The sequence below is a fragment of the Perca fluviatilis genome, chromosome 23, assembly GCF_010015445.1.
Source record: "Perca fluviatilis chromosome 23, GENO_Pfluv_1.0, whole genome shotgun sequence".
Lineage (NCBI taxonomy): Eukaryota > Metazoa > Chordata > Actinopteri > Perciformes > Percidae > Perca > Perca fluviatilis.
Window position 1 is genome coordinate 8,998,707 of NC_053134.1, and position 60,948 is coordinate 9,059,654.

The 60,948-nt window shown below is 38.0% G+C and overlaps 4 protein-coding genes across 4 annotated transcripts; 2 read left to right on the plus strand and 2 right to left on the minus strand.

Annotated features, from left to right (window-relative positions):
* The first annotated feature begins 7,851 nt into the window (after positions 1-7,851).
* LOC120553653 (fibroblast growth factor 6-like) lies at positions 7,852-11,481 on the plus strand. The gene is made up of 3 exons (XM_039792293.1): positions 7,852-8,834; positions 9,339-9,442; positions 11,201-11,481. Exons 1-3 carry the CDS (start codon positions 8,492-8,494, stop codon positions 11,375-11,377), a joined length of 624 nt encoding a protein of 207 aa, XP_039648227.1. The 5' UTR covers positions 7,852-8,491; the 3' UTR covers positions 11,378-11,481.
* Positions 11,482-18,379: 6,898 nt separating this feature from the next.
* On the plus strand, positions 18,380-21,423 carry fgf23 (fibroblast growth factor 23). Its single transcript, XM_039792055.1, has 3 exons — positions 18,380-18,938; positions 19,041-19,144; positions 19,628-21,423. Exons 1-3 carry the CDS (start codon positions 18,704-18,706, stop codon positions 20,072-20,074), a joined length of 786 nt encoding a protein of 261 aa, XP_039647989.1. The 5' UTR covers positions 18,380-18,703; the 3' UTR covers positions 20,075-21,423.
* Positions 21,424-33,528: 12,105 nt separating this feature from the next.
* On the minus strand, positions 33,529-38,003 carry tigarb (TP53 induced glycolysis regulatory phosphatase b). Its single transcript, XM_039792292.1, has 6 exons — positions 37,816-38,003; positions 37,461-37,498; positions 37,142-37,263; positions 35,448-35,525; positions 35,229-35,339; positions 33,529-34,462 (listed from the first exon to the last, which is right to left on the minus strand). Exons 1-6 carry the CDS (start codon positions 37,845-37,847, stop codon positions 34,067-34,069), a joined length of 777 nt encoding a protein of 258 aa, XP_039648226.1. The 5' UTR covers positions 37,848-38,003; the 3' UTR covers positions 33,529-34,066.
* Positions 38,004-41,331: 3,328 nt separating this feature from the next.
* LOC120553659 (G1/S-specific cyclin-D2-like) lies at positions 41,332-55,594 on the minus strand. Its single transcript, XM_039792302.1, has 5 exons — positions 55,174-55,594; positions 54,100-54,315; positions 48,006-48,165; positions 44,611-44,759; positions 41,332-42,411 (listed from the first exon to the last, which is right to left on the minus strand). The coding sequence occupies exons 1-5, from the start codon at positions 55,366-55,368 to the stop codon at positions 42,247-42,249; spliced, it is 885 nt and encodes a 294-aa protein (XP_039648236.1). The 5' UTR covers positions 55,369-55,594; the 3' UTR covers positions 41,332-42,246.
* Between the last annotated feature and the right edge of the window lie 5,354 nt (positions 55,595-60,948).

Sequence of the window (60,948 nt, forward strand, 5' to 3'; positions counted from 1 at the left end):
AATTTCCACATGTTACACACATGTCACGCCACTTATACAAAATCTAACTAAAGGTCTTATAAAGCTAACAACGGTGTCCGATTTCAAGTTAATGAATATTTGTGAAGACAAAGTGTTTCTTTAACTGCGACTGTCCCTTCAATCCTAGCTATGTGTAGCTACAAACCACGGATAGTTAGCTTCCTTTTCGCCTTAATTCGAGTATATTTACAGTTTGAATTTCGTCACGCCACTTACACAACATTTAACTAAATGTCTTATAAACCTAACAACGGTGTCCGATTTCAAGTTAATTAATATTTGTGAAGACTAGGTGTTTCGTTAGCTGTGACTGTCCCCTCAATCCTAGCTACACATCACGGATAGTTAGCTTCCTTTTTGCCTTAATTCGAGTATATTTACAGTTTGAATTTCGTCACGCCACTTACACAACATCTAACTATATGTCTTATAAACCTAACAACGGTGTCCGATTTCAAGTTAATATTTGTGAAGACTAGCTAGCTAGGTGTTTCGTTAGCTGTGACTGTCCCTTCAATCCTAGCTACAAATCACGGATAGTTAGCTTCCTTTTCGCCTTAATTTGAGTATATTTACAGTTTGAATTTCGTCACGCCACTTACACAACATCTAACTAAATGCCTTATAAACCTAACAACGGTGTCCGATTTCAAGTTAATTAATTTTTGTGAATTCCAGAGGAATTCTAAGAGGAGGCTAGCTAGCTCTCATTGATAGAGCTCCATCCAGCCGCAGGCTCTATCAATGAGACTCACGGACAAGCGGCGTTTATTTCCCCAATCGTTTGTTTAAATAACTCAACACATTATAATTACGCACATTAAAAGAGTAACTGGAACCTGTGGTAAGAGAATGCTGGCGTAACAAGCTCGCTGACCGCGCTTTCACTCACATACACCGGGCATTTAGCTAGCAGGAAGAGGGGAGTTGGAGGCCCTGGAGCTCTGTCAGGGCAGGGGCATTTGGTTGTCATTAGCCCAAGAGATGGTGACTTTGTGCGGGTATGGAGTGCTGTGGGTTGCCAGCCGTGACTGAGCTCCATCTACCTCACAGCAGGCCGGGGTCTGTGAAGGAAGGCAGGCCAGGCGGCGAGGCAGCTACACAGGCAGCACCAGCCTCTGAACTCCAACACACAGTCGGACAAAATTTGCAATTAGACATCAATTTTCGTAAAACGGCCCGTATTTGACCTCTACATAGTTGATTTCTCGCATAAAAAAGTCTCAGAAGTGAATTTAATGGTAAAATAGCATATGAACAATGTATACAATTTCTGAGATCTGCACGACCTAGATTCAGAAGACTAACTGATCTCAGGTCAGTTGTGTAGCCTATGCAAATGTTGGGGCGTGACAAAGAGAAAGACTAGAGCCAAATGAGGAGGAGCCGCAATAGTTGACGTCAACTATGGGGCTCGTTGAGATTCGCCCGTTTTCAGAGGCAGTTTCAAATAGTGAGATTTGCAGAGAAAAGAGGTGTCAATGGGATTTAGAGGTTCTATGTATGTCCTAGTTACCCACTAAACTGTCATTATTCAACTATGACAAGGTAAAATCAGTTTTGCATTCTTGCCACTCATTCTTCTGGATCATTCTTAAATATCATTTTGTATTAGTTGCTCTCCAGGACAGGCAAAACCCTTGATCAACTCCTTGTGGGTTTAGATTTCCTCGAGCAGAGGCCGTGACAAAAATAAATAATCCAATCTTTGTTGTGCTGGCCAAATGACAGCAGCTCTGTCCAGGATGACTCACTCGCTCAGCAGTGTGCCATTCCTGACGCTCTCCCCTACCCATCAGCCAAATTGCCTTGATCCTCCGCTCATTGCCGCCTCTCGCCCACCCTCACTGTGGAGCAAGGTGGTCGCATCCTCAGGACTGGCGGCACTCTTTACATCCCGTAGGGGTGAGAACGTGCAAAGCAGTGAGCAAATGTGTTGAGAGAATTCCTCACATTCTCCTGCTCGGTCCTGGAGGCCCGGCTTGGTGTTGGGTTCCTGGGAGAGAGGGAAGAGGAGCCAGGGGGAATCGGCTGCCGACTCAGCAGCTGACACCTCCTCTGATCTCTATCTCTTCCTACAGCCATAAACCAAACTGTCTCTTCAGCATGGTGGCCACGTAAACAGCTTTCCTCGTGGCCTTAAGTCTGCCAGACCTTGCCTCGGAGGAGCACTTGGTTATGGCGAAGATGTGACACTGACCAAACCTCAGCCTCAATGTTCCCATATTAAATATTTGGTTCAGTGGAGAGAAAAAAACAAGACATCAACCTAAGAAAATTACGTCAATGCTTTCAGGAAGATATCTCATTGATAAATATGGCTTCAGTTTTTGCTCTACTTGTCCACAGAAATGTATTTGATATAATGGGTTTGTTGGCAGGTGTTATTACACTAATGGTCTTCATGGAGCCTGAATCAAGGGCATCTGCAAAATCTGCACAGTAAAACGTACTCCGACATTTTTAGGACTAAGGCTTTTGTGAATCGATAACCCTGCTGAGCTCGCACACTTCAGGGCAGTGCAGCTCACCATGTAAGGCAAACAAAACTGTTTGGTCACATCTTTAAACAAACGTTTTCACATCTTTCAGCTCTCTTGGGATCCAACGTGATTACTTGGCTTAAATGGAGATCAATGGCCACGGTGTGAGGCATTTACCATTATTCAAAGTGCATGGCTATCTATGACTTTTACTCTTTCCCTGCTGCGAGTTCTAGCATTTCTTTCCATATCCATGGCATCTTCAAACATAGAAATAATTATTTTGTGATTTGAATTTTGAATGAAATTTACCATTACAGTCATATTATACACCGATGCTATCCTAAAACTATTTCATTAGACAATTGACAATATTTCTTTCCATCGCCAAAGAGAGACAAAATTATTTTAAAAAGATACAAAAAAAAGTCTGTAGTTTATAAAGTTTGGGTTTGCCACCATTACATTATTACATTACATTTAGCTGACGCTTTTTATCCAAAGTGACTTACAATTGCTATATACCGTATGTCAGAGGTCGCACGCCTCTGGAGCAACTAGGGGTTAAGTGTCTTGCTCAGGGACACATTGGTTGATGTACTGCAGTGGGAATTGAACCCAGGTCTCACACACCAAAGGCATGTGTCATATCCACTGCGCCAACACCACCACCTAACCAACCAATTTCCTACCAAAATAGATTACAGGAAAGAAATCCTTTTACTTTAAGCTTGTTGTTTGACCTCAGGTTTTTGTTCCTGGAAACTAGGGCTGCAAGCAACTAACAGCTATTTTCATTATCCATTCATTTTCAACATATTTTCTCAATTAACCAATCAATAGTTTGGTCTAGAAAATGGCGGAAAATGCCCACAGTGCAAAACGATTTTTTTAAACGACATTTTTGTTTGAAAAATTATGACAATAATTAGTTGCAGATTCATTTTTAGTCATTTGACTACTAATTTATGGCGTTTTTCCATCACATGGTACCTGCTCTACTCGCCTCGACTCTACTCGCCTTTTTTGGTTTTCCATTTCGAAAAAAAGTCCCTGATACCTGGTAACAGGTACTTTTTTTAGTACCACCTTCGTCGAGGTTCCAAGCGAGCTGAGGCGATACCAAAAGGTGACGTGTAAACCTCGTTTACCGATGTCTGTGTCGGCCGACCGATAATCGGGCTTTATATTAATTTACTAATTGTTGTTCCAAGTTCCAAGTCTTGGTGTTACATGGCTTTAGTGACCTAAATGTTACCATTGTTGACCAAGGTGGGGTCCAGCATGTGGTTGTGAGTTTTGTTTCTCTGGTTGCTGCTGCTCTACACATTTAGAAGTAGGTACTGCATTTCCTTACTCTAACTACCTTGGATGTTTTGCTGAATACCTTGCTGATAGTCATCCAAACAATCTGATGACAGATGGGGCTTTTTTGTTTTAGAATATACAGTTTATCTTACTGATATAATAATAAAAATGGCTGTGTCATTGGTTGGGATTTGTAAAAGTCACCTCTGCCTTGCTTCTTTTCCCCTTAGTCACTCTATGCTCAATTTAGCAGCAGAGACATCTTTCTCTGCAAGGTGCACAAGCTGTACCCTTGAAAAGATATTTTTACTGGCAACACTCCCTTCTGACAGGCTGGTCTTTGTCTCCTCTGTGCAGCTCAAACCTTGACACAATAATAATGAAAGAAGCAGGACAGATCTCTTAATATACTTCAGCTTCTGCATATGTTCTAGTAACAAGGCATGCCAGTTAGTATCAGGTTCCCAGTGGATTTGCTGCTTCTCTCCACTGTGTCACGAATTTACAAAGCAGCATAGAATAATAGGCAGTGCAGTTTTTGGCTGTTGAATTATACATTAGCTTGTTCAGCAAAAATCTGAACCCCTGAGCTCCTTTCGGGGTGGTACCGTTACTATTTTACAAGCTGCTGCTCCATTGGATCCAGTGAAATCCAATTGTTTACGATCGATCACGACTCCTCTATAAATGTAAAGTTTTCTTACTTGAGCAAAGAATCTCATACATTTTATTACAACTTTTAACTATTATGTGAAAGCCTGTGCCTTGGTTGTGTCGTCCGTTCAAACATAAACAGTTGGACTGAGTATTATTGCTCGTCTATGCCAGTGATTCTATGGTCATTCCAGGGAAATCCCCAGCTGTTGTTTCAATCTCGTCTTTTAAACCCCACGTTAATAAAACGGTAATTAAAAAAGCTTTGCATCCTCCTGTATCCAGTTACTTACACTTTGGTAATATGCACAAAAGCTGTTTGTATGGCTATTCCCTCTAGTCCATTTTCTGATTGATGTGTGTGTGTGCACTAAATAGATCCTATAATTGCAACAAAGACAGCTGACCAGACAATAGTAAACTGCCGACACTTTTCTCTTGCTTGAGTCTCTAGTTTCTAGTCTTCTACTTTTTCTCTAATAAATTCAGTAAGGTGGTGTCTATAGGCAAAATCAATTTGGTGTGTTATGTGGGCAAGTTTCCATCTGGCTCCTTTTGTCCTCCTGTTGCCCCACTATGACTCAGTTTTCAGGGTTGTTCAGTCTTCATAGTTGGACATAGTCTTACTCCAGTCTCAAGCTGAAATCATTAGTTGATCAATCAATTACTTGATCACCAGAACAAAACGGATCTGCAACTTTTTGGATAATTGCTTAGTAGTTTTAAAGGGTACTTGTATTGCTGTATATTATCTTCTGTGCGTGACCCATAAGAGACGTTTAAAATTAGGATATCTCGACCTCTACTGCTTCAATTTTCTTGTTTTGTGACCATTCCTGTTTAATCGGTCCATTGTGAGTTCCCCAACTTTATGGAAGTGCAGTGCTAAATCGCTGTACCCCTTTAAGCTATTTTTTGGGGAAAATACCATACATATGATAGTTTCAGCTTCTAATCTTCTGTGAGAATTTGCTTCTTTCTTTTATCTTTAATTATAGTAAATTGGATATCTTTGGGTTTTGGACTGCTGGTCGAACAAAACAAGACATAAAGAGCTTTCACTATTTTCTGACATTTTATAGGCCAAACAATTAATCAAGGAAATAAATGCCAAATGAATTGACCATGAAAATCATAGTTAGTTTTAGCCGTACTCTTCTTTGTGAAAAAAACAAGGGCTTTGTGATTTTCAGGTGGACAGTAGTTGATTGCTTCTTATCTCACCGTATCACAGCAGACATATCACATTGGTATACTTGATGTATGTAATATGTAAATTCATATTAAAGGATAAGTGGTGTCTTGTTGTGCATTTGCTTCAGATGTTTTAAAAGGTGTTATTACCAAAAAGCAGCCTCAGCCAGTATAACAGTATTAGCTGAATTAATCTCAAGAGCTCAGCACCGTCTCATTAACGGTGCCCACTCTCCATTGATTAAAGTTACACTCTGTCAATAACCAAGTAGTTTTGTCTATTCAGGCTGTTGGTTGCCTTGGATTGCATAGTCATGTGCTTACACAGCAAATCATTAATTTGCTGGTCCAGTGTGGCCCAGTCTATCTGCTCCGTTGGGACTAAAAGGTCCTGTTTTTCTCTTTTACTTCATACATATATTCTTCATATAACTATATAAATATACTTTTACATGCAGTAATGTTGACAACATACAGTGTACCTTTTAAGTATATCAGAACATGTACCTGTGACTTAAAGTGTAATTGAATGACTGTCAACACGCCTAAACGCATTTCTGTTGCAATCTACATATATCTCCACATTATATGAAATGTTTTATTTGTTTGTTGTTTTTCCATTATGGGTTGTCTTGCCATGGCTGTTTATCAGCAACAAGGCCTCCCTGGTTGCTAAGGTGGGCTTGAGGCTCCCTGGCAGCCGAGAGCACCTCGGGGCCCCAGAGCCTGGTGCTCTGTGACGCGTTGGGAGATCCCCCGAGCCTTCATCTCTTCCCAGCACCGTGCAGGATAGGATACAAACAGGGTTAAGGAGGGTGAACTGAGTGCACTAGACTTATTTTTATTTGTTCAATATTTCATTCACATTTTTGACAGAAATTATTGATTTTTCTTAAGTTAAATTTTTTTTTTTTTTTTTTTTTGCATTATTAAGATCATCAACTGCATGTATTTTTCCACATTTCCTTCACCACTTTATTTCTGGACCTGAACTCAAAACAGCGCCAGGCATTTAATCCACGGTTAGATTATTCTGTTAGTCACAGGGTATGTTACTGTAACAATAATAATGCGCAATCTGACCAGCCAAAATATCTGGTTGTGTAAACTTCCTGAACAAACAGCTAAGGAAGTGTCAGACAGGATTGCCATTTGCTCTCCTGTGACTGTTTTTACACCTTCTTTCTAAATAAGGCAGCAGGCTGCCAGGACATATGACCACCGTCCCGATTTGGGTTCTGGACACAGTATCCATCCGTCCATCCCATGATTGCTCAACGCCAATGAAAGACACACCCACCCACCCACCCACACACACACACACACACACACACACACACACACACACACACACACACACACACACACACACACACACACCCTCCCCTCCTGCAGGTCTCCCATGTGAGGAAGAGCTCTGTCAGGTCAGCCACAGTTAGCCACAGGAAGACTGAGAAAATAGGTTAGATTACCTTCAAAATAAAAGCACAGGATAGCATGATAGAATGTACATGTTCTTATTTATCTGTTATTTTTAATTGTATTATTTATTTATATATATTATATATATATATATATATATATAATTTTTGTTTTAACATGTTCAAAATAAACTTAACTAACAACTTAAAAAATAAACTTAAAACCTAAACTTAAAAAAATAATCACTTGCAACCCTGAAATCCTTTGAGATGAGATTTATAATCTATATTGTTCATACATTTTGTGATATGAAAATGACATTTAGGGTAAAATACTATAAATACTATACTTTCAAATTATATAAAACCGCAGACAATCTTCACATTTGAGAAGCACAAAACCTACAATTGTTTGTCATTTTTGCTTGATTAAATGACTTTAACAATTGATCAATTCAGAATATCTGGACCTATACTTTACTTTGGACCGCTGGTTGTACAAAACAAGTGATTGTAAGACTCCATCTTGGTCTCAATGTTTGTTTTTTGTTTTTTTACTATTTTCTGACCTGATTATATAAATTAATGGAAAAGTAAAAGTATTAAAGGAAAATAAATATATATAAGTTATCCACAGCCTTTGTGTTTTCATTTGCTGTTTTTCACCTCATTAGCTAAACTTTTTATTACATTATCCCGCTTGACTACGATCTTTGTATTTAGTATCTTTCTTGAACTTTGTTTTAATGCTTTTTTATGATATTGTTATTTTAGTTAATTGTATTTGTATTGCTCAATTTTTCTTTACTTAAATTTAACATGAAATTGTGGAGGAAGGAAGTTTTGTGAGACGAAATGATGCAGGGACCTACTGGAGTTGTGATGTGTGTAAGAGTTGTAACGCGGCCACACTGTTAAGGGCTTTATTTTAAAAAAGCACCACAGGAAACCCTTCTTCTTATTCTCTCTGGCTTGTTTGACGCTGATGTGAAGGTGCAGCACCCCCATCATTCTTATTAGAACTGCTGCTGCTGGGGTCCTGCAACGCTCTCCTCCTCCTCCCACCTCCTACTTTTGATGGGGGGTGCAGCGGTGTAGTCGTAGTGATGTCATTTTAAAATGTGAGAGTCGGAGCCAAGGTGAGCTGGTTTTGCGGTGAGTGGTGTCCCCTCCACGACCAGCGTTGCCTGTACAGAGGCGCGGAGCGGCGAAAGATGATCATCGCCACCGGCACCAATTCAAGCTCCGACGCGCTCTTTCCCTCTCCTGCTCAGATCTCGGGCTATGGGGCCCTGATCTGCCTTGATCCCATATTAAGCCTTCACCACCACCATGCCAAAGGACAAACAATCAGAAGAGTTGCATTTTTAGGGCAGGTAACTTTGACCACGTGCCCCAAAGGTAAACTGGATGGCCGTTGCGCAAAGGTGCCTCTACAGTATGTCCAGCGGGGCCAGGACGCACTGGACGCTGCCAGCAGTTCTTGTACTGTGGACTTCTCTCTGGGGGATCGTTTCATCTTATCCGATTCCGAGCAGGACTAATGCGACTTTATTGGAAAAGAAGTGGGAGACCCTCTTCTCCCGCTCCTATCTGGGTATAAATGGGGGGAAATCGGAGCTGAACTGGGAGAGTGACTATTTGCAGGGCATCAAAAGAGTGCGGCGACTGTACTGCAACGTGGGCATTGGGTTTCACCTGCAGGTGCTCCCGGATGGCAGGATAAGCGGTGCACACAATGAGAACCCATACAGTGAGTTGCATCCGGCAATCCACTGGACCCGAAAAAAAAGAGTGTACTGTAACCCTATGCACACGCTGTGTAAAAGTTAGAGCGGGTCACTTGTCTTGCATGATATTTAATAAGAGCTGTCGGCATAGTTGAAAGTTTCCGAATGCAAAAACAGTGTACTGAGCCCTACATCCGTGCACTGCGAAATATCCTCCCAAGCCAAAAACATGACATGAATGCTTGGACCCAGTTTAGAGGCTAACTTATTTTTACCCTGCGTCCCGCTGCAGCAGGACACGCACACAGAGCCCACTCAACACGCTGTAAACTACACTCATCATCATGTTTAAACAAAGCAAATAGGTGAAAACTCCAAAGGGCTAATTGAGCAGAGGAAGCATCATCCAGTCGCAGTGCACCTGCAAGGTTACACCCATCACTGCTGCATAGGCCAGTTACTCGACTTTGTCCCCAGCCGCAGTGTGCAAGAGTGTCTTTGCTTTCCTAACATTATGTTTCGTCTAGGTCTAATAGAGATCTCCACCGTGGACCGAGGAGTGATCAGCATGTTCGGGGTGAGGAGTGGGCTGTTTGTCGCAATGAACAGCAGGGGAAGGTTATACGGAACGGTACGTTTGTGCGCCACTCCACACACACATCCTGCTCAGTGTAAGATGAGTTCATGTAGCTTCTGCATCCGTGGGTTTATGAGCACTGTTGTGTTATTAATATGCTCTCATGATTGGGGGATCTGTGTCAGAATCTGGCAGTGGGGGAAGAAGTACTCAGATCCTTTACTGAAGTAAAAGCAGCAATTCCACAGTGTGAAAATACTCTGTTGCAAGTAAAAGTCCTGCATTCAACACTGTACTTATGTGAAAGTATTATCAACAAAATGTAATTTTAACTATCAAAAGTATACTGATTATGCATTGGAGTGGCCCCTGTGGGTGTATATTAATATGTATTATTGACATTAAATGTTGTTATGATGCGTTAACATGTAAGCAGCATTTTTATGCAAATCTACACACATTTGATTTTAATGCATCATATTCTCTCAACTCTTCATACATTTTTTTTTAATGTAAACTCTTAATCTGCAAAGTAACTCAGATAAAATGGAGATAATCAAGTAAAGTACCACAACATTGTGTTTAACTGCAATACTATATGTGAACATTTTATGGTTAAAACCAACAGAAGGTCAAACGTTTAACTTAGCCGAGGCCTGTCTTTATAAATATAGGCCAGTTAATGTCTTAGATTACAAAAAGACAGTGGTTTTTACGTGATATTTTACAGTACAGTATATGTATATTTAGGAGTCATCAACATGAAATTATGTAGTGGGTCTTTTGATACATGTTCAGAAATCACTGAAAGATTATACTGTAGACACCTTAATTAACCTATAAAACGTTATACTGCAAAAAACAAACAAAACAACCCAGTATTTTTTATTTACAGAAAATGATGTGTACGATTTGAACGTGTATTAGAAAATTAATAAAACATTTAGGAAATAACTCCAGAATTCTTTAAATCAACAGATTAATGTCAGTGTTAACTATCATGTTGATTTGTACAGTAAATGGCCCCTAGCATTAGTTTATCTAGCTTTATTAAAAGAGAACGATGTGCAGCTCTTACAGCGGAAAGTAAAGTGAATGATGGTATTCTTCTTCTCTGAAAGCTACAACAGCATTATGTAGGGCTGGCTATCAAACTTCAAACCTATTTTTGGTAGCGTTGATTATTAAAAGTACCAAAATCTACTTTTGGTACTGTCTCATCAAAGACAAAGTACCAAAAGTAGATTAAGTTTTAGTTTTTTTTTGTTTAGACCAAGTTTGTTGTATGGCCACTTGTGTTTAATCAACATTTAACATTTGAGAAGTTAACGTTACTATTTCAAAGGTCTCCGTTTCATTCTCTTTGGCGGCACCTATGGCGATAAGCAGTAACTGCAGGTGTGTTTTTGGCTCTCACTTCCCCGAGATCACTTGTGATTTTTCCCGGGAATGTCGCCACAGACACCATGTTAGTAATATTGCAAATGCAAGGGCTTTCATCAGTGGGCCATACAAAGTGACTACAATGTCTAAATTCTATTCTATAATGTGTCACTGTTTCCTGTACATATTGTTTAGCATTTGATCATTGCTTATTTAGTTGCATTTCTCCTTTTTAATGAGTTGGAATGTTTCAGATAGATGTGTTATAAGGGTAATAGCAGGAAGCTGGTGTCTTTTGCAACATGCCATCTCCTCCAGTTTCCTGCTTTCTAAGCAAGCTGTGAAACCATGCATACCGGTATGTTGTGACGTTCATTCTGTGTCTGCCATGAGATTTATTGACCGGCTCTCTCTTTTTGGCATTTATAGAAAGTCTTCGTGGATGAGTGCAAGTTCAAGGAGACTTTGCTGCCCAACAACTACAACGCCTATGAGTCTTTTGTTTACAAGGGCTTCTACATCGCCCTCAGCAAGCATGGCCGCGTTAAGAGAGGCAACAAGGCCACCCCCGCCATGACCGTCACACATTTCCTCCCGCGACTATGAGAGAAACTGGCAATAACTCAGTCATTTGCACATGTGGATGTTCTTCCAGGTAATATAGAAACGCATAGTCATGATATACTGTACACACCGATGGACTGCGAGAGGAAATACAAATATTTATTCTGTTTATATATATATATATATATATATATATATATATATATGTATAATATATAGTATATGTGTGTATATTTGGATAGCTATCTTTGTATATGCACTGTGCTGCTTATTGTTTTTATGGACGGGGAGAGTTGAAGCCTTTGCCTGTCTCACTTTACCTTGGTGCTTGCTGTACGTGTCACTTCCTTTTTTGAGATGGAGGATGAGCTGTATCCTGTGCTTTCAAAGAGTGAAATGAATACTTTTTATTACCTCAAAGAACCACTTTACTAGATTATGGGATGCATGGACGTCTGCTCAAATATCTGCTAAGTTTATGATTTCTTTCAAACCTTTTGAGCGCTTGATGTTCTCCCTGCCAGATTGTCAATGTCCGGCAGTGGGGGAAACTTAAATGCACTACCTTTGCTGCACGATTTAAAGGTGCCTTGGTGTTCCCACTTGTGGCCCCCTTAAACTTGCATGTAAGAGACACCCGCCGGAGTCAGAAATAGGGCTGACACGCCGGAGAGGGCCTCAGAGAGGGGGGGGTTGACTATCTCTGGTTTATTTTCTTTTCTGTAATTAGATCGATTAAGTCATATACAATCTGTGGTTGATACCAGAGAGCAGTCAGCCATAGAAAGTGGCACAAGGCCATGAGTTTGACTGTGTGGCATTGCCAGCTACTAAACAGGGTGAAATACATATCTATCCGAGCATGGAGGACATTTTTGTTTGGACCTGGCTTGCACAAGAATCGACTGACGAATAGATTGCGAGCGCATAGTACAAATGTACCTGCACATTGTCTTAGACAGAGCTCCTACAGTAAACTTGGTTACTGTTTTTGAATCGCAAATCTTTAGCTGCTGTTGAAAATGATGTCTACTGTCCATGAAACAAATGAAAAAAACGATGTAAATAGTTGCAAATGAAAAAGAAGAATTCAGGAGCTTTTGACGCTGCTTTGTCGCAGTTGCCTGAACGAGGCAAAAAGAATTCAGGTTGCACAGTTAGCCGTCAATGATGGTGCCTGAATGTTTTGGTTAGAATCGTTTCCACGTTTGTTTCTTTTAATGGATCTTTGTGTGTTTGGTGTGTGCGTGCCCTGGGCCATTTCCCCCGCTTGTCTGTGTGCTCTGCAGCAGCACTGCAGTGGCAGCGAGGTGTTGGGAGCTGGAAGCAGATTGTTTTAAATGAAATTATGGATGAACCAATCACGATTTCCCCCGAAGGACTAAAGGACAGTGCCGTTGGTGGACTGGATGCGCACTATAAGAACTGTCATAATTTCTGTTGATTTTTATCTTGATTTTATAAATTTGACGTGGAACACATGAGCATAGAAGCACACTTTTAATATATAATAGGGTATTCATATAAGTAATGGTATGCATTGTGGCAGTTTGGTACCAAGCAGAAGTTTGTACACTCATTGCTATCATGTGGATCAATATATATTTAATATATACTTGACTCAGTTTTGTAGAATCTTATAGTGTACTATCTACACGTGTGGTTTCTGCAGCTGTTAGCTTAAAAACCTGAATATTGCTGCCTCCATCCGTTCTTGTGTTTGGAGAGGAAGCAGGACTATTTAAATCCAGGAAAGACGTATGTGAGGGAGCCGGCTCGCTGTCTTTGTTGTTCGTCAAACCACTTGCAGGAATGTGGATCTGCCAGGATGACAGGCAGCCTCCCACATACCTGAGTGCCCCCCTGTGAGCACTATAACCCCTCGCCACCCATCTCTGCTCGTCCCTTACCCCCCGCACCCGCTGCAGGCAGGGACCTTGGGATTCCAGCTGTAACCCAGGAGCTTCCTCCTCTCCTTTCAGCCTTTTTTAGTTCAAGGTCAGAGCCACGGACCAGCCTTGGCCCCGACCCCGGTGGTCCGGGGTGGTCGGCTATATGGGTCCTACTGTTTCCATGAAATAGGAATTTGAAGTATCTTTTTCATGCAGGAAACATTATTTTATGCTTAAACAGAATATAATTTAGTGAACTGATGGCTCGAGAAGTGCTCTCCAACTGACCAGTACAGAACAATAGATAGCTCCTATAGTTCCTCATCTGCGTCACAGACTGCGATATTGTTTTTTTAAAAGCAATCCTACTTCTCTTTCTAAATTTATAGAGCCCCACCTCTTTAATATGCAGCTCCACAACATGCTGTCTCCCCTCCCCTTTTCCAGTACTTGTGTTGGGATATTTCTGGGGAGGGGACATCTGCAGAGTTAGTGCAGTGGGTGAGGAGCAGGCAGAGCAGAGTCACGCAAGGCCTCACCTCTCCTGCTGCAGGACGGCACCCCTGCCATCCTCAGGATGTGCCCTCTACTGCTGCTGCTGCTGCTGCGCACTTCTGCGCACTGCTGCGCACTGCCCCAACCCCAATCACCTCTCATCACCAGTATCACCTGCTGCTCAAATGTCTATGACGCACAGATCGATTCATAACAGTATTTTTCTAACAGATAAATATCTTGCTCTTTTTGTTCTGATGTTTGTTTTGTGTGTGTGTGTGTGTGTGTGTGTGTGTGTGTGTGTGTGTGCTAGCGTGCGTGCGTGCGTGCGTGCGCGCGCCGAGGCTACTGAGATGCAAAGTTATCGGAAGCTTAACTCAAAGTTTGAAAAAACAAACAGACTTATTGCTGCTGTAGATGAGGCTGCATGAAATACCACAGATGTACATTTCTTGTTGGGAGTAAATTGTCATCGTTTTTTGGTTGAAGTAGTAAACGAAAAACGATCCTTGTTTCAGCATTTTCAGCTGAGGAAGTGAACTTTGCGCATGCACAGCAATGAGCACTTCTCTTGCCCGCCTCACAATCAAAGATGTCTGACGTCCGTCGCAGCACCTTACCTGATTATACACTAGAGTAAAGAGTTTTCTCACATTTTTGTGAATTTTTAGTGAAGGTCTGTGTCTAAAACAAAAAAGCTCACCTTTCAGCTTTGACCAAAAAATGTTATCCAGATTTCTCTGTCGTCGTTTTTTCTTTCTTTCAACAGCTTATCCTAGATCAAATTTGAAATAATTCAAGGGGAGGAATATGTTTTTTAAAAAGAATGTTTCATGTACTATTAGCATGTCTGAGCCCCAAGCTTAATTAGGGGTGTGTGCTTCATGTGTTTCATTTATTTTTTAAACTTCTGCTCTAAAAGGGAGTGAGTCTCCACTCTATTCCTCTCATTTCTGTTCTCATATACCTCACCCTCTGCCTTAGTTTTGGTTTGCTGATGACTGTAAATTAAGATGAAACAAACTTCAGTTATTTGTTTCTGAAAACAGACAATGCTAGGTAAGGATATTAAAGTTTTTCCTTTTATTTTTGTACGTATGTGCTGTGCACAGCAGTCTACTGTATTCCTGAGATAACAATAAAAGTTTTTTTTTTAACTGGTCGCTGGTAAAGTGTCGATCTCTCTGTTGGATCAGTTGAACTCTGATGTGACTGTGTATTTATCGGTGGTATAAAAAAAAAGTACCTGGATCTTTTACTTAAGTAAGCAGAAATATTCTGTTACAAGTAAAAGTCCTGCATTCAAAAACTTTCTTAAAGGAACACGCCGACTTATTGGGAATTTCAGTTAATGTGCAGTAACGCCATGTCTGACGGCTCCAGCATTAGCTTAGCCCAGCACAGATCCTGCAGGTAACTGGTCCATCCAGCCTTACTGCCCTGTTCGGAATAGTGATAAAGAATTAACATAGCTCCTGTTTATTTTTTGTTACATTGCGTGTATTAAAACAACTAACATGAGACACAGCCGTCTTCTATTCCTTAAACAAACCAGGAACTATATTCGCAGACAGCTGCTTGCGAGCGTACCACATCCGCCCAAGTACTATATTCTTCCACCTGAGAATATAGTTCCAGGTTTGTTTACGATTAGAAGATGGCTGTGCCTCATGTTACGTTGTTTTTTGTACACGCTGTGACTCTACAAATCACAACATGTAAATAGGAACATGTTGCCGTTATTTTGTCACTTATTCGGAGCAGTAGGATTACTGGAACCATTTACCTGCCTGTTCTGTTATGGGCTGGAGCCGTCAGACAGCTTTACAGCACGCACGGAGATGAGAAGGGTATGTATGGACTTGTCTTACTCTGGGGGTTACGGTGAATAAGCTAAATTCCCAATAAGTCGGCGTGTTCCTTTAAGCAAAAGTATAAGCATCAACGTATACTTAGTACAAACAGTACTCATTATGCAGATTGGCTTATTTTAGAATACTGTACTGTATTATATCATTACATTATAATTATGCAATTCCACTCCATTACAGACAGAATACCAGCTGAGATTAGTTGCATTGTTTTTTTTAACTCGGGCAGCAGTTTTCAGATTACATTATGTGCTTACTTAAGTGCAAAAGGGTTCTCCAATGTTTTCTCAGTTAGCCTTTTAAAATGGTATCAGATTAGTAAACAGAATGTGCCTTTGGAACATTGGATGAATGGTTGCTGATAATGGGCAATGTAGATATTGCATTAAAGATCAGCCACTTCTTTCTACAACAATTGAGAACCCTCAGCTGGTATTCTGTCTGTAATGGAGTGGAATGGAAATTTCTAAGTGACCCCAAACTTTTGACCGTGGTGTGTGTGTGTGTGTGTGTGTGTGTATATATATATATATATATATATATATATATATATATATATATATATATATATATATATATATATATATATGATGTATATATGTATATGTATATATATATATTATATATATATATATATATATACACACACACACACAAACACACTAACACACACACACTACTAATTTTTCCAGGTTTTTATTGAAATTCATGCAGTTCAATGTTTTATTGTACTCGGAAATGAAAGAATAGAACAAATGAACAATTTAAGTTAAAAAAGAAATCATGGAATCAATTTATAAACCAAAATGTATTCTAAATTTTTTACTCATCAAAGTAGCCCCCTTTGGCAGATATAACAGCTGAACACACTCGTGGCATTCTTTCTACAATGGAAATCAAATATTCTTCAGAAAGTTCTTCCCAACTCTGTTGCAGAAGTTCCCATAAATGTGTGACCACACAGGTCGCTTTGCTTTCACGTTTCTGTCCAGTTCATCCCAAACCAACTCAATGGGGTTTAAGTCTGCTGACTGGTGACTCTGCTGGCCACTCCATGTTTTTAAGCTTACCATCTTGTTCGTTTTTGCTAAGGTAGTTCTGGCATAGCTTGGACTTATGTTTTGGGTCATTATCTTGCTGTAGGATGAACCCCTGACCAACTAGGCGCATACCAGAGGGTACTGCATGGCGCTGCAAAATGCTGTGGTAGCCGTTTTGGTTCAGGGTGCCTTTCACTCCGTACAAATCACCGACCGTGGATCCAGCAAAACAGCCCCAGACCATCACGCTTCCTCCTCCATGTTTGACAGTTGATGTCCCACACTGAGGAACCATCCTTTCGCCTACTCGACGGCGTACAAAAATCCTGCGTGATGAACCGAAGATTTCAAATTTTGATTCATCAGTCCATAGCACCTTCTTCCAGTCTTCAGTAGTCCATTGATGATGTTTCTTGGCCCAGGCAAGCCTCTTTTTCTTATTCTGACGTCTTAGCAATGGCTTTCTTGCTGCAACTCGACGAATCAAACCTGCACGAAGTCTTCTCTTTCCAGTTGAAACTGAGACTTGCTTATTATGGTGAAGAATACTGTACTCACTGACACCTTGACTTTCTTCGCAATTTCTCTGTAGGAAAGACCAACATTCTTAAGTGTTATGATGGTCTGTCTCTCTTCCATCGTTAATTGCCTTTTTCCCTCCATTTTATGACAACACACTACTTTCAGCAGTACAATACTGTTCAAATAATGCTCACGAGGGTATGGTACCACAGTGTGTTCCAACAATACTTTTATACAAGCAGAGGGGTTGTAAGTAACCCAGGAAAGTTGGAACACCTGTGGGAATTGGTAGCACCAACTTTCAAAGCTTGATCAACCTCCATTGCTGCAGAACAGCCTCTACATTGTTAACCCATTTCTTGTTCCCTGAAAAAGGCCTTTTTGTAAATGTCTGGGTAGCTTGTGAATTTCACCAAGGAATCAATAAATACTTCATCATAATGTAGTTCTTGATTATATTCTGTATTATTAATCTGATAAGTACCCAGTAACTAAAATTATTGAATAAATGTAGTGGAGTTAAAAGTACAATATTACCCTCTGAGATGTAGTGGAGTAGAAGTATAAAGTAGCATAAAATGGTAAAGTACAAGTTCCTCAAATTTGAACTTAAGTGCAGTACTTTTACTGTAAAATATTTGTGTTATGTTTGTTTGTGTGCAAATACAATACTTGAAGATTATCTTGATTTTGATTTGGAAGTGGGTTGTGAATTGAATTCACTGTTGAAAGCTGTTGAAAATACTATGTGTAATCTCTAACACAAGATCAGGAGTATTCTGTATACTGATAAACAGTTTAATGTGCCCTATGCTAAAACTCCAAACTATAGTTTAGCCAGTCAGAGTCTCCCAGTAAAACTATACTAAATAAGGGAGTGGCTCTCTCTGCTGGTGAAAGGGTGTAAATGTTGAGTTGGGTTAGGCAGGTGCGTAAAAGCAGCAAACTGAACTAACTTCAAACTTTGACGTCCAGTCAATTAAACAAAACTGTAAAAATATTTAATATGACGCTTAATAATTACTAATTAATTCCATAATCGAGAATTCTAGAGTTTGCACGAATTGGAAACATCAAATTAAATCATACTTAACTAACTAACAGTAAATTCTATGTCTGATTTAATTAGAAACTCATTTTTAATGAATCTGCATTCATGTCCTTTTTATTTGTTTTCTTCATTCTTTCTTTTTTTATTTGCTTGTTTCCGGTCTAAACAAACAACAACTGAACCAGTTGTCTTTGGACCATTTGGAAATAGTCTTAGAATAGTGTTTAAGGTGGATGAGTCAAGACGTGTCACTAAAATAAAAGTTAAGTCTGTCCAAGAGCATCGGGATAAACAGACAGAGGTGGAAGTGGCCCTTCCGCTGCAGCAAACCCGCACATCTGCTTTGGGGGCGAGTTTCCTTGTTTTTTTTACGCAAAGGATGTGAGCAGGAGTGGCACTCAAGGGGCTTTAAATAGGAACTGTCTCCAAACTTTGGGGCAACAGAGCATCTGAAAACTTCCAGCAGCTCGCAGTGGAAACCACCGGTTTGCTCCAGGATGGACGTCAACAGGAGACTGGGGATGAGGGACACTGTGCTTGCGCTCTTACTCGCCGTATTCCAGGGATTTCCTCTCGGGGAAACGGCCCCGAACCCGTCCCCGTTGGTTGGATCCAACTGGGGGAACCCGAGGAGATATGTTCACCTGCAGACATCTACAGACCTCAACAACTTCTACTTGGAGATCAAATTAGATGGCACTGTGCGCCGAACTACAGTCAGGAGTTCATATAGTAAGATCCTTAACCTCGTTTTCATTTTTCATTTCATTTTAATTTTTGTAATGACGTTCTGTGTTTAACACTCTGATGCTCACTGCTTTTCCTTCCCTGCAGGTGTGATTTTACTGAAAGCTGAAACAAGGGAGCGCATTGCCATCCTCGGCGTCAAAAGCGGCCGTTACCTGTGTATGGATTTGGAGGGCAACCCATTCAGCTCGGTAAGCCAATACTTACTTTCAGTTCGATTGATTGTTACTATTATTTCAATCGATCCCCGATACTAAACTGTTTTTTTTTTTACTTTTGAGTTCCTCTTACTTGGCACCCTTGTGCGGTTTTACGCATCGCTTCAAATGAGCCTTTATTTTACGCACAAACGTACTGCATCTATTGGACGTCTTAACATCAACTTATTTAATTTTTTAACCGTTTAGTTGAGTGACGCCGAAAACGGTTTGGCGTCATTGTGGGGTTTTACGCATACGCATTTTTCAGATCTCTTTTTTACTTTTACGCACCAAATGTTTTTTTGTTTACATATAAATGTATTCATTGGAATTCTTTTCATTGATATCAAGTGAACAAACTGCTAATAGTGGTATTAGTATTTTCACTTTTTCACTGTATTAGATGGATGTTTTAGTATCTAGATATTCCTGCACTGTAGTTTAATTTTCTCCCCGTCTCCTTCTGTCTTTCAGCCCACCTGCCTCAGGGATGACTGTCTGTTCAACCACAGACTTCTGGAGAACAACCGGGACGTGTACTATTCCACCCGGACCGGCATCCTGTTCAACCTGGAGGGCTCCCGACAGGTGTTTTCAGCGGGCCAGAACCTGCCGCAGACATCCCTCTTCCTGCCTAAGAAGAACACAGTGCCGCTGGAGCGCCTCCTGCTGCACAGGGAGAAGAGGAACCAGGTGGTTGATCCCTCCGACCCGCACAACGTCTACGTTGGTCAGACCGAGGAGGGCTCTGACTCTCGGGCCGTTCCGGAGGACGACGCCGATCTGGAGGTGGAGGTGGAGGCCGGGGACGATGGGCGCAACGTGTCCCGGGAGACGCCGCTGGCTCCTTCCACCCACGACCCCTGGAACGTGCACTCGTCCAACCTGGCCAGCCCCCGGAGCACCGGGACCATGGGCTGATTTTAGTTGTGACTGATATGGATATCATTACCTTAATTTAAGTGAGTCCAAGTTTTGGTTTAGTTTTTGATCTGTGAGAGAAAAAAATGAAAGGGCATTAAGGTTTTTCCTTCTTTTTCACAGTGACTAAATAATGTCTTTTCACTCCTCACTCATTCAGAAAACAGTGTTTATTCACACAAATATTAGACTTGACTTGCATACCCTTTTTTTGCACAATGTATTATGTTAAAACGCAATTCTTTGCGATCACTGCAGATTTAATAAGTTCAATCAATAAGGGATGGGCCTTTTACTGGATTCGTCTCATCAACATTTAGTATTTAGTACATTCACAAGCAGGTTTGGCGATTAATGAAGCATAATAGGGATTTCACCACATCTAAAAATGTTGTTTGATGTTACATCTGACAACTCTCCCAGACAGAAATAAATTACTGAAAAAGAAAATGTTAATTTTGTGCCAAGATGAGTAATCCAAATCCATTTCCCATTCCCATCCATTACAATTAGTTGGCACTCTCTCACACCGCACTATAGCTTAGATGATAAATGGGCCATTTCTCATCTAAGCCACATGGCTGTAAACATTGATAAAATTATTCAAAAACACTGTTTGGTTTCCCTGAAGAACTATGATTCATTTTAGTGAGGATGCAATTGCTTACCAAGAAAACAAAGCCTTAGAAATTAAGAATCTCAAGACTGTGGACAAGTAAGCATGTGCACATTTTGGTCTCTTCTTATTGAGGTTTTTACAGCTGGTCTGAGAAACCCACATTTCAAAGTGACATTGATGTTATCTCAAGACAGAAGCCTTATTTAGCCTACCTCTGAAGGACTGAAGGCCCTGTCTACTGATGTGAAACTAGGCAGGCATGATTTTAAACATAAATATATTTCATTTTGTAGAGTTAAGGTTAGGTTTTGCTCATATTTTAAAGTCCTAAATGTACTGAGTTAGATATAGAAGATATGTTTGTGTAGTGTAAGATCTTGAACCTAAAACAGAAATTCCAAAAACTTTCAAAACTACAGTTTTGCTAAAATTACAGTATTCGTTGTGTTGTGCTGTATTCGTACAATCTAATTCATGACTTGAATGAATATAACTACAGGGTAAACCTTTTACAGAGCAGTCCTCTTGATGTGGTTTTTACAGGTGCTGGGCACCACCAGCAAACACTAAAACCAGTCCCAAATAGTATTTATTTATTTAATGCCATTCCTGTTTTGTTATTTATGGATTTGATGCTTAAATGTACATACAAGAAAACATGGTTTGTCTTTGAATGTATGAGTTGGAGTTGTAAATGGAGTGTTTGGGACAAAATAAACTATCAAGGAAACGTGTTTAGTGTTGTGTCATTTATGAAAACCTACGTATATAACTGTGAGGTTTCTGTTCTTTGTGTTCTATATTTGGTAAAATGTGCTGTCTGAAAAGGAAGTAAGCAGGTTTTACATTGGCCCAGTTACTCAGCACTTTCACTCATTATAGCTAAATGTCCTGCGCTTTCACACCTCCTGCACTTAATTAGCAAATAGGTACATGAGTTGCAACTGACTCTTTTCACTCTAAAAATACACTTAGTTCCGTTTTGACTTTGTCTAACTGTTAAATTGGTCACCCATTAACCTTTGACCTGTGTACAGAATAATTCAGCAGAGATTTCAGGAAGTTCTCAGCCACAACCGGTTGTCGTTTTTTCCATTTTATGTAAAGTGTTAATTAGTTAGCTTTAGAAGAGCTGGTAGCCAGATTTAGTGACAGAGCCTGGCTAACTATTTCCCCGTTTCCAGTCTTTGTGCTAAACTAAGCAAACCGACTGCCAGCTCAGCTGTAATATCATGGGCAGATAATACCGTTGTTTCAGTCCTCTCATCAGCTGTTAACTGTACCTCCAATGAAAATAAAAAAAATCAAATAAAAAAAAGATGAGATGCTGTACTATCTAGCTGCAGGATATTGAAGCTCTTTGAGATCTAAAATAGCTGTTCTTCACAGGTCGGTAGTAATGGTAGTACAGAGCCCTAGGGTGCTCAAACATTTTCCAGTCATTAAGGATGAGAGAATACTGAGCTCTATCAGTTGTTAAAGACATGATGGGAGCCACTAAGCCTTTTTTTGTTTCCCCAGTGATGGAAGAAGTATTCCAATCTTTTATAAACACTAGAAACACTATTACAAGTAAAAGTCCTGTATTCAAAATGTTACTTTCATTTTATTTTTTACTTATTTAGAGGTAAAGAAGTTTTATTATCAAAGCTTACCTAAAGTACAAAAAGGATACTTACTTACTTATGCAGAAATACCCATTTCAGAATAATGTATATCAGGGCAGTAATCACCTATTTACCTATACTATGGCTTTTTATGACATTTTTACTATTGCTATTATATAAAACACTATATGACTTTTTATGACATTTGTATGGCATACAATAATATAACATAACATTTACCATTGTATAAACATGTCATAAAAAAGTCATAGTATATATATATATATATATATATATATATATAATATATATGTTAAAAAAGTCGAGAAAAAAAAAGTGATAAAAAAGTCATAGTTTTGTATATTGTTATCTTTATATTTATTTTTTAACATACTATACAATGACTTTATTTTCCGAAATACTATATAATGACTATTTTTCAACAGATAATTTTTTGGCCGTTCAAGACCTTTTATTGACAGGACAGCTAAAGACAGACAGTGGGAGAGAGAGGGGAAGGTGTGGGCTGAGCCTTAGAACATGGGGAGCACGCTCAACCACGTGAGCTACCAGGCTATACTAAAACTTTTTATGAGCTTTGACATGATATACTTTGACTTTTTCAACAAACTATACTTTGACTTCTTTATGACTTTTTTAGAGATAGAGATTCTGACATTTTTTACATACTATACAATGACTTATTTTCAACATGCTTTATTTTATACAATGGCTTTTTCGACATACTATACTGTGACATTTTTATGACTTTTTTCGACATACTATACTATGAATTTTTACGAATTTTTTGACATACTGTTTTTAACATGCTATACTATGACTTTTTTCAACATACTGTGGCTTTTTATGACTTTTTTGACATGCTATACCATGATCTTTTTCTGACATTTTTGACATTCTATACTATGACTTATTTTCGATATACTACACTATGACTTTTTTAACATGCTATACAATATGACTTTCTTATGATTTTTGACATACTCTACCATGACTTATTTTCAACATGCTATATTGAATGACGTTTTCGACATTCTATACTATGACTTTTTGGACATACTATACTATGGCTTTTTGGACATACTATACTGTGACTTTTTTATGACTTTTTTGGACATACTATACTATGACTTTTTTACGACTTTTTTAACATACTATACTATGCCTTTTTTTAAGACATTTTTTCGACATGCTATAAACTATGACTTTTTGGACATACTATACTATGACTTTTTCATGACGTTTTATCGACATACTATACTATGACTTTTTTATGACTTTTTTATGACTTTTTTACGACTTTTTTAACATGCTATACTGTTAGAATAATTTAATTATCAAGAATAGACAGAGACCACTGAAGTTATAATAAAGTTCATTTTACTTGAGAACCCAACAAGGAGACAATTACAGCACTCACAGCATGAGTACAGAAATGACTAATGTAAGCCTCAAACAGTAGCTTATTTATGTGTGAAATACAATCATAATACAGAGTTTGATGTCGTCAATTGTCTATCTTGTCAGTTTAGATGTCGTCTCCTCTCTCTGGTCAGACTCGATGGCGTCCCCTTTATCTGGTCAGAGAGACGCATGTTCTGTCCTCGGGCCCCAGACAAGATAGCCAGTGACTCCATGCTATCTTGTGGGAGTATTCAGTATAATATTATTCTATGCAACCAGTTTAATAATAACAAGAGGGAAAGTATGTATCATAATTTCCATAACATTTACTATGACTTTTTCAACATACTATACTATGACTTTTTTTAACATGTTATACTACAACTTTTTTCAACATACTATACTATGACTTTTTTTTCCGATATACTATACCATGACCTTTTTTTTAAACTTATTTTAACATATTATACTATGACTTTTTTAACATGCTATACTATGACTTTTTTCGACATACTATACTATGACTTTTTATGACTTTTTTTCAACACACTATACTATGACTTTCAACATACTATACTATGACTTTTTATGACTTATTTCCGACATACTATACTATGACTTTTTTGACATACTATCCTATGACTTTTTTCAGACTTTTTTCGACATACTATTCTATGTTATTTCCGACATGCTATACTATGACTTTTTTATGACTTATTTTCGACATATGGCTTTTTTATGATTTATTTTCAACATACCAAACTAAGACTTTTTTGACATGCTATCCTATGACATTTTTTTATATACTATACTATGACTTTTTCAACATACAATACTGTGACTTTTTATGACTTATTTTCTACATACTATAATATGACTTCTTATGACTTATTTTCGACACATGACTTTTTTTTATGTTACATTTTTTTATATTTTAATATTTTTGAACACACAACATACAGAACAAACAAATACAATCGAACAGGAACCAAAACCCTCACCCACCCCCCACCCTCTACGGTCTCGAGGAAAACAAAACAAATCACCAGTATGTTTTTGGACATACTATAACCTTTCCTTTTTTTTTTTTTTTTTCAACATATGACTTTTTTATGATTTATTTTCTATATACTATAGTGAGTTTTTTTATGACTTTTTTTTTCAACATACTATACTATGACTTTTTATGACTTATTTCCAACATAGTATACTAAGACTTTTTTGACATACTATCCTATGACTTTTTTCGGATTTTTTTCGATATACTATACTATGACATTTTTTCAACCCAATATACTATGACTTTCAATATACTATACTATGACTTTTTAAGACTTATTTCTGACATACTATACTATGACTTTTTTATGACTTTTCTTTTCGACATATAATACTAACACTTTTTTGATATGCTATCCTATGAGTTTTTTGTGACTTCTTTGATATATACTATACCAAGACTTTTTTATGACTTTTTTTGATATACTCTACTATGACTTTTTTAACATGCTATACTATGACTTTTTTCGACATACTATACTATGACTTTTTTTTCAATATACTATACTATGACCTTTTTTTAAACTTTTTTTTAACATATTATACTATGACTTTTTTAACATGCTATACTATGACTTTTTTCGACATACTATACTATGACTTTTTATGACTTTTTTTCAACACACTATACTATGACTTTCAACATACTATACTATGACTTTTTAAGACTTATTTCCAACATACTATACTATGACTTTTTTGACATACTATCCTATGACTTTTTTCAGACTTTATTTGACATACTATTCTATGTTATTTCCAACATGCTATACTATGACTTTTTATGACTTATTTTCGACATATGGCTTTTTTATGATTTTTTTTCGACATACCAAACTAAGACTTTTTTGACATGCTATCCTATGACATTTTTTATACTATGACTTTTTTTATGTTACATTTTTTATATTTTAATATTTTTGAACACACAACATACAGAACAAATACAAACAATCGAACAGGAACCAAAACCCTCACCCACCCCCCACCCTCTACGGTCTCAGGGAAAAACAAAACAAATCACCGGTATGTTTTTGGACATACTATAACCTTTCCTTTTTTTTAAATTTTTTTTTTCAACATATGACTTTTTTATGATTTATTTTCTATATACTATAGTGAGTTTTTTTTATGACTTTTTTTTTTTCAACATACTATACTATGACTTTTTATGACTTATTTCCAACATAGTATACTAAGACTTTTTTGACATACTATCCTATGACTTTTTTTCGGATTTTTTTGAGCAACTATACTATGACATTTTTTCAACCCAATATACTATGACTTTCAATATACTATACTATGACTTTTTAAGACTTATTTCTGACATACTATACTATGACTTTTTTATGACTTTTTCTTTTGACATATAATACCAAGACTTTTTTGATATGCTATTCTAGCTCTTTTTAACATGCTATACTATGACTTTTTTTCGACATACTATACTATGACTTTTTTTTTCAATATACTATACTAGGACCTTTTTTTAAACTTTTTTTTAACATATTATACTATGACTTTTTTAACATGCTATACTATGACTTTTTTAACATGCTATACTATGACTTTTTTTCACATACTATACTATGACTTTTTTATGACTTTTTTTTCAATACACATATACTATGACTTTTTCAACATACTATACTATGACTTTTTAAGACTTATTTCCAACATACTATACTATGACTTTTTTGACATACTATCCTATGACTTTTTTTTCAGACTTTATTTGACATACTATTCTGTTATTTCCAACATGCTATACTATGACTTTTTATGACTTATTTTCGATATATGGCTTTTTTTATGACTTTTTTTCTGACATACCAAACTAAGACTTTTTTGACATGCTATCCTATGACATTTTTTTTATATAATATACTATGACTTTTTATGTTTTTTTTTAACATACAATACTATGACTTTTTATGACTTATTTTCTACATACTATAATATGACTTCTTATGACTTATTTTCGCAATACATACGACTTTTTTTTAAGCATTTTTTTTATATTTTAATATTTTTGAACACTAACAACATACAGAACAAACAAATAAATCCAGACAGGAACCAAAACCCCCACCCACCCCCACCCTCTATGACTTGTCTCGAGGAAAACAAAAAATAAATCACTGAGTATGTTTTTGGACATACTATAACCTTTTTTTTTTTAATTTTTTTTTCTAACATATGACTTTTTTATGATTTATTTTCTATATACTATAGTGAGTTTTTTTTCATGACTTTTTTTTTTTCAACATACTACTATACTTTCTGACTTATGACTTTATTTCCAACATAGTATACTAAGACTTTTTGACATACTATCCTATGACTTTTTTTCAGCGGATTTTTTTCGATATACTATACTATGACATTTTTTCAACCCAATATACTATGACTTTCAATATACTATACTATGACTTTTTAAGACTTATTTCTGACATACTATACTATGACTTTTTTATGACTTTTCTTTTCGACATATAATACCAAGACTTTTTTGATATGCTATTCTATGACTTTTTTAACATGCTATACTATGACTTTTTTCGACATACTATACTATGACTTTTTTTTCAATATACTATACTATGACCTTTTTTTAAACTTTTTTTTAACATATTATACTATGACTTTTTTAACATGCTATACTATGACTTTTTTCGACATACTATACTATGACTTTTTATGACTTTTTTTCAACACACTATACTATGACTCGGTCTCGAGGAAAACAAAACAAATCACCAGTATGTTTTTGGACATACTATAACCTTTTCTTTTAAAAAATTTTTTTTTTCAACATATGATTTTTTTATGATTTATTTTCTATATACTACAGTGAGTTTTTTATGACTTTTTTTTTCAACATACTATACTATGACTTTTTATGACTTATTTCCAACATAGTATACTAAGACTTTTTTGACATACTATCCTATGACTTTTTTTGGTTTTTCTTTCGACATACTATGACATTTTTTCAACCCACTATACTATGACTTTCAATATACTATACTATGACTTTTTAAGACTTATTTCTGATATACTATACTATGACTTTTTTATGACTTTTCTTTTTGACATATAATACTAAGACTTTTTTGATATGCTATCCTATGAGTTTTTTGTGACTTCTTTGATATATACTATACCAAGACTTTTTAATGACTTTTTTTGATATACTCTACTATGACTTTTTTAACATGCTATACTATGACTTTTTTCGACATACTATACTATGACTTTTTTTTCGATATACTATACCATGACCTTTTTTTTAAACTTTTTTTTAACATATTATACTATGACTTTTTTAACATGCTATACTATGACTTTTTTCGACATACTATACTATGACTTTTTATGACTTTTTTTCAACACACTATACTATGACTTTCAACATACTATACTATGACTTTTTAAGACTTATTTCTGACATACTATACTATGACTTTTTTATGACTTTTCTTTTCGACATATAATACTAAGACTTTTTTGATATGCTATCCTATGAGTTTTTTGTGACTTCTTTGATATATACTATACCAAGACTTTTTTATGACTTTTTTTGATATACTCTACTATGACTTTTTTAACATGCTATACTATGACTTTTTTTAACATACTATACTATGACTTTTTATGACTTTTTTTCAACACACTATACTATGACTTTCAACATACTATACTATGACTTTTTATGACTTATTTCCAACATACTATACTATGACTTTTTTGACATACTATCCTATGACTTTTTTTAGACTTTTTTCGACATACTATTCTATGTTATTTCCGACATGCTATACTATGACTTTTTATGACTTATTTTTGACATATGGCTTTTTTATGATTTATTTTCGACATACCAAACTAAGACTTTTTTGACATGCTATCCTATGACATTTTTTTATATACTATACTATGACTTTTTATGAATTTTTTTTCAACATACAATACTGTGACTTTTTATGACTTATTTTCTACATACTATAATATGACTTCTTATGACTTATTTTCGACACATGACTTTTTTTTATGATACATTTTTTTATATTTTAATATTTTTGAACACACAACATACAGAACAAACAAATACAATCCAACAGGAACCAAAACCCTCACCCACCCCCCACCCTCTACGGTCTCGAGGAAAACAAAACAAATCACCAGTATGTTTTTGGACATACTATAACCTTTTTTTTTTTTAAAAATTTTTTTCAACATATGACTTTTTTATGATTAATTTTCTATATACTATAGTGAGTTTTTTATGACTTTTTATACTTTTTTTTCAACATACTATACTATGACTTTTTATGACTTATTTCCAACATAGTATACTAAGACTTTTTTGACATACTATCCTATGACTTTTTTCGGATTTTTTTCGACACACTATACTATGACTTTCAATACTATACTATGACTTTTTAAGACTTATTTCTGACATACTATACTATGACTTTTTTATGACTTTTCTTTTCGACATATAATACCAAGACTTTTTTGATATGCTATTCTATGAGTTTTTTGTGACTTCTTTGTTATATACTATACCAAGACTTTTTTATGACTTTTTTTGATATACTCTACTATGACTTTTTTAACATGCTATACTATGACTTTTTTCAACATACTATACTATGACTTTCCATGACTTTTTTTTTTCAACACACTATACTATGACTTTCCATGACTTTTTTTTTCAACACACTATACTATGACTTTCAACATACTATACTATTACTTTTTTATGACTTATTTTCAACATATGACTTTTTATAACTTTTTTATGACATCCTTTTTTTCGACATTCTATACACTTCTAAGACCAAGGAGATGGTGCTGGATTTCCGTAGGTCTAAGCCCGCTCTGCTGCCAGTCTCCATTGAGGGGGTCAACGTGGAGGTGGTTAACATTTACACATATCTGGGGATACACCTGGACAATAAACTGGACTGGTCAGCCAACACTGATGCACTCTACAAGAAAGGGCAGAGGCTGCAGTCCTTTAATATCTGCAGCAAGCTCCTCTGGATGTTTTACCAGTCTGTTGTTGCCAGGGTCCTCTTCTATGCTGTGGTATGCTGGGGAGGAAGCACAAAGAAGAGGGATGCTGGGCGACTGGACAGGCTGGTAAGGAAAGCTGGCTCTGTCGTGGGCGCTGAACTGGAGTGCATCACTACAATATCAGATAAAAGGACTCTGAACAAACTGCTCAACATTTTGGACAATAACTGTCATCCACTCCACAGCACTATCACAAAGCAGAAGCATGATCAGCTCAAGACTACACACACTGCCATGCACAACTGACAGACTGAGAAAGTAATTTGTCCACAGGGCCATACAACTCTACAATGCTTCACAAAAAGGAAGAGGAGAGCTAGTCTTCTCTGCATAGTCTGTCTGCCTCTCCTCCCTCTCCACTACTTCCACTACCTCCTATAATAACAGTTATGTACTGACTGTCCACTGGCCCACTGTTTACTGCTTACACCGTTTACTGGTTAAATTAGCCCATATGCACAACCCCTCCCTCCATCCTTCCCCCAGCATGGACTGAGGTCTGACTTAATACTTGAACAATAGCTGTAACCCTATTACTTCAAACCTCTAATATTGACTGTCTATCCTACTGTCCACTTTATTCCCTTATAATGCCATATTTAATGCTGTCTTTTTTTAAACTTTATCCTTGCACTGCTATAGTTTTTTTTATATTACTATGTCTACATTATTCTCTTATATTGTCCATATTTAATGCTGGTCTCTAGACTTTATCCTTGCAGTATTGAACTTATTTGCACTACCACCATGACACACTCTCGTAGAGCACCTTACCATACATACTGAATCACAGGGTCAGTCCCTGCCCTGTCACTGCAAACGTCTCATGCTTACACATCCATTAGTACATTCATGTGGATCTAGTATCTAGATCTAGATTTTTATCTAGTATTTTTTTCTTTTATTGTCCATATTATTCATGTGGATTTGTTTGTTTTTTGTTATTTGTTATTTTATCATCCTGTTTATGATGTATGTTTATGTTGTGTGTGATGTCTGTAAGCTACTGGGACCATAAATTTCCCCTTGGGGATCAATAAAGTATCTATCTATCTATGAATGAATTTTTTATGACTTTTTTTTAAACATACAATACTATGACTTTCAACATACTATACTATTACTTTTTATGACTTTTTTTAACATGCTATACTATGACTTTTTTCGACATGCTATAATATGACTTTTTTATGACTTATTTTCGACTTATGACTTTTTTATGATTTATTTTCGACATACCATATTGAGTTATTTTATGACTTTTCTTTCGTCATACCATACTAAGACTTTTTTGACATGCTATCCTATGACTTTTTATGACTTTTTTGATGTACTATACTATGACTTTTTTTCGACATACTATACTAAGACTTTTTATGACTTTTTTTTATGTACTATACTATGACTTTTTTAACATGCTATACTATGACTTTTTTTCAACATACTATACTATGACTTTTTATGACTTTTTTTATGTACTATACTATGACTTTTTTCGACATACTATACTATGACTTTCAACATACTATACTATGACTTTTTTATGACTTATTTTCGACATACCATACTAAGACTTTTTTGACATACTATCCCATAACTTTTTTATGATTCTTTTTCAACATTCTATCCTATGACTTTTTTCAACATACTATACTATGACTTTTTTATGACTTATTTTCGACATACTATACTATGATTTTTTTATGACTTTCTTTCAACATACCATACTAAAACTTTTTTGACATACTATCCTATGACTTTTTTTATATACTATACTGTTACTTTTTTATGACTTTTTTCGACAAACTATACTATGACTTTTTTTTCAACACACTATACTTTCACTTTCAAAATACTATACTATGACTTTTTTTGACTTATTTCCAACATACTATACCATGACTTTTTTATTACTGTTTCAACATCCTATACTAAGATAAGAACTGAGCCTTAGTACATAGAGAACACACTCTACCAGGTGAGCTACCAGACAAAGTACAGAAATTCTCAGAATTTTCTAATGATAAATGAAATTTTGACAGTATTTCAAAATGAAGATGACCATCTTGTACTTATGCGCTGTGGACACTTCCCCTGCACATTTTAGATGTTTATCAGCATCAACACACCTGTCTGACATGATCAGCTCAGTTTGTGTGCTAGCTTAACATTCCACTGTTTACTCTGGCATTATTCTTTGCAGACTGGAAACACACGTTTCTTAGAAGAACTGAAGCTCAAGAAGTTTGAGACTGGTTTTCAGAGCCAAAGGTTAGGAGTTCAAATCCCCTACGCACCACTCCCCAACCTTCACTTGAACAGAAGCCCTGTTCCTTGGGCATACTCAACAGATGAGCAGGAATATGTCTGTTTGGCACTTCTGCTGACAGAATCTTCGTTTATTTCCATTTTTCTGCTCTTCTCCAATCCACACCGCCTTTTTCTTTTCCTGTTCAAAATGCTCGGCCCTGACCATCTCTACGGAGCACTTTTTTTTTTTTTTTAACATACTATACTATGACTTTTTCATGAACATGTATACTATGACTATTTTTAACATACTATACTGTAACCTTTTTGTGAATGTTTTCAACATACTACACAATGACTTTTTTTCATCATACTATACTATGACTTTTGTTTCAAGTCACATTGTGACTTTTTTAGACAACCTATATGACTTTTTTCAACTAACTATAATGTGACTTTTTATCACTTTTTTTAGACAAACTATACTATGACTTTTTTCGACATACAATACTATGACCATTTTTGACATAGTATACTATGACTTTTTGACATCCTATTCTTTGACTTTATGACATACTATACTGACTTTTTGTGATTTTTTTGTGTATATGTTAAAAAATAAACAAAAAAGTATAGTATTTCATAAAAAGGTCATTGTCCAGTATTTTTAAAACGTCATAGTTTAGTATGTCAAAAAAGTCAGTTGGTTATGGCCAAAAAGTCATGTTATACTATTAAAAAATAAAATGAAAATGCACCCAAATAACGAATAAATAGCAGTGTTGGAATGTAAGTTGGTACATTTAGGAATATATTATACATTTTATTCCACTACAATTACTTTTGACAGCTTTAGTTATTGTGCAGATTTAGATTAATACACAAATATAAACTAATAACTTATGAGTATAGATTAAGCTACCTAACAGAAATATAATTTAAAATTAGCCCCACCTTTACCACCTGCCATATTAAAATGATGTACACATGAATACTTTCACTCCTGGTACTTTAAGTATACGAATGCTAATACTTTTACTTGATAAGATTTTAAATGCAGGGATTTTACTTTTTATTGTTAAACTGTAGTATTACTACTAGTACTACTAGGTCTGAATAGGTCTTCCACCACTGATAAATGCCATGAAACAGCACTCTAGAGACAGCTGCTCTTTCACTATTTCGTGTTACATTTTGTTGTGTCAGACGAGTAAAAGTGCATTTATGTTCAATGGAAAGTATACAGTTTTTAGATTTCACCTTGCGGTATTAACATAAATAGATCAAACATTGCATTTGAAATAGTGAATAGGCCATGACAGGCTCCTAGGCTAAGGCATTCAGTGGAGATTAAAAAGGGACTCTAAAAATAGAAAGAAAAAAAACACACATGGAACACCAGGTAGTTGGACGGAGATAATAAATGTAGTTTTACAGCATTTTGTGACATATGCATCATGTTGTTTTGGTTTCTTTTATCTATTTGTATGTATAAAACTCAACAAAGATTCAGTGTTATGTTGTATTGCACAAGTAAAATGAGCAGCATCACAGAAGACATCAACTTGAAAATGCTGAACAGTGTTCAATAATACATTAAATAGTTCTGACTTTGGTATAACATGATAAAAGAGGCAATACAGTTAACAATATTAGAAGTGTAGAATGACAAGTCCTCACTGGCCTAGGTCGGGAGGATGATGAAACGGTTTGATAATACAGTACTGCACCCTTATTTTGACTAACGATCCACAGTAAAACGCTATGATTATTGAGAAAACATAATTTAACATGCCCCTTTCTGTATTCAGTTACCTGTGGTAACTTTGAGGTCTTTGCCTTTATTTTCCCTTAAGTGCTCATGAATGTTCCTGATAGTGCACAGAAACAGAACACATACGCCATATATAAAACATTAATCCCATTTCCTTTCTCTCCACGCTATTTAGCAGCTGTGAGATTTTCTAGGTGATACTTCCTGTTGGTAAAGAGGCAGCGGGAAGCAGAGAGGACCGGGCCGGACTCGGACTGGCTAAGGGTGAAAATGAAGCGACTGATGCCTGTGTTCGGACAGGGTGAAAACAGCTGGGACATCTTCACCCCTGCAGGCAGAGAACTCTTTAAGTCCTCTACAAGATGCTTGACGCCTACACGGATGTAAGCGCCGTGGCTCACGACCAGAGCATGGACCGGCACCCCCTGGAGACCATCATCAGCCGAGCCCACAGGAGCAACGTGTGAGGCGCTGGCTGCCGAGGCACCTGGTCCTGACAGGCAGTGTTCATCCAACATTTGCTTGAAGAGGACTTTGAGGAATTTTTTGAATCGCAGCTTCACCTGGAAACAAGGGGACAGTGAACAAGAGCAGGTTTAAGAGCGTGAATCAACTGTTAATTAGCAACTATTTTGAATATTCAGTCATTTCTCAAGCAAAAGTGCCCAAAATCTTCTGGCTGCAGCTTGTCCAATATAAAGATTTGCTACTTTTTTTTTTTTCTGTTTTCTATCATTATAAATAGGAATATTGTTTAATATTTGTTTTTTTAACTGTTGGTCGGACAAAACAAGACATTTGAAGACTTTTATAGAAAGAAAAAAAAGGTTTTTGCGAGAAAACGATTGCCATTTAGAAAAGCAGCAGAAGTAGTCACACATTGTCACAATTGTGGAACATTTTCCTACATCAGAGGGTAATATAACACTTAAAATCCATTGAATTAACTAAAGAATGCATTGTCATGAAGCGTAAAAAAAGGCTGTTTTATTTCATGAAAGGTTGACGTTATAGACTGTCATTGAACAAAGACAACATGTAGTAGCTAAATGTGCTTAACAACACAATAGAAGAAAGTACCATGGGAAAAACTATGCATTTAAGAAGAGTACCTCAGGATTTTCCACATTAATCTTTGTAAGCAATATAAAAGCTACATTGACTTTTACAACTGTTATCTGATTATAAATGCAATATTTAAAATAGGCACTACATGGCGCTGTTGCACAAGCAATACCCTCTTGACCTTCAATTTTAAAGTGCCTGTTTTCAACTTTTTAACAGTACAATGGTGTCCAAAATGATGAATGCTGACTGGATCTGACTCACCTGGTCTAAAGTCTCTCCTCCAGGAGGGGTGTAGTCACCACATGACTGGCCAGCAGCGTTGGCCATGTTCTTCAGATCCTCTTTGGGACGTCCTTCAGCAACGCCAAAACCCTGTATTAACAAAACAACCACAACTACGAGCTCAGAAAGGAAACTAATGTAGTAGTACATTTAAACCTTTAATATATTTGGACGTAGTGTAAAGACAACATATCTTACCCTCTCTCTGAGTAAAGGCTCCAAAACCATCTCTGTGCCAGAGCAGTGAGTGTTGTTCATCAGAATTATTTCAGCTGTCTGACGGAGGAAATGTAACCTGGAAATTACTGACTCAATACATTTGTAAGTACCAAAAGAATCTGCCGTGGACAGACTAAAAAGTCATTAATACACTGTCAACATCAGTGAGTCAAAGACCACAGAGACATGAATGTTCACACAAACTATTTCATATCTGGAAGTCCTTTACATGCATCCTGTTTTTCCCTTTTCCCATCACAATCAGAAGAAAACAATAGTGACATTTTACTGGTTTGAATGAAGAATTATTTGTTCCTGATGGGAAATAAACAAGCTAGATATGTATGTGTTTATAGGCAAGAGGTCTGAAGCTCCAACTGTGAAACAATTTACAATAAGTGTCAATGCTCAGGTCTAATCACAGAGCTTCTTTTGCATCTTGGTATTAGCTTAACGCTAGTAATGTAAACAAAAGTTGTATTTGTCAATGATCCCTTGCTCAGCATTACTTTCCCCTTTATTTACCAAAAGCACCTTAAGACTTTCAACATTTAACATTTCCAGTGTTATGGGCTAAGATGCTTTGAGGACCTGTACGGTTTTAGACATATTGGGGCAAATGATCACGTAGGAGTGTGTTAAGATGTTGACAGTTAACTAAAGGAAAAATGTGTAAGGTTTGGCCTGGAATCACTTTATTACAAATGTCACTTATGAAAGGCTGTTGCACAATGGTAGTGTTGAAAAAATGATTCCCTGGAAATGTCATTAAACCACATGAGAAGTTCCAATAACAAAATATAAAATATCACTAAAACACAGTACACGGACATACTCTATACAGTATAATATCAATAGGCTGTCACTATGTATGTAAACCTAATAAAATATTCTATTAGAAATGAGACCTCAAAAATATCCATTAAAAAACACTGTGGATACAAGGTTTAAAAAGATACGCCCGCCTGCTGTTATTCTTCGTTTTTATCTTACTGCCAATAAATCCCATGAAAAGACAGAGACCAATAATAACTTGTGTGTCTGTCTCTCAATACTTTGACTGTCCCACACTGTCTGTCCCAAGCCCAGTCATACTCAAGATGTAAATCTTTTAAAATGATACACATATAAGAGTCACTTTTATAAAAGTATGCAGCTGCGGATAATTACACATTTGATTCTCTCGTGAGCATTTTTCAGCAAGAAGGTGTATGTGGGATTGTCTCAAAATCAACTACAGTGCCAAGGTTTATGGTAATGAAGGAACATGTCCCTCAATCAACAGCGGGGCGGATTGTTTTTTTGTATCAGTTTTTGGACACAATAATGGCACAGAGGAATAAGATGTATCATGCGTTGACTACACAGACAAGAGTTGTTACTAGGATCAATTCATGGTCTTGGTTTTGGGTCTTTTCATGGAATATGTTGACAAAAAAAAGACAAATACACAGTATCATCAGGCTTATCCTTTTAACAACACTATATAAATACAACAACAAATCTGTATGGTCTGACAGTGTATTTAGTCAATATAAACCACTTATTTAGCCGCTAAGCAGGTGGCAGGAGGGCAGTGATTTTTCTTTTAGTCACCTAATCTGTGTGTAATACGCAGATGATAGGCCACTTGTTATGGCCCGTTAAATTAAAAATGAATGAGTCTGACTTACCTGTATGGCTCGTTGTAGGTTACTGGCAAACACATTGTTGAATGTGATGTCTCTGAGGTATTTTCCTACGGCCTCAGCCTGCTGAACACCTGTTTCTGACAAGGGCGTGTCAACACCTTGACCTAAAAAACACGTGTTCAGCTTCTGCAGTATAACTCTGTACAGTGGAAATTAGTGTTAATCAAGTCTATTCAAGTGTTTTCTGTAACATGCAAGAATATGTTTAAGGTTAACGTTAAAACACCCACATGTTTGACCACAACTGTATAACGTTACGTTAACATAAGCTAGTTGATTCAGACTAAGCTAAACAACGTACCTTGCAGCAGCTTGTCTCTGTTGTACTGTGTTTCCCCACTGTGTAAAAATATAGCAATGGCATATCAATGTATTTCACCGGTGACAAGTAGCTAGCTAAGTCTGTGTTCAAATGCACAGCGAACATTAGCTAGCTAGGTAAGTTAAGAAGACTGAAACACAATGCACACGTTAGCCTAGCTAAGTTATTTAACGTTAACTCTTGTTTCTGTTAACTAGCTAACGTTAACACATTCTGCTGCCATGCTTAACCTTAATTACCAAACTGACAGGACATACGTCACATTACCAATTAATTCGTGTTTAAGTCCTCTGAGATAATAAAAGGGAAATTAAACCTTGAAATAATCACTTACTGTCGTATTAACGTCAAACTAAATGTAAACATTTTCAACGGCTGCTTTTCGTGCTACTTCCTGGTTGCCAATTTTTTTTTCTAGGACGGCAAAGGAACCTCCCTCTGATTGGCTAGTATTCGTTGCCTGCGCTGGTTGACATCAGGCAAGAACAGCCCATGGATGTATTAAGAGGACAGTGTCACCAAAGCCGGTCTACGGATATATATATATATATATATATATATATATATATATATATAGAAGTTCTTTGGTGTCACTCTCTCCGTTGACGCAAGTCACGGCGCTGGGCGGAGTGGGCTTGGTCAGCATAGGCCAATCAGAGGCAGATATGTCAATGGGCGAAATCATCATGGAAATCATAGAGTGAAATCCACATCCATGGGCGGAACCATAGACAGTATTATATGTCAATGTATATAACCTATGTATATAACGGCGGAACGTGCCTTTGCCTTTCTGGGGAAAAAAACAAAATAGTTCCGTTCTCTTAATCCATGGTTCAGACTTTTTTAACTGTCAATGATTCAGACTCGAGCTCACTGTATATAAGTCATGTTTATTTTTCACCATTTGATTCCTAATACATATGAAAAGTGATTTGGACAGGAGAAATTTCAAACTGTCGAGCTGTATGTCTTTTGAATATTGATTAGGAACAAATGCAAATATGTAACGTAGCCTCCTGCATCATGACGCAAATCATATCACATTGCTGAGTAAATCTTTTGTTTAGGTTACAGATTTGTCGCTATATTTTTAATTTGTATCGTACATTTTTTACTTTGTATCATTTATTATTACTATTGTAATGTTTAATATAGCAAAGCTGCGTGAAGGTAATCTAAACAAATACAAAGCTTCCTTACTCCACCTTTAAAGTTTTCTAGTTCAATTCAATTTGTCCATGAATACAAAAACAAAAGTGAACGCAGTTTTATTTAAAAATATTTTTTTTGTTGCCTCTGATTAAGATGGATTTACTTTGATTTCATTGTTTATATACCTTGATTTTTATATTTCGTTTACTTTTTTTATTTACTTTTATGGATGCAGGCCTATGTACTGATGTGGATACAACAGTTTGAGGGCACACCACCTACTTGTCTACTGTAGGTTTTCAGATGTTTAGTCGTCCTCTAGTGGCAACAGAAAGGTAAGATCTCACTAAAGGCACAGTCCAATTATTTCTGCAGATGTGCAGACCTCAGACTGTAAAGAGGAAGACAAACCAGTCACATGATTTTTAGCCAATTTATTGAGGAGCAATTGTTGAGGTACACTGTGTGGTTGCACATGGGGATAATGAAAGAGGAGTTTGGAAAAACAACCACACTGAACAATGATAAAAACATTCTCGTGGTTTAAACTTTGACTAAATGGGTACCTCAAAAATAAACAATGTTCCACCTTGTTTAAATGAACTGATTAACACGCAAATTACTTTTTTTTTTTTAAACTTTGATATGAAATAACCCATTTTAAAGTGTAGGCACTTATAACTGCTCAGTGTAATCTGGCGGCAGTTATTTGATTTAAAGAGAAGAATCATCATCCTTCCTCTCATCTAGACAGAAAAAAAGTGAAACCCGTCCAACAAATTCAGAGTAAAACCGACGTGTGTGATGTGAAGTTTGATGAGGTAAAGTTGGGCTCTCGCTCTATCCGTCCAAATTAACCTGAGGTACACAAACATTACAAAGAAGCAGCAAGAATATGGTAGAATATAAAGTAAAAATACAAATGAAACAATAAAAAGAATAAAACATGCTAATCAAAAAGATCGGCAAAAACAAGTACTTCCAGTCCCGCACCAAACAGTTACGTTCCCTCCAGTACACATACAAAAGCTAAGAAGACAAGTTATAGAACATTTCGTAATATAGCAGCACACAAGTGAATTACAATAAGGCATCTTTGTGTAAGACTAGAAAAGAAATGCTTAATAGCAGCAAGAGAATGATGAGTATAATCTAGTTTTCTCACTTTGGAATTATTTTTCAAATTATACACAAAGCCTTTAAAAGCATAAACATTTTTTTCTGTTTAAAGCACTTTTTTTGGTAAAGCATTTGGCTTTCTGCACAACATGCATGAATACAATTTAGAAACTAAATTTCTGTAATGACTTTTCAACATTTCTGCTAATTGGTTGTTATATACAGTCAAAACGTTTCCACCATGTAAACCCCTATCTACCCATGTCTATAAAAGGAGAAAACTCACTTTTAAAACTTCAGTTCAGAGAGCAGTTTATATTAAAAAAAAAAAAAAAAGCAAAAAACATGAACAAGAATATTTAGGACAAAGTATGCGTGTAACTCTTTGAAAGAACTATTGGAAGGTTTTGGCTATGAATTAACAAAAATTCAAGTAAGGCGCACTGAATCCAAAAGAGTCTACAAGTGACTTGGATTTCCTTAGTTTATATACTATTATATTATAACACCAATTATCCTACGTCTACTCACCTGGGCATAGCTTTCAAGACAATGTGCATCACCCCATGGGAATCCAGCCCAGAAAAAAAAAAAAATAAAAATAAGAATCAAATAACTTACAGAAAAACTAAAAAAAGAAAAGACCCTAACAACCAACTGAACTCTCCACAACCACCATCCTCTTACCCTCCTTAAGGAGTGTGTTTTTAAAAGTGCATAAATATTTTTCCATGTCGCCCACTCTCAAAAAAGTTTATGGTGAAATTGATAACAGGAGAAACTGCAGCACAACTAATCTGATCCCCGTCCCGCCGGACATCACCGGGGATTCTTCTTCCTCCTGTGTGTCACTCAAGTATAGTGAAACTGCAGAAACATTACATAGCTTAAGTTAACTTCCTCGACAATTTCCTATCATTCATCAATCCAGACTTCTAGCATCCTCCACTTTCCACATGCGTTTCTTTTCCAAAAAACCTTACAAGAACCCTTTCAACCTGCATCGATTTCTTCTCGAACCTGGTAAAAAAAAAACTTGCCAAAGCTCCTTTTCCTCAAGTAACATGACATCTGTACTACTTAGCTGAGGATTAAATCACCTGCAAACCATCTACTAAACTCTCTCTAACATGTAGGAGCTAGACCAAGAACAAAATAAGAAAGTAGCCTCACTGAATATTGTCCTATTAACATACTCTACTGTTCTGTGGATATGGCAGTGAAATCAATACCTTAATAACGGACCTTGTCCTCTGTGTTAACCTTTAACAGTAGCCGCTGCTCCAGACCTCAAAGCCCCTCATGCTCTTCCTCTGTGAGCAGGCCCAGCCCACTCTTGGCCAACACTTTTCAGCATAAATAGTAAGCAGTGCTTCAGGTGCACAGTATGATTGATTGCTTGATTGCTTGATTTATATATATATATATATATATATATATATATATATATATATATATATATATATATATATATATATATATATATATATATATATATATATATATATATATATAGAGAGAGAGAGAAAAAAAAAAAAAAAAAAAAAAAAAAAAAAAAAAAAAAAAAAAAAGAGAGAGAGAAGCTATCACAGTAGCACTTCTCAAATCAGAAATCAGGTTGGTTTAAATGCCATGTACTGTATTATCAGCGTTTCGATCACCACTAGGAGTTTCCCTGCACATGTGAGGAAAACACAATTAAACTGTGAATTGATAATTGCTCACTAAAGATGATAAAAGAGTAACATAACTAAATGCTAGCTAAATATAGCCTGGAAATCCAGACTCAAATACAAAAGATTAAGGGTCTGGCATTGAGTAATGAAGATGGCCCAACTCGAGGGGCGGCACCAAGCATGCATTTGAAAATCTCCCTGTACGCAATTGGATAACCCTAAGACCAATCACAACAATACACGGGGTGACGTATCCAGAACCCCATACGCTGTCTGTCTAGCTTGCCTCTGGCCTGCCCATATCAGATACAGCGATGTGCAGCTCAGCAACAAGGGCATAGTTAATGAGCATCATTACTAAATGCCAGAGTGACTCGCTGAGCAAATTGTGCTTCCGCGAGAATTCTGGATTTCCAGGGCAAGCTAAATATACATTATCATATCTATTTTTACTAAGAAATATGTATATTTCATAGAATTATGTTGTTTTTTTTTCAAGTATGAAAATATATTTAGGTTTCCATTCTGGGAAACCAAAGGCACTATCAAGTTTTCAAGAATATTTTTTTTAAATAGCTTGTTTGATTACATGTGGCCCGTACAAAAAAGGGAAAGTACACCCAAAAGGGTATGAATGGGGCAAATAAAGGAGAAAAACTAAAAATTTCTTATTTTTCTAAAAGTTCATGGATTGTCACACCATCGCTCATGTGGCGCCTCGACATTGATACTGGCAGCTCATGCCTCCCTCGCTCCCGTTAGTTCATTGGTAAACAGGCATGAGTGGCGTGTGCGAGTCGGGTGGTGATGGGAGTTCATAAGTTGACATCACGTACATCTGTGGGGGTGCTGGACTGGTCTTGCTGCTTCCTCGCCTTGTTGCCTGCTCTGACGCCGGTCTCCTGACCGTCCTGCTGGCCTTGCTGCAGGCTGGTGGTCAGCACACGTTCTATTTGCTCCTGGCACGCCCTCAAACAATCCTGGAACAAAAAGGGTCAGACGTTACACATACATACACACACTTGAGTTCCCCCATGCTACTGTTTATGTGCTATTAATCAGAAGACAAGTACGTTTTTTTTACACATACAAGGAATTTGTTTTGGTGTTGTAGGTGCATGTCACACATTCTCTAAAATAAGTTAAACAAATAGGTTAAACAGAACAAACAATATAAGTATAATTAAGACAGGGTAGTCATTAACACACCAACCAAACAACCCTCTAGAGACCAGGCTCATATTTGCTGACTTTCTATGCATGATTTTTGTCTTTTAAACTGCTCTTACTCCACATGCATGGTATCGTATTATCAACACAAATTCCCGATTGTTTTTTTTGTCAATTTAACAAAGTATAAAGCTGCCAGGAACCAAAAACAAAAATGTCCCTTAAATTGTTTTTTATGGTCTACAGACATAAGTGGGATATTGTGTGAAAGTCTCACATCAGCACTTTCAATCGGTTGTCTCAGTTTCTCTCTATATGAAACACAAATAGTTTCTATAAATAAAACATGCTTACTGTATTCACTGTAATTATGAAAACAGGGTTTAATCTGTACACCTGTACGCAGACACTAGCGTGCAAAAACCTGGTATTTTATCCCATTTGATGTGCAAGTTGTTTAACAGCTTTGGTCACATGCATTGCATACCAGCAGGGAATTATGTGCGCTGAGGTAGGTGGTCCTGTCTGCATCATGACCAGAACAATGGGTACCAGCACACTCCAATACCGACGTGCAGCGAGGTACGTGGTGGGCACAGGAATCCCCTCGGACACAAGACCTGTGCATGTCTGAGGTATGAATACAGGGGAAATGTGTAGGGGCAAGGCTCCTAAAGGACCTCTGTGGTCTGTCAGAGAACAGCTAGGCAGATCTGGACTCCCTTCATCCACCCCCCTTTGGGTTTACAGCACAGTTAGTCCCATGTGGAAGTCTAGAGGAAATGGCTTTGACCTACTGCACCCTGAACCTCGGCGTTTGGGTGTAAAACAGAATATAGGACAGTGGGACCGGATGTTTTTGGACAACTTCTCTTGTGAAAGGGGATCCTCTGTCTCTGTCTGCATCCCGTTGCAGGTCTGTGTGGAAGATGTGGGAGGTCTAGCTCACTGAGCCGGCTGCAGGACTCTTAAAAGAATGAACCGAGGCTCGCAAAGAGGCCAACATTCCTTTGAAATGTACGGATAATTGGAACCTGATGGGCTGCAGTCGGAGCGCCTGTTGTGACGGCTGGGTTTTCGGGTCCCTCGTCGCCGTGGCAACATAACCACAAGCTAAGAGGCAAACCGTGTTGTTCCTGTGGCCCATTGGCTGTGGCGTTTTAGAATTTCTATGCTTCTGGTCTTTTGAAATAACAATGTGACACTGTGACAATGAAACCACACACTGGGACAAATATTCTACAGTCTTTTTCTTAAGTTAGTGTGATTTCTGTGCAGCAGTGAAAAACACTGACCCATTAATCAAGCGTATATAAACTCATTAAGATGGTTTATAAATGGTTAGGAGGTAATATAATGCATTAGTCGATGGAGGCCCATTCACTCCCATTGTATTTATAACGGCACCTGCATAGAGCGGAAACCGTTCAGATTTTAAAATTCTCAGTATTGTACAATATGCGTTTTATATCTCTATTTTCTCCCACTGCATCTACAATTCTGCAAATACATTAAAGTCAAAAAGTTTTCATACATTTATGAAGTCATCTAAAAATGTTCTAAAGTGTTTTTCTGCAGGTATGCAGATTGGTTTCTTCACCGGCCCTTTGCTCTAGAAAAGGTGCCTCTCGACTTGATTACGAACATATTCCTCCACCAGGAGGGGCACGCAGCTAAAGTGGGAGCCATGCAGAGAAATTGCATGTGTCCTACCACAAGAATTTGGGCTCTGAGTTTTAAGAAGATATTCCCTCTTCCGCTGCTCTTTATAGCAGCAGTCTGGCTCCACAGCCAAGAGCCAAACATTCGCTCTCCCTCTCTCTCCACGAAAAGTAAATAGCTTCAATCTGCCACTGCTGAAGTCATCACTGTTGTTTACTAAAGGGCCTTTTATGCTGCTGTCGTGAGATGTGGCAATAATTATTATTAACAATGCATTGTTGTGTAGCACTAAAACTATTGAGTAATTACTTCTGGCAGGCGTACATGTCCTTCACCGTCGTACTCACCACCTCGGTGTTAGTGATCTTGGCCAGCAGGTCTGTCAGGTTGTCTCGACTCAGCCTCTGGTCACTGTGGTCCAGCTGCAGGCCACAGACAGCAGCTCCCAGGCTGCCAGTGGCGATCATGGAAGGAGGGTTCATGGCAAGGCGATCATCTGGCGAGAAAAGAGGAAGGAGTATTATTGTGCAATTAGTCAAGCAGCAGCTTTAGGCCACAGTGACGTACGGAAATCACATTTTAATCCGTGACACAAAGAGCAGCATCACTTACAATCAGCCCAGAGGAAGTATGAGAGATGCAGGAGAGTTGCAAACATCTGAATCATCACCAATATGCATGCTCCACAGCTGAACCAGACTTTCCCACAGTGTAAATTTCAACAGATCAAGCTGCACAGTGTAACCTGTGTGGGTTTCTTCATAGAAACATCAGCTCTGATTAGAAAAGCAGAGTAGGAATCCTCCTACTCGTTGTGCAATGACTTCCAGGAACGACTCCCCCTGGTACGTATCGGAGTCTAAAGGCTTAAGCGACAACAGGCCTAGATGAAGGAGGTGGAAGAGGAGGCAGCCAAGGAGAGTACACCTCCGCAAGTACTGAGCTGAAGCTGCTGTAGAACGGCTCATGATGTAGCTGTGAATGAAACTTTCTTCTCTCGCCTCAGTTATTTTCATTTCAAGGGAAAACCTGTAAGTATCTTATCTGACCACTAGGAGTCTAAAAGTTTCCTCTTAAAACCTTTTACAAAGCTGCTAAGAGAAACCTTTTCAGAGGAACAGAGAACTGGTCTGTCAAACACATTGAAGTGTAAGGAACAAATAAAGATAGCTAGATAGTTGTATTTTATGTATGTATTTTATGTTGAACAAAGTGGAGTCTGAGGAGCACATTTGTGGTTTGATGGATAATTTAGCGGTTCATACTGTAAGCATTCGAATGAACTCCAGTGTTAAGCTGTCAGTATGCTTCTTCAGACAAGAATGCTTGTCAGACAGGCTAACAGCTTTAGAAACCTACTCCCTCCACACCTTTCTCTAGCTCTTTGCCTTTATTATTTAAAGAATATTTTTTGGCCTTTAATTGATATGGTAGCTGAAGGAAAGGGGGTAGAGAGAGGGGGGATGACATGCAGCAAAGGGCTGCAGGTCGAACTCGAACCTGGGCCACAACAGTAAGGACTGAGCCTTTGTACATGGGGTGCACACTCAACCAGGTGCTTTCGTTCTTGACAGAACTATTACTGTCATTTTTCAGACTGATCTTATGAAGTGGTGTATGTATGACATGCCAATTTGTATGCCATTATTGGCATGTTATCAAGACGCATACTCGTTTTTAGCGTGTTTATCAACGCAGTTTGGCCTCCATTGACTTACATTACCTTGCGATTGTCTGTAAATTGACGCCGTAGCGAGTAGTATGAAAGACCGAAAATCCACGTAGGGAGGAGGATGGGTAAAACATAGGACTTTCACCCAGGAGAGCGGGGATTGCGTCCCGTGTGTCTTTGTGTCCCGCGTCTGATGTTTCCTTTCCACATTTGTTGTTTTCCTAAACCCAACCACTTTCTTCTTTTCCTAATCCCAACCGGTTCTTCTTTTCCTAAACCCAACCCGCGTGTGACATTCCTAAACTCCACCGCAGCCTCGCAATAACACGTGGCACTTTCTAAAGCCACGTGGTGTGTATGTTTACACTGTGACGTTGCAGACTGCTGTCCGCTGTATAGAGCGTAGAAATACACGCGGGTAGCTCAAAATGCATACAGATAACATGCCACTTGGCTTTAGGAAAGTGGCGTGTACCGGTATGTTCACGTGAAGTCATGATATCACGTTGCATTTTTAGTGTGTACAACCAAGTGCAGTACTAGGAAAATGTGCACCGTTATTCCCATATTAAAACAATATTGTGTTTGTATTGAGAGTGGTGGAACAACTATAAACATTTTGCAACTTCTTTCCTTTACTCTTTTTATTCTTGAGCTGCTGTGACTGTGAATCTCCCTCGTGTGGGATCAAAAAAGTTTACCTTATATTTCCCGAATGGAGTTGGGAAAAGTTAGAACTTATTTACCCTTATTTTTTAGGAGTTTCTCCCAACTCGGCCAGTTAGGAGTTACTTTAGTTGTAGGATGTTTTGTGAATATAGCCCCGGGAGGGTCTTTCACTATTACAATACACAGGTTTTTACGGTCTTAGCACATGGACATGACCAATCCTCAAAAAAACTTGCCACACACAATTGTTAAGTGCTGTACAAGTCCAACCCAGCACATAGTCCTAGCCCAGTGCAAACCAGTCATGGTGGCCTGATCGCTTTGATTAAACCCTGGAGAGCAACCGCCTGCTTCACTACGCCCATCTTCTCCTCCAGTGGCCAGCTGTCTATAGGAGGAGCTCCTCCATCATAAGAATAACATCTCAACTCCATATAAAACTCCAAACATTTACATTACTGCACAACCACAGCAGGCCTTTTTTTTCTTCCACTGCGGCTACTTTGTGCTTGGATATAACCAGCTGCTTATGAATAGCAGAGGTGACCACTGAAACACACCCAAATACCAAAAAAAGTGTGACACTAAAACTGTGCTAAACAGGGCATGAAACTCATTGAAGGAACCTATGGTTCCAATAACTAGTTTCTTGTAAACAAGTGCTTATTGGCCAGATCTGACCACACTGGCATTTGTGAGGAATTTAATTGCACTAAAGTGTCCTCTTTTTTTTTTTATTTCCTTTATTGAATTAGCTGAAAAAAGTGGCAGATGAAAAGGCATCCTTGTGACAGAGTAGTGCTGTATATTATGTGCATTAGGTGATCCTGGAGTCCAGGATATGAAAATATTAGAGGGATTCCTAGTATAGGCAAAGGAATGCCATGAAAATTCACCTAGGGAGAGGCCTAAGGGGACATCTGAGTTTGTGCTTCTCCAGAGCCTTGAGAGTTTATTTTGGACATGAGACCGGGATGGGAGGAGGATCACTGCCTGACTTTTAAACCTGGAAGTTGCCCTGTCAACAAACAATACAGGGACAGTTAAACTGCACCCGAGTCATAGAGCACAAGATACAGTCGCGATCATTAACAATGTACGTGGTTAATCCAAACACACCACTGATAGGATTTTTCCCAGAAACTCACAAGAGAAATGTGGAAATGACCACTTTAAGAGGCTTTGAAGAAAAAGGCCTACTACAGGCTGAGACTAGAAAGTGGATAAGGATGCCAGTAGAGTATGCTGAGAAAAGAAAGAGGTCACAGATGACTCACGATGCGAGAATGTTTGTGTGTGGGAATATTCTGCTAGATGTGGGAATCACAAGGCAGCAAAGTGAGCGTGCGAGTGAGCAAACGAAACCGAAAAGGCTCATAAGGTGATATGCAGCTGGGTTACCTGTGGCACAGAGGGCAATGAATGTCTGCGTGTGTTTGCGGACCATTGGCAGCTTGTCTTTGGGAAGGGGCAGCCTGCGTATGATGTGCTCTATAAAATCATTGGGGATGACCGAGGCCATGTTCCACTTCAACTTCCCCAGGACGACCAGCTCCCAGTCCTGAAATACAGAGAAAAATATGATAAAAACAAGTGTCATTCATTTCAGATTCAGTCTCTTGGCAAAATCTACTCAGTCAGAGGGTTAAATGGCATGCTGCCATGCCTCCATTGACCGTGAAAAAGATCAGTCCATCCCTATTCCCAGAGGAAATGGCTCTGTAAGAAGAGTAACATTTCTTCACTTTATCTCTCCTCGCTGTATCTTATTATCTGCATGCCTCTCATTCCTCACATCCTTTGTGTTCATATCGCCGGCATGTGACAAGCTTTGCCATGCCAATGAGATAGCTAGCCCCTTCCTTCCTGTCACAAGCCTCAAACAGCTACAATGAGTTTGCCCTGCACAGGCAGCAGCACAGAGCTGACTCTTCATCCAGTCAGCTTTTGCACCAGCAAGAAAGGTGAAGCATTTCATGATTTAATTTCCTGTGTGTCAAGCTTACCTTTCCAATTGAAGGGGGAAAATGCAACTTAAGTATTTATAGGAAAAAAACTGCACACATGCATGATGCATTTTAGATGTAAAAATGTGCACCGATATGCTTACATTCACAAATTTGACCTCCAACTAGTCAAAACCACCCAGGCCTGACAAATGTTAAGCACAAAAATTGGTTATGAAAAGCAGAGACAGAATGATCTATCATTGTCATTACCAGAACCAATACTCTCCATGGAGAACTTCTTTTTCCCCAAGCAACAAAATAACAAGTGACACCAGCCAATCCAATGGCTTGCCACGGGGTTTCCATAAGTCTTGCTATGTTAATTCACAAGATTTTCTTTAGATCTCCACAAGTAATGATACAGGATTTGAAGACACACTCACAAATCTTCCTGAGCATTGTGATCTAGTGCATTTACAAATGTACACATTTTTAAACATTTCTATGTCCTGTTTTACATTTAAAAACCTAAAAATCCTGATTTTAACTCCATATTTCTCATCAAACCAACTGAATATTCCAAACAAAAGTCCAACTGCAGTAAAGCATCGCAATAGGAGGTTTTCTGACATTTCTCCTCTTGGTCCCCCATGAGTTCATCGATTGTTATTTCATAGTATGAAGACCATGATGTCGGCCATATGCAGAGGACTTATCAAAATCACTGGTACCCATGAGGAACCCTCTAGAAGATGACAGCCCCGTTACATTACTGAGTACAGCTTCATGCTTGCATTTCTTTTAATTTGACACGTCACACGTATGTAGCTGAAAGTAATAGAAAAACAAGGCTGGTTAAAAGACTAACTGAAGTGTATTTAAAGGTCCCATGACATGGTGCTCTTTGGATGCTTTAATATAGGCCTTAGTGGTCCCCTAATACTGTATCTGAAGTCTCTTTTATATAGGCCTTAGTGGTCCCCTAATACTGTATCTGAAGTCTCTTTTATATAGGCCTTAGTGGTCCCCTAATACTGTATCTGAAGTCTCTTTTATATAGACCTTAGTGGTCCCCTAATACTGTATCTGAAGTCTCTTTTATATAGACCTTAGTGGTCCCCTAATACTGTATCTGAAGTCTCTTTTATATAGACCTTAGTGGTCCCCTAATACTGTATCTGAAGTCTCTTTTATATAGACCTTAGTGGTCCCCTAATACTGTATCTGAAGTCTCTTTCCCGAAATTCAGCCTTGGTGCAGAATTACAACCACTAGAGCCAGTCCCACAATGAGCTTTCCTTAGGATGTGCCATTTCTGTGTCTGTAGGTATTGAGGAGGAGAAAGGGGGGCAAGGTGGAGAGTGGGGGTGTGGCCTTGACCAACTGCCACTTTGCTCGTTTGAAAGCCATGATGTCTCTCTTTCTCAATGATGGGCCAAATTCTCTGGGTGGGCAAAGCAGAGAAAGGGGAGGTAACCTTCAGATAAACTAAAATCCAGATCGGCCCATCTGAGCTTTCATTTTCTCAAAGGCAGAGCAGGATACCCAGGGCTCGGTTTACACCCATCGCCATTTCTAGCCACTGGGGGACAATAGGCAGGCTGGGGGAACTCATATTAATGTTAAAAAAACTCATCAAGTGAAATTTTCATGCCATGGGACCTTTAAGTAATCTAAGTGTATAACAAGTTAAAGGGTATCTGCACATTTTTTAACAGCAAATGTAATGCCTTTTAAGACCTTTTATAAGTCCTCTAACTAAAAAGGAAAATTTAAAACTTTACCACGACAAAAAAAAAACGAGCTCACCAAAGTCACGCTCAAGACAGGTCACGGGGACACAACTTTTATACCAAGTGCTGATTCGCCTTACAACCCTGACCAGTGTTGGGCAAGTTAATTCCAAAATGTAATACATTATTGATTACTAGTTACTGTCATTTGAGAGTAATTAGTTATATTACAATATTACGGTCTCTGAATTGTAATGCTTTACACTACTTTTGCGTTACTTTTGAGTTACTTTCACCAAAATCATAGCGGAAGTATGACTTGGCAGGTAGCTATTGTGAATTTCACCACAGGATCAACAAAGTCTAATCTTTATCCACTTTAATACGTCATAATTTATTCATATTATTTTGTATTATTAATCTGAAACTGCAAAGTAACTAAAGCTATAAAATAAATAGTTAAGAACAATAGCTTACTTGACTCTGAATTGTGGTGGACTAGAAGTAGCCTAATAAGTAGGAGAAAATGAAAATAATCAATTAAAAGCATCTTAAAGTGCCCATATTATGAAAAAAACAAAAATCACTTTTTCTGGGGGTTGGGGTGTTATTTTGTGTCTCTGGTGCTTCCACACTCATACAAACTTGGAAGAAAAAAAACATCCATGCTGTTTTGAGTGAGATAGGGGTTTCTGAATGTCTTCTGCCTTCAGTCTCCAGGTGAGCTGTTCAAAATCTGCAGGGCTTTCTACGTCAGCAGCCGAGACGAGGTGGCTGACCGTAGCATGCTAGCGCTAGCTCGTTCTCAATGGAAAAACACTGCTACAAAACAAAGTAGTTCACCATAATCTACAAAAGAAATACTTACATGTCCCTGTTCTGCAGGTATTCCACGCAAAGTTAGAAGTGCGCTCTCGTTTAGAAGAAGTCTCCCAGCTAATCCTGCCTTGTACTAACTGAAGTTGTAGAAACAAACAGCTAGCTGATGTGATCCTTACCTAGCTACTGCGCAGTTGCACCTCCCAACAAAGATGGGATAGAAGTGCGATGCCTCACTCTAACTAAAACAGAGACCTGAACACACAGGGTGAAAAGAGGATCTGCAGCCATGTGCAGTACAACAAAAATATGGTGTTTTTTGAAAATGAAACCATGTAAACCTATTCTGGTACAACCTCAAAATACAATTATGAACCTGAAATGAGCATTATATGGGCACTTTAATTGAACTGAAGTAGCCTACGTTATAGTTACTTTCCACCACTGATAAAATGTAATGATATTACGTGTAGCAAGACTAAACATTAATTCCTGACATGTTATCGGTCAGTTGCTCGGACACATTGCTGTCGGCACAGATGTCCCTAGCCCACTGTCTCTGGTTCTGACCATGTCGCAAATGTATCCATCTCTGCAGTCATTTCAACCACAGAATACAGCAACAGGAAATAACACTTGCTGACTTTTTTTTCCTATGTGCCGAAATGTTTCGTGGTGTTGGTAAATTAAAAAAAAAAAAAAAACCACCACTAAATGTCGGGTTAAATGCATTGTAACTTGCGTTGCTGAGATTGTAACGGGTATAATATTATCAAAATTGTATTAGTAATGCGTTATATTACTGCGTTACAGCAAAAAGGAATACATTGCTGTAAACGCATTACTCCCATCACTGACCTTGACATGGTTGACTGTGTAGATGAGAAGATACTTATGGGCAAACAATTTGCCTGCGACGACACATACGTCTTGTGCGTCTCTGCTTTCATGTGTGAATCGAGCGCTATGTGGCCCATTGTCCCCAGCTGTATCGTCTTTTTACATAAAGCACACCTCGCTTCATGATTACTGGCTGTTTTCTTCAGCCACCCCCGATCGCCTTGTCAGTCACCTATGGAATGATGTAGGTTGCACCCACATAGATCAAAGTACTGCCCACAGATGGTGCGCTGGTCAAATTGCAGTTGAACAAAAAAATATATATATAAATAAAAAACGGATGACGATTTGGACTCTGTCCCACATGAAATGTAAGACCTCCTTATCATAAATTCCAGATTTTAAGACATTTTCAGACCTTAAAAATCGAAAATTTTATTTAAGACTTTTTAAGGACCCGCGGGGACCCTGAGTTATTATAACATTAATAAAAAGGCAAACGCAGTAAAATCAGCTAAACTGGTTGATTCTGAGACATTTCTTACACTGATAATGCTGATGAATTAAACTCCTCTGCTCTACGGAAAAGCGTCACCTAAAAAGCAAATTAAGTAAACACTGAAACCCCAACACAGACAGGGACAGTCCCCCCCACCCCGTTTACATGGGTTTCCTGTACATAACCTGCCACACACATTTAGCAACCTATTTTAGCCCTTACAGAGATTGTTGACTGAGACGAGCGGGGCGGAGGCTTGCTGTCGGTGCGCTCACTTCCTGGACAGCTGCCCCCGACACAACCACCCCTCCACCCCCTTAAACTTCTCTCTTCCAGCTAAAGCAGCATAAGACTGTTCATTATAAGGAAGAGCTGCAACATCTTTGACTGGCTCTTACAGCCTTCTCTGTGCATCCTGTCAGGATATCCAGGAATCTGGAGTCTTAAAGAGCATCAAATAGGACGAATGTCATTTCCCTCAACAGCTGCAGGCAATACAGGAGGATGTATAGAGCGTGTGGAACAGTTTGGTTGAAATAAGAAGCAATTTAGTAAAACGCCAAACATTACCTGGTCACAGCCTTTCAAGTGGGAGGATTTGCTGCTTTACTTTAGGGCTGCAACTAAGGATTATTTTCTCAATTGACCGTTTTGTCTATAAAATATATGTAGCGGTTAATTTGTAGTCTTTAAATTCTTGTTTTTTTCTGAACAGTCCAAATCCCAAATATATACAGTTTACCATCACCTAAGAAAACAGAAGCTGCAAATTATCACATTGGAGAGCCTGAAACTGGCACTTTTGCTTGAAAAATTACTGAAACGATTCATTATTCTGTCGGTCGACTGATCATCTCAGCCCTGCTTCTCTTCATTTTAGCTTTGTGATGGTAATATCTCAGAATCACGGAAAGTCTGAACACCTACTGTACAGGTCCATTACAACTGAGCAAACTTAATCTGCCAATAAAAGGACTGTGTGATACGGTAGAAAGCTCCAGAAAAAGCTTGTATGTGGACCTTGAGTGCAGATTGTTTTTGGTTTTTGCACTGTTGGTTGAACAAAACTTGGGCGTTATAAAATGGTGATGGCCATTTTATACAATTGACATTTTATAGATCAAATAATTGAGAAAACTATTGACAAAGAAATAATCCTTAGTTACAGCTCTAATATGGTAGCTACTTTGCTTTAAAAAAACAACAGCTCAAAGTTTGTGGTGGACAAACTGGTCGTCAAGTTAATTAAATCAGCCTCATGTTTGTGAGAAAGAATAAAAAGTATTCTTGTAAATGCCATAAAGAGATATACTCCTCTTGTTTAATACTTCTATAGATGTGTGGAGATAAGATTAAAGAGCATTGTGGCTGCTGTTTTTAGAATAAACCCTTCTATATCTACTTGAAATACAGAGCAAATACATGTACTGCAAGAGATCCAAATTCTATACTGCATAACTGGCACTAGATGGCATCACACGCCTCTTCACTCCACATGGATCCAAAGAAAGGATGTGGCTGTATTGTGCACAGCTCCACTTATAAGGAAAATAGGATACTTCTAATGAAACCAATTTAGTTATTAGCATTATAAAATCATGACAGTGCATTTGTATGCTCTCATGAATGGGGCTTTTAAAATCTCCAGTTCTTACCAGCAGTTCCTGTGTTGTGATGGAGTTGTCTGTGTACATGCAAAGTGTTTCTGCTGATAGCTGCCTGCAGTCTTTTAACTTAGAGGCCAGGAATATGCACACAGCTCCCAGAAGCTGCAAATAACTCTTTCTTGTGGGCATCACTGCTAAAAACCTGTCTAAATAATTGATTGCTAAAGGGAAGACGTCTTCATTACTCTTCTCCTCTTCACACACCTAAAATGAGACAGAAATGAAACAGAAAAATTAGTATATATCTGTAAAATAATACAAACGTAAAATAAGAGTATTTATGCTTTAAAGCAAAGGAGCGGTTAAATATGTGAGTGGTTTTGCAGAAGAACGTGATTTTTCCATGTTATTGTTGTCTTAAGGTTAAAAGGTTAAATCCCTAATTTCCATATCACTTAGCAAAGTCAGGGCATGGCAGAAACAAATTAGTTCAATAGGAAGTACAGCAAAACGTCGCCATTCAACTCCTCTTCCTTGTTGGGGCTTGTCTCTTTAAAAAAATATGTAAAAATTAAAATATATCATCGAGGAGCTTTACAGCGTGTGCACAATGTTAATAAAGTGCGTTAAAATAGTTTCCGACAGTTAAAAAACTGAATTTTGCGAACATTAAGTGATTGTACCTTCAAAAATGAAAGTGGTTTTGCGTGCACGTTGCCCGACCAAAGCCAACGAGCTTGAGCCATTTGAAAAAATTAATAATAATTATTAAAAATGGTAACTGTCGGTTTTTCGATTATGTAAATTAAGATTAACTTCCCCTCTCACGCGTGAGCTAGCTAGTTAGCAAAAAGCACCAACTTTGTAACTGTTAATCAATGTCAATATCTAGCTAGCTAGGCTATTTCTTTGAAGCCGAATTTTCTTCGTGGTGGAATTTCCGACTCTCCCACGCCTTTGGTGAGTCATTCTCGTTCAATTGTCAAATAGGTTAACATCCATGACAACTCTCTGAACTAAAACACACAGTTTTTGAGCCAAAATTAGCTTAAAGATGTGTGTCAACATGCAAAAAAAATAGCTAAAGCAGTTAGCTTATCAATGCATAAAATGCCCACAAACCTCGTGCATCCAACCTGCAACCATTCGTCTCATATAAGGCTGAATATCCTTCTGGACCCGCTGGAAATAAGAGCATTGAGGTAAAAACCTGTCCTCAATTGTTAATAAACTTTGCAACACTCTGTCATCATAGAGGATGTTTGGGTCAGGCAGGGCTCTCACGGCTATGTCCGACTCCAGGCAATAAAGCTCCATGACTCGGCCCCCGTCTCCCCCCCTCCACTTTTTTGTGGCTTAATAATACAAATAAAAAATAAATATTGTCACGATGTTGTCGACAGCGGACAAGAAGAGAAGGAGGGGAAGAGCCCAGGATAAAGCATGAGGCTGAGACTGCTGGGTCTGCTTCAGTTCAGTCCCACTGCCTCTCAGCTTTGCTTCGGCGATCTGCGTTGCCTGCTCGGAGTCAAACCGGACACAACGAGGACGACATCCGGCTACGACTTTCAAAATAAAAGCATATGTGGCAGAAACCCCTCTCTTCTCCACCATTCTCAACTAGGAACTGTTTGCTTGGCTTCCGGTCTTGCTCTACTTTCTTAACAATAGCCTACTTTTAACAATACTTTTTAAAGACTCGAGGTCGACAGTCCGAACGTGACGTAGCCTAGGTCTTATCTGCCCCACAACTGCTTTAGACTACTTTTAATGGAGCCTTTAGATCTCTGCATGAAAAAGCCTACAGGATAATAACCATAATGGACAATGTACACTTTTGGGGGGGGTTAGTTGCTTAGTTTAGAATATAGCTAGTTTGTACATAATTTGAACTACTACTACTACTACTACTACTACTACTAATAATAATAATAATAATAATAATAATAATAATAATAATATAATAATCAGCAGCAGCAGCAGCAGCCGCATTATGATCATAATAGAAATGTAAAAGATTAATTTAACATTACAACTACTAACATGTTAAACCGTTAAATCAAATGTATTAGTTTTATATATTATACAATTTATTTTGTAGTAGTTCTTTTTATAAACATAATTCTAAAAACAAAGGTTTGTACTGCCCAGTCATGAGGATATCTCACCAACAAAAGAAATAAAACATTGACAACTAAAATTCAGTTTAGTTTATTACATTTATTTCTCAGGGACCATGTACAAAAACATGAATCAATCAGCCAAGGAGAATAGATACTTTGTACTATAATTAGCTACTGTGGTACCATGTACAGACATGAATAGGCCTACAACTAATGCAATTCATTCAAATTCAAAAAACAATGATTACAAAATTTAATTTAAGAAATGTAATCAAAATTAGATTCAAACAACAAAGAACAAAAAGCAGAATTATAAAAAAGTTATTTTTGTGAAAAAAGTAGAATATAATGAGAGGTGGAAATGACAATGACATGTCTGATCAGAACAGAATAATTATGAGATACATGAATTGCTGGGGGAAAATACCATGCAAATGCTAGAAAAGACACAAGTAGAAATAATAGCTGTGGTAATACTTACCATACACGAATCACTACAGTTTAATGCAGCCGTCTTGCCATCAGCTGGGCCCCCTGAAAGAATATTGCTCAATCCCCCAAATTTCCCTGAATTTGTGAATAAAATAGATGCTATGTTGGGGCCTCCATGAATTTCTAGCTGCACATAAAACTCACCTCTTGTGGGCCAGACTTCTTAAAAGACTTACCTGTTAAGCACGGTACTTTACAAACAAGTTTTTATAGAGGTTTAAATTCCTATATACATCTTGCAATTTAAATGGCAAAACATAGGTTATTGTAAATAAAAAAAGTTTACATTAATTTAAAGTTGAAGGCAGCATAAGAGTGAATATCAACAACAGTGCTGTATTGAAAACTGGACAAATGCCAAATCCCTAGTGTACAAATGATAGACTGTTTACATTATTGCATGCAGCTTATGATACAAATCAGCACTTTGTACTGTCTGCCATTAGACCTGTATATCTCCAACCCAGATGGTCTGACATATGTGAGGACCATGCAATAAATCAGGGACTGACTGAAAAAAATGACAGAGCCTCTTATTAATACTCTCCCTCAAAAAGCTAACAATCTAACTGTGGCTAACAATGCAGTGATGCACCAGATTAAAGTCTGAAAAGTTTAGTCTGCACAGTGGACCGTCCATGCAGACATTAGTTACCACTGCTATCTTATAGGCTACCTGCTACTCAGTTTTAATAGGATAATGACATATCTCATAACATTTTCACTTTCAACATTTCACTCATAACACTGGATTCCCTGTCATTTCTTTGCAGCTGCAAATGTGCATGTGCTCTGTCCTACGTTCACTCTTGATCTCATTGGTCATTTTGAACACTAGTACGTAGGAAAAATTAACTTACAAGACAAACCACACTTACAGTGAGTGCATAATAATTAAGGACATCAGATAAATCTATCAGTTAGGAATAAAATGACTAGAACAGCAACAATATTTGAAGTTAGCTGGTTAACTAGCTGGTTTATGTCTCCTAGCTAGCTAAGCTTTATTCTGGTTTGCTGTAGTTGTCCAAAGCTAGTCACCTGCAAAGTGAAGGTATTGTATATTTTTGAAGAATACCAGCCTCTTTTTATTTTTACAACATTTTTCAGTGGGGAATCTATGACATTAATCATTTATATGCCTGATTTGTCATCTGCATGACTCTAGAGGTGTTGGTCCACAGGCTACTGTAGCTAATATTAAGCAGATTACACTGTGGTCTCGTTGCCAGTTAGTTAATTTGGTCATAAACAACCGAGTCTCCTGCCGTTCCTTGAATTTACATCTTTATCGTTGGCCCTTACCGACAGAAGTTCCAGAATCTCCTCGTCTCTTCAGTCAGACATTTTTGTTGCCGTCTTTGTGTAAATTACCTTACTTCTTCACCCTCGGATGTTTGTATTCTTCCATTTTCCACCAGCCACTTGATAGAAACGTCATCAACATGCCACTCACCACTCGCTTGCTGTGAGTTCTCCGGACAATTAGCCTACCTGCTCTATTCAAGCAGCTAGCAGGGTAAAGACCGTTTGACGTCCAATCCAACTGATTTGGACATTTGTGTTCTCACATGTAGCTCCTCCGGGTATTGTCTAGATAAGTTAAGGTTGCAGTGCATGTGTGAAAGGGGCTTATGATGAATATTATACCAGCTTAAAATCAGATTGTTAGCATGCTGACGTAAGCATTTAGCTTTATGCACGGCTGTGTTAGTATTAAGTAAAGCCTCACACGCTAGCATGGCTGTACACGCTTGGTCTCTGGTCTCTGGTACACAGCAGCAGCTTGTTTGTAGATGTTCTTTATTGTAAGTGTGACTACAGGTTCACTATTCAATAGGCTAATGTGTGATAGCCCTCGCTTAAAAGTCAGTACACAGCCTCTCTGAAACCATTGGTGCTTTTAATCAGGTCATAGTCCTGCCACATGAGCTGGGATCCATGTGACATATTGTGATGTTGTCCACACCCTTTGCCATAAGATGTTGATCCCTTTCCAGGGAAAAGTTTTCCATAAAGGAAGTCCTTTGGCATGGTGGCATGCCAAAGGATGAGAGTATGAGCATGGACATGTAAATCTGCAGAGAGTGCTTGTGGTGTCTCCAGGATGTCTAAATGTTATTTTGTCCTTCTTAGACATGATCTAATGTGAAATAATAGACAAGGAAGTTGTGAAGTTGTTAAAAACTTTTCACGTTTGATCTCTGAAGGCCATTTCACTTCTGTGTGTTTTCTCTATGCAGCTGTAAGTGCTAAATTCCTTATCAAAGGCATCAAAACATGCACAAATAAACCGTTCACGCATCTAAATTTGTTGCTTCCGATCATGTGTAAGCATATTTACAGTCAGTTCAGCTGAATGACAGGAGCTGAACTGAACCACTTCTTGCTGGAACGACTTCTCAAACTTTCCCCGCTTTCACAGTCGCCACCAAATAGCTGAATGAGATATGGAGTTTCATTGAGAGGAAAAAAAAGAGAACTGTGGAGCTATTATGAGAGCAGACTGTGAAGTGAGAGTGGGAACCGTCTCTGAGGGAATGTCAAGGTTAGCAAGATAAGTTCTACTTCAAAGGAGTGGGTGTATGTTTGAGAGGATTCATCTTAAAATTGAGATGTCATGTCAGAGGGTTATCGGTTTGTCTGTTCATGGAGGGTCTGACAAATCCCTGGGTCAGTGTTTTTGTCCAAAGGGGGTCTCTCCACAAGACGCCAAAGAAGCCTACCATACCAGACAGTCAAAGCCTGCAACTTGAGGGAAAGGAAAAAGAGGTGTTAGACCGATAAAGCAGCCTTACCCTGTTGCTGCTGTTTGTGCATGTGTCCTATGATAACACATGTCAGCCACTATCACACACTCCGGGCAGCACAGAGGTAACAGAGAGCACCCAAAGCCCTGGGAAAACGTGGAGGAGCGTGAAATCACCTTGATCCAAAGATTCCTGCTGCATACCAGTCCACTGAACCCACCAGAGCACAGGGGCCCGGAGATGGGCAGACTGCCACAGATCAAGAGAAAGAGACAAAGACAGAGAAAAAGAGAAGAGGTGGAGGGTGATTGTCAAGATCTTTAATCCCAGAGATTGGTTTGAAGCTTAACATCATCTTATGTATTTCCTGTGCCAGTCGCTCCATTAGGGAGGCCTCTCTCGGATATAAACACAGGATTTACTTTTACATGCCAATTTCAGAGCCAAGCTTGATTACGGGTTGCCCATGTGCTCTGAGTCAAGCTGGCTGTTTGGGTTTACTGACAGTAGAAAAGAGGATGCTATGGCTGGAATGCTGTGGTGTGAACAGTGGTGAACACTCCTCCCAGTGCTGAGTGATAGCTCAGCCAGTAGAGATGATAAAATGGCTTCTGTCTGTCACATGGTTGCATAGTGTATGCTTTCACATCAAGTGATTACACCCCACTGGAAGTGGACTAAACACCCGTTCCCAAACATGAAAAGTAGACAACATGAATGTTGCTCTTTCACATGCTATTCTGGTCAGGCTATCAGCAGCATGAAGCGGGCATCTATCGCAAATGTCACACATCAAAGCTGTCCTGTCACTGCCACTCACTGCTGAGGAGAAAAGTGGGAAAAGAAGGTGCTTTCCAGAAGAAGTTTAGCAATTAATGTGCAGGATCTGAGAAATAACTGTTTGGCGCAGCACGGCTTCTCTACCCACCATCTCATAATTATATTTTTGTGGATGTGTAAATCCCACTTCTTTAATGCTTGAGTAACCCCCACCATCAATCCTTAATATGTGATTGGAGGCCCTGCAACCAGCTAATTTGTACTCAACTACGCAGCAAGATTAAAAAACAAATGGAGCGACGTCAAATCAGCGCAGGAAAAAGAGGGTGTTTTCCACACTGTGTCGAAGGAATGTTGTGGCTAAACTGAAAGCCATCATTCAAACTGAAATGCCAACATTTGAGGAAACAATGACGGGACAGATAGCAACATCCGGGCTTGGTCTTTAGTCGTCTGCGTCATGAACACAAGAGGGTTTCTTTTCTACAGTTTGGGCCTCGGTCACTGCTGAATCTACCCCCTCCTCCATTAAGTCTGTATACAAGTCTGACGTCCGGCAGCTTGCATCCCTCACTCCTACCAGAGCCTCTGAGAACATTGCCCTATTCTCCTGCATGCACTCAGGAGTAATAGCAGACAGAGGAGGGGAGAGGAACAGGGTACACTTTAAACAAAAGGGGTTCTATAAGGTGCCGGAACAAAATCTCTACGCTGCTGAAAATCCTTTCATAGTGGGGTTCAACACTTTGACA

What these genes read in the sequence shown, in the direction of transcription:
- LOC120553653 (XM_039792293.1), top strand. Translation starts at nt 8,492, where the DNA reads ATGGCCGTTGCGCAAAGGTGCCTCTACAGTATGTCCAGCGGGGCCAGG. An exon ending in ACACAATGAGAACCCATACA is followed by an intron (nt 8,835 to 9,338) that starts GTGAGTTGCATC and finishes TGTTTCGTCTAG; the next exon opens with GTCTAATAGAGATCTCCACC. An exon ending in GGGGAAGGTTATACGGAACG is followed by an intron (nt 9,443 to 11,200) that starts GTACGTTTGTGC and finishes TGGCATTTATAG; the next exon opens with AAAGTCTTCGTGGATGAGTG.
- fgf23 (XM_039792055.1), top strand. Translation starts at nt 18,704, where the DNA reads ATGGACGTCAACAGGAGACTGGGGATGAGGGACACTGTGCTTGCGCTC. An exon ending in TACAGTCAGGAGTTCATATA is followed by an intron (nt 18,939 to 19,040) that starts GTAAGATCCTTA and finishes CCTTCCCTGCAG; the next exon opens with GTGTGATTTTACTGAAAGCT. An exon ending in AGGGCAACCCATTCAGCTCG is followed by an intron (nt 19,145 to 19,627) that starts GTAAGCCAATAC and finishes TCTGTCTTTCAG; the next exon opens with CCCACCTGCCTCAGGGATGA.
- tigarb (XM_039792292.1), bottom strand. Translation starts at nt 37,847, where the DNA reads ATGTTTACATTTAGTTTGACGTTAATACGACA. An exon ending in AGTTTGACGTTAATACGACA is followed by an intron (nt 37,499 to 37,815) that starts GTAAGTGATTAT and finishes ATTTTTACACAG; the next exon opens with TGGGGAAACACAGTACAACA. An exon ending in CAGAGACAAGCTGCTGCAAG is followed by an intron (nt 37,264 to 37,460) that starts GTACGTTGTTTA and finishes CGTGTTTTTTAG; the next exon opens with GTCAAGGTGTTGACACGCCC.
- LOC120553659 (XM_039792302.1), bottom strand. Translation starts at nt 55,368, where the DNA reads ATGGAGCTTTATTGCCTGGAGTCGGACATAGCCGTGAGAGCCCTGCCT. An exon ending in TCACAACACAGGAACTGCTG is followed by an intron (nt 48,166 to 54,099) that starts GTAAGAACTGGA and finishes TCTGTATTTCAG; the next exon opens with GACTGGGAGCTGGTCGTCCT. An exon ending in CATTGCCCTCTGTGCCACAG is followed by an intron (nt 44,760 to 48,005) that starts GTAACCCAGCTG and finishes TTTTCTCGCCAG; the next exon opens with ATGATCGCCTTGCCATGAAC.